This window comes from Heterocephalus glaber, unplaced genomic scaffold, assembly GCF_053883595.1.
Source record: "Heterocephalus glaber isolate CG9 unplaced genomic scaffold, H.glaber_assembly_v1.0 deba00001737, whole genome shotgun sequence".
NCBI lineage: Eukaryota > Metazoa > Chordata > Mammalia > Rodentia > Bathyergidae > Heterocephalus > Heterocephalus glaber.
The window spans coordinates 617047-689135 of NW_028258445.1; the positions used below are offsets into that span (position 1 = coordinate 617047).

The 72089-nt window shown below is 37.9% G+C and overlaps 1 long non-coding RNA gene and 1 pseudogene across 2 annotated transcripts; one reads left to right on the top strand and one right to left on the bottom strand.

Moving 5' to 3' along the window:
* Positions 1 to 29995: 29995 nt before the first annotated feature.
* LOC147821420 (uncharacterized) lies at positions 29996 to 53161 on the top strand. Of its 2 annotated transcripts, XR_015447003.1 has the most exons (4): positions 29996 to 34526; positions 38118 to 38207; positions 40902 to 42317; positions 51878 to 53161. It is a non-coding gene; the product is annotated as an uncharacterized LOC147821420 (long non-coding RNA). The 2 variants fall into 2 exon arrangements; XR_015447002.1 differs by lacking the exon at positions 51878 to 53161 and having other exon boundaries at positions 40902 to 51516.
* LOC101722771 (tumor necrosis factor alpha-induced protein 8 pseudogene) lies at positions 38331 to 39517 on the bottom strand (annotated as a pseudogene).
* Positions 53162 to 72089: the final 18928 nt, after the last annotated feature.

A 72089-nucleotide genomic window follows, 5' to 3' on the forward strand; every position in this document is an offset into this window, starting at 1 on the left:
CAAAATTTATAGTTTTTTCAGTGTCCCGATGGACCACTGCCTCTAGGCTTCAAACACATTTATTTGTTTGATAAGTCTCCTTTGTTTCTCCTTTAATTTATAAATTCAAGGGAACCAACTACAGTTTTACTGGGATAGTCAGAGGCAAAACGCAGTGTCTTATCATAGCCAAAGTCAGTATGGAAGGGCGACATTCTGAAATAAACTCTTGTTTTGTTAATCAAGAGTTCTACAGTTGTGTAGCATTGTGTTTTATTTCCTAAAAATCGCTATAAAATTTAAGGCTTTCCATGATCTTAGAACCCACTACAATGAACACTGACATAATGCTAAAGAATTAGGACTTCCAGTTCATTTTAATATGAATTTTGAAATGGGAACAAGAGCAGGTTACATCGCTCATAAGTAAATTTGTTACAAGGTCAGTCTCCTTCAGATACTAAAAGAATGGACATTCATTTAATAAATTTGTCAATATGCATGTAAAACTAGTTGAGAGTTTAAAAAGGAAACAGTATATTCGTGTTGGATTTTTGTATTAATTTATTTCAAAATACTTCAAAATAATTTCTGTTAGTATTAATGGACACCGAAGGAATACATTATGTAATATTTCTGCTTTTGTAAACATTTGTATGTCTCACAAAATCACTTCATGTCTAGAGCTATAAATCTGTTTCATTTTTACTGCTCTAATGGAGAAAAATTGCTAGGAAACATCTGGTCTCTCTGAAGAAGCACAATTCCATAGAAAATCTCAATTGACTTATTTCATAACTATTTATTTTAAAAAAGGGAACTGCCATAATCACTGGGAAGTTATGCAGCTTTCATTTTCAGCATGTCTTAAAATTCTTTGTTCAATGTTCACTGATAGCCAAATTGAAGTGGAAGTCAGGTTTCCAAATTGTGAAGGGGTAAAGAAGCTTTCTATTCCAAGGTGATTTAAGAGCCAAGATTTTAAGGTTCATAGAAATAGTTGAAGAAAACGTTGGTTATTTGGCATCTGTAGAACGTTCTGGTTTTTTTCTTCCTCAAGTTTGAATTTTATTTTATTTTTTATTAGTGTATGTTTGCAATATATCATAGTTATATTTGTTTGGCGGAACAGGTTCACAGGTAGCGTATCTTGATAATTTGTGACCACCTTCTTGGGTTAAGAATTAGCATTTGAATTCATGTCTTTCTCTGAACTTTGCTGCCCTCTAGTGACATTTTACCCTCTTTAAATCTATTTTATAGTTAATATAATTATTGCTCAAATTAAATATTCATAGGCAGCCAATATTTAAAGATTTCCAATATATATTTAAGCCACTAACTTTGTCTTAAGATTAATACCACTGGTCCCAAAGAATAAACTGGTTGTATTATTGTAACTGATGAAATAGTTGAAGAGAGAAATAACATTCCAAGTTATAAGAATAATATCGGTGGAAGTATGATTTGGCATACTTTTTAAGGGTGGAAAAAAGACAACAATACTTAATGGAGCCATATAAATGTTCACATCATTAAGCCAACTGATGTCATACAGGATACAATTACACTTGGGAAAATAACTAAAATAAATGTAATTATTTTTATACAGTTGCTAAAAAATTCAATATAAATTAATAACCCAAAATTAGGAATGCATCACATCATTTACAGCTGAAAAATTCTCATAAAATATGTGTGTTTGTGTGTATAAAATCGTGTACAATCATGTTGTCATTAAAATAGAAAATATACTGATTATGAATCACATAATGTTTTCAACCATATTATATATACAATGTATCAGTATAAAATGAGGTGCTTAGTATGTAAAAATGTAAAACAGCAAAATACAGAAAGCGGTTTTACCACTGGTGGATGAAAAATGAATTGGTACCTCTGTGTGTTTATTGATTTATTTCTAATATTTGGATGAACAATTTTATGTAAAAATAAATTAAAGGAAGTGGCTGGTGCATGCATGAAGGGCTTTGGTGAAATACTGTCAGGCATTCCTTTCCTTTAGCCTTGCTGGATCTCAGCTGAGGCTTATAGATTTGGAGTGCTTGGCTGAAGAGCCACCTGCCTATTATGAAAAATTCATGGTGTCAGACAAGATTTCAATCATTACTAGTTTTCTAAAGGTGAAAAATAAAAATCTCACCTCTTTTTACATGAATGCTCTGAATGGTGACATCTAGGATGTGATCTCTTCAATGATTTGGTGAAGGGGGAAGGAATATCTTGGATATAACACCTTAGAATTTAAAATGTTTAATTTCAATCTGATCTTCTATCAAAATGTCCCTAACCGTGTAAGTTCAGAGACTGTTCTTGAATTTGAACCACCATGCTCTTCCCATTCTTTCAAAGCCCTGTGTAAGGACAGCTGCAATGGTCTTACTCTTCTGTTTGGTTTTTGAAACTGACACGTTAGCTATTCCAGTTTTGCCCATAGGGTGCATTTCCTAAAGTTTTGCCTCGTTTTTCCATGTGCATCCCTTTGCCCTTTGTTTTGGAGATTTGCTCTCTCAGGCCTTAAGGGTCTCTCTACGTAGTCACCTCTGTAATCATCTGTCCAACTGGAAGGACTTCAACTTTCCTTCTCCAATTCCAATGATCTGCATTCAATTGTTTAGCTGTTCCATTGTCCTACCTGTACTCTCTTAACTCGGGAAGCCTGAGGTTCAAGCCCCAAGGGGGACTTAGCCAGACTCTGTCTCAAAATAAAAAATAAAAGGGTATGGGATGTAGCTCAGTGAGAAGGCCCTGTGTTCGACCTCAAGTAAATGAGAAAAGAAGCAACAACAAAAGAACCAAAACTACAGCGAAATCCCACCAGTGTAAGAGTAAGTTCCTCTCAGACAGGATGGAAGCATGGTGCAGATCACTGAATTCTAAAGACAAAGAAGCTGAAGCTATCCTGAACAAGTGAATCCACTTGACCAAGCTCACACATATGAGTGGTGGATGAGGATTAGGAATCATGTTTTCTGACTGCTAGCCTGTTCCTTATGCCTCCTGTCAAACCAAGCTCTGTCTATCCTGCTATTTACTTCTCTCCTATATGATTGCTTTCAAAATTCCCTTTAGTGATCAATAAAATGACATCATGGAGTAATTTTTAATTTCTCCTTTACTTTAAAATTTGATCATTTTGTTCTTTTCCATATTTTCCTATTTCTGTTTCTAAAATTTTTAATCAAAGCAGTTTATGACTCTGGTTTACAGTCAAGGAATTCTACAAGACTTATAACCAAAAATAATAGACTATTTTTACATTTTTTTTCCATCTTTGAGATCTGTTGCAAAAGAATATATTTGAACTTTTTTCACATATTTTTGCTATACTCCACTTCCAAGTCTCTAAATATCAGACATATACTTTATTTTATGATTTCCATTTTTTACATAATAATCCTTAGCTTTCTTCCTTAGAAGATAAGAATTCATTACTCTAAAATATTAAGCTTCCCTTCTAATCTTTACCCTACCTTCTTAATGTAATTATTTTGGTTTTGGATTACATAAATATTCAACATTTTCACTATTATGTTTATAAAAATGCTATTATCTCTTGAGTCACATTAGTGTGCTATGACTGCATATTTTTTCTCGTGTAACATTTGATTTTCTCAGGAATTAGTAATTGCTTTGTTTTTCTTTACGAAGCCCTTTATATACTTATCATCATTTCACCTGCAAACTCCAGGAGAGAAATTTGATTCCTTCCTTACACATTAAACGTATCAGATGATTTCTCAGCTTTGCTCTATTCTTAGATATTTTCTTCCTGGAATCCTTTTGTGCAACTCTGATGTAGACCTATCACTGTCTAGACTGCGGCACTGTGTCATCCTGGGCTTTCTGTTCACTCTTGCTGTGAGAGAGTCATTCTTTCCTCTTTACACCTAGGAAATGAACCCCACGTTTCCTGCTGCTTGTTTATTCTTTCATTTTAGAGACATCATCTTGCAGTTTCTTGAGACTTGATTATCGAAGATAATTACCTTTCTCTCGTTCTCTGTCTTCATTTTAGCACTTACATATATGAAAAGTGAGAAAGTTTGATTCCATCTTCTCACTTGGTCACTAGCTTTTCTGAGTCCAAGAGTGCTAACTGAAAGACAGTCTTACGGAAGATCGAAAGCATGAGTGCATTTTCTCTCAGCTTCCAATTTTGCTGATGAGAAACCTGCTACCATCCTGAGTGGCACTGTTCCCTGTTTCTCAGTTCTCTGCAGTTTTACAGTGCTGTGCTTTGGTGTGAATCTTTTCAGCCACAATAGAAGACACTAATCAGCCTTTTTATCTTGAAATCCAGACATTTCAGCTCAGAAAGTTCTGTACTTTTAAAAATTTCTTTCACTTATTTCATTTTCTCTTTTGTTTATGTCTAGGACTTTATTTGACTGCTTTTACTTGAGAGATGAACCTTTAAATTTTTATTGTTTATAGGCTATTTTCCATTTTTGCCTTTGGGTTATTCCTTCTGTGTCCAGTCCCGCGGGTAAGTCAACGGAGACCCTAGAGGGGGAGTGAGAATGACAAAGGACAGGGGACATGAGAGATGGAGACAAGACAGGTTTCTGATCAAGTCTCGTTTATTGCAGAAGCTGCTACAGCATATATACCGTAGGGCTAGAGGGAAGGAGCAAGGGGAGGGTACTGGGGCTACTTCCTTGTTGCCGGGTAGACTTGCAGCAGGCCCAGACATGCCCGTAAAAGGCACTCAAGAGTTCTAGCAGGGCGGGGGCAAGGACCCCACACTTCTGGAAGATCTTATCTTTATATTACAACTTTTCCTATTTACCTTTATTGGGTTACTGCATTATCACTTTTTGAGAGCTTTTTATGTGAACATGCTTTTCATTCCAACATGATAGTCTCAATGCTTGAATTTTATTGATCTGTTTTATCTAATTAATTAAGACTTGATTATACAGGTTATAAAATGTGTTTTCTTTTTCCTGCTTTGCTTCTGTTTTTCTACATTGCTTGTTCTCCTTGTTTGGCTCTATATTTCTAATTAATGGGATGGTTTATCTTACCTGTGGCTGTTGGATATTTAAAACTAGATCTCTACACATAGCTTAAGTGACATTGAGTTGGGTTGTGAACTTGATTGTCTTAAAGTCTGTCACGAGACTAGTAAAGCACACTTCTTGGTTTGACTGGGTGAGTCATGGAGCCATAACTGTGAGTACTATCTTTGGTCCCTGGGCCCTTGCTCTGGGATGCTGGTGTCCTGCTCTGGTTCCTGGTTGTCATTATATTAAAAGCTTTGTTCCACCAGGCCCTTCCACTCTGATGTTTCTAGTTTGGAGTCAGCCTCCAATGGACTGAACCCCCTGAAATCATGAGCCAAATAAGCCTTTCCACCTTTGATTGTGTGTTGGATTTTTGGTCCCTTCAACAAAAAAGCTAGCTAATATATATTAGAAGTATTGTACGCAATTTCAGGGCTTGTTGACTAATAAACTTTTATGTAGGGAATTTAGGTAGGAACTCAGTTGATTTATCAGAGATACTCCCCCCCAACCCCCGCCTCTTTCCACCTGAGGGAAGCCTAGCAGCTAATGTCGTGCAAAGTGAGGAGAGCATGATGTGGATCTCACTGTTTGATATGGAGATCTTCATGGGATTTTCCTGATTTCAGTATGGCATTTGGCAACTCTGGGTTCCAAGCATGGAGATAAATCTCATCCTTTCGTTGAGTGGAGACAACATAAGACCTGACCTAGCCTCAGACAGAATTTGAGGTCTAAATGTTGTCTGAATGCTTCTTAGGGAAAGTTTCAGCCAGTCTTTCTGCTAGGTATCCATCCTCTACCCAAGCATCAGAAAACCCTGAGGCATCTCATTTGCAGGTCTTGGATTTCAGAACATGAATTGACAAGTGTGTGGACTCCCCATTCTTGTACTTTGCAGATGCACTGTCTTTCTTTTTTCTCTGGCCTTCATTTTCTGCTATATAGTGTCTTATCTTTTTTAAAAATCTCAATTCTTTTTGTTACTCCTGCTTATAAGTTTTCTTTTGTGTTTTTGTCCATTTAAAAATCTCTTTGTGGAATTTTAAAAACATTTTATCAATGTTGATCATTTTTATAAAATATTGGCTTTCAATGTTATTTTCATACATTTTTATAACATTTTGACCATATCTTCCCCCATTATCCTACCTTACATCTGTCTCCTCCAGCCTAATATTCTAATAATAACAGTCTTATCTTTGTTTAACATTGGTCTTATATTTATGGAGTTTTTCTGGGATTATGAGAAGTAATTTGCCAAAATTAATTCCTCCCTTTTCTCTCTCATTTCCATTGACGTGGACCATTAGTAATTTAATGCCAGGATAATTAAATCAGTTTCTAACTAAGTAGTTTTCTTCCTTCAAGTTCTCTTTCCCCAACTAACCTGTCCTGTTAAAAGCCATCAGGGGAAACAATGCTAAGATACCACCTTCATTCATTTGGTTATTTACCTGCTCAAAAACCTCTAGACATTTTCAGATGTTTAAAAGATATATTTCCAACCTATCCATCACCACCCCGATTTCCAGTCTTATCTTTTAGTCTGCTTCACTGTGAACATCTTTCTCTGGGAACTGCCCTGACTTGTCATGGGAATGTGTATATCTGTCCTCTCATTGCTCTTGATGTTTCCTGTTCATGGACATTTAGCCATTCTTCTCACCTCTTCCAAGAATTCTTTATGAATCCTTCAGTAGAAAAAATATTTGTGCCAGCTTTGTACTCTCCTTCCCTCATTGTAGCGTTTTTCCAAGGTTCTCTGCAGACTCATTCTCCCTGAAGGCCATGATCTCGACCTGTATATCAGTGGAGGTTGCTTTTCAATAAGAACTGAATACCTGAGTGGATGTGTCCTTCCCATTTGCCTGGCTTTGCTCAGGCAGGGGCAAAGGCATTGGGTAGAGGGCTTCAGAAAGCGTGAGAGCTGAGTCTGGGTGGGCAGAGGTTCTCTGGAGTTCAAAACAAGACTCCTGTGTCTGCAAGGGTCCATGGAAGCAAGCCCTCACCTGCAGTCTTCCAGGAAATAGAAGCAAGAAAGGGCTCAGCTGTGTGACAGTGTTCCTAGTGGCTGTGGGGGAAGGAAACTCATTGTCAGTCAAAGACGAAGGATGGGAGCAGAGCAAAGGCAAGGATCAATTAACACAGAGCTCACCAGAGTTGCTTCTTCCAGGATCTTCACATTCCTTCATCTCAGGCAGGATCAGGACCCAAAGTTAAAGAGCCATTGAAGGGCTGAGGGCATAGCCCAGTCACAGAGTGCTTGCGTAGCATGTGTGAGGCCCTGGGTTCCATCTTCAACACTGCAAAAAATAAAATAAAATAAAAAGCTGCTACACTTGCGTGTCTGGTGGTTTAGCATTTGCACGAGGGAGCTGTTATTGTAAGTTGAGGAAATACTTGGAGTTGCGAATGGCAAAATTTCTCTAAACTTGACAGAAAAGTTTTTGACTCCAGGATGTGAATGCTGCTCTCATTTTAGGAAGGGTTCTGTGTCCTCTTAGTGATTATAAAGTCCATGTCTTCTAGCTGTGCATTTACATATTGAATCTATATAGTAAAGTTCTTTCATATATCTGATCACCATTGTCCTACTGCATCTGTACTTACAATAAAATATTTAGATTTTATATTATTCAATCTTATATTGACTGTTATTTAAAACAATTTATAGTGTTTTTATGGATTAAAAACTTCAACCCACCTATAAATTGTTGATGAATGGGAAGCATGATCATTCATCTCTGATACTCTACCACATTTATGAGATTAGAAACACCCAGTTAAATGATGCTTTTAGTTTTAGAATATGTACATTGGCATATCAATGACTCCATATGATTGTGTGACTTAGCTTTGTCCCTTAAGCTCTTACGAATAGTCTCAGTTTTGTCTTTTGTTAAAGCAAGGTAGTTATTCTTACAAGTTAGATGGCTGTGAAGAATAAATAAGGAGCACTATACGAAAATACTTGGTGAGCTGTAAAGCACTTTAACTGCAGAGCTTACGGGGATTAACTGAACTGAACGAATGAACAAATGGCCTTGGGTCGACTCCTGCAAGTTGTTTTTCTCCTGCCCCTGAACAGAGCCCTTCCCGTGCTTATTAATGAGACTGTCAGAGGGGAAATGATTAAAAGCGGGTTGAAAGATGATCATGCCTTCCAGATTTCAAGTAATCTTTGACATTGTGCATAAAACACTCTTTATTTTCAATCTTTTGTATTAAGTATTCAAGTCGTTAGGAAGCACCTGTTAACATCTAAAAAAAGCAACATGAAGGAGGTGATTTACTAATTAGTGAATACCATTTACATATTTTAGAGATCAGTATAACGGCAGAGAGCACAACCGTTTGAGAAAGTCCTGAGAAAGACATGAGTGCAGCACAGAAACTTATGGGGGATAAATAATAAAATGATATTTTGAACACACATATTGCTCTTTCTACTTATTTTCTACAAAATTCAGTTTTAAGGTGTAAGTAGATATTATTCTCTTTTCTCCAGATTTTTACTGAACTGGTTGCTATAGATTTATACAATAAGCAAAGCTCCTTTGATGGTTCCCCTTTCCTATAAATCTTTGAGGAATGTTTGTTGGGAGGGGGTAGCTCTGTGGTCTGGTGCTTACCTAGTACACGTAAGACTCCACATCTGATCTCCAGCACTGTAACAACAATACCATTGCCACCACTGCTGACAAACTGCTTATAGTAGAAATTTTTCTGGTTTTGTTCTGTGATGAGGTATAATAATGATTAAACTATCTCCTAATCAACTAAACCAAAAAACAGATGAGATCAAGATAAACATAAATACATTTCAAAATTTATGCAATTTACTATGTCTGCTACACAATTTATTATTTTTGAGAGATATTTAAAACCTCCACAATTTTAATACTTTTTGAAAGATATAAGCATAGGCAATTAAAAATCATAACTATTCCTGGATTCAGAATTCTTACCTTACCCCGTGTCAGTATGCAGGTAATGGTGGAAGTCCATAAGATAACACAAAGTATTTATATATAATTATTGAAAATATATGAGCCAACTTATTAAGCACCTTTAAATATAACACACTTTTTAAAGAAACGTCTGTTCATGTAACTGTGTGTATGAGTGTGGGAAGAGAATAAGACTAAGGAAATGCATAGATTACTTTTTCAAATATTTTTTGAGGTCATTGAGGTTCCTATTGCAGGGATGGCACCTGCCTCAGTAGCTACACGGGGCCACCCCTCTCTGTGGACACAAGAGCCAAGGAGCCCCAGCAGCTAAGCATTGGAGAACACCTGTTTTTTTCTAAGCTAAACCCTCAGTATTGAGGTTTAATTGCAGTGTTCGAACTCTGGTAAGTGGATTTGAGTTGCAGTTTGGGTGCTTGATCTCTAAAAGTTTCGCCATCGCTGCTCTACTGGGTACCAAATTCATCATTTGATAAAATCTCTCCTCTGGTTGATAAGGGTTACATAATCATGGAAAGAAAGATAACAAGCACGAAAAGCAAGTGTAATACATTAGATGAGATTGAGTGGTGCCAAGAAAAATGGGGTTGGCAAGTAGATTGAACCACAATGAGGACTGCAATTCCATTTCAATTGCATAAGAAAGGCTTCTCTGAAAAGATGGCACAGAACTAAAGCAGAGGAACCAAGAAATGTGAAGACCCCAATGCCAGTCCATGGTTCAGCTTGCTGGAAGGGCAAAGCAGCAGTGCAGCTGGGGCAGAGTTAGGGAGAACGGGAGGAATGGGAATGATCTCAAAGAGCAAAAGGATTAGCAAATCCTGTAAGATCGATCTTCACCTATCACAAAAAACAAGCACATCTTTCCTCACCTCTATCCTCTTTGTCCAATTCAATCTCAACTCATGGCTAAACTATTAATAACAGCATCATCACCTCCCACTTCTATACATTTTTCTTAGTCTATTGAAAAAATTTAATGGATATGGGGCTGTAGAGGTGAAAGGGAAAGAAGAGAGAAAGCAAAGGGGCAAGAGAGACAGAGCTGAGATGTTTACTAAAGAATATAGAGTGAAATGAGGGGCCTCTGGGGTGAGGATGGAGTTTAACCAGACTGCTGTTCTTAATGATTGCCTTGCCCATTTATGAACTGAGCAAATAGCAGGTTATGGTTCCCCACACGTCCTCCTTGCCACGTAACTACACCACTGTGAACATAAGGAGAAGGAAGCAAAGGCAGGACCTTGAAATAGAGGCGACTGCCTTTGGGTTTGCCTTTTATAAGTTGTCTGCCTAACTTACAAAGGTGTTTTCTACTAGATGCTAACAATGACCAGTGAAAACCATCCTCCAAGAATTGAAATAAGGGTTTTCAACCAATAATGACAGGGTAGACTGGAGAGGCAGAGTGGGTAGCTGCACAGAGGTCTTAGTGTGGTCTACGGGGGAGTTCAAGTGAGTCACCTGATCAAGGCTGAGTGCTCGACTTCCCATTGTCCACGGAAGTTGGGCTAAGCTGCTAAGTTGCCCGTCCCAGGTTAAGGCCCCACCCGCAGGATTCTTAAAATCTACACTCATAGATGGAGTCTTTGTTCCTCCTTTTCCCCTCTATGTATCAAATTCATCAGTGCAAACTTTACCACAAAATGAACTAACCCCCCCTTGTCTTTCTCTCCATGCCACTCTGCTTTAAATCACAATGATTTTTCATGCATAGCAGGATGACCGCGTTTAATTAGTCCGTTTTCGGTAACAATTCTGAGATACCTGGGTCGCTGCTCTGTGAAGGGAAGAGCTCTCTGTTGGCATGTAGAGAGAGGAGAATATCACGCGGCTGGTGGCAGAAGGTGCACAGATGCATGCCTGTAACTGTCTGGCTCCTGTCCCTCTGTCACAAAGACGGTCAGTAGAATCTAATTGTGGTGCTGCACACTAAAGCCCTTACTCAATCCTAATTACTTTCCAAAGTTCCCTTTTAAGCATCATAGGTGGATTGTGCTTTTACTACCTTACTTTCTCACAACAGGGACGAAATTCCAGTATGTGTAGCTTTGAGGCACCATGTGCAGTCACATTGTAACACTTGCTGCTCTGTGACATCTCCGCTTGTTGCTGTTCTTTTAGCCCTGCCAGGTAGACCAGAATGTAAGCTATTTTCTATGTTTTGTATCACAGTTTCAATTTCATGGTACAACACATCTTTAGATAAAACACACACACACACACACACACACACACACACACACACACACACAACCTGTGATAGTTTCCTTTTGGTTAGTCTGCTAGTGATGATAAAATGGAAGACTCTTTTTTGAAGACTTAGAGCAATTGGAGCTTCCCACGCTTGTGAAAAGGGGAGTGGACCCCTGTGAAGACTGAGGTTGCATGGAAGTTGTTCACAATCACACTCGCATTTTCTACTGAATATTAGGGGCCAATGAAAGTGATCTGGAGAATGAATAGATCTGAATCTATCTGTTCTAGAAGAATAACATGAGTGGGAGAGAAGTCTGCAGGAAAGCAGCGTTGTAGGGAAGACGTGGTGATCCAGTTACTGAAAGGCCTTTATGGTGCTGTGTGTCTGTTTCAAGTCTCCCCCTCATAATACAAACAATACAACAAAATTTCAAAGAATGACTCTTACCTAATAGACAAGAGGGGATTTTGGTCACCACTAAAACTGACAGACAAGATGGACTTTTAACGATCTATAAAACAATGAGCTAGCTAAGAGTGGTGGTATGTGTTTCTAATCTCAGGTCAGGAAGCTGAGGAAGGAAGACAGCAAGCCCAAGGCCACCCCGGCTACATAGAGAGTTCAAGGCCAGCCTAAACTACATACAGAGGGCTTGTCTCAAAGCCAAACCAAATCAAACCAAAACAAAACAAAACAGTTAACTAATCTAAGCCAAGTTAGCGCCAATACCACCATTTCTGGTAAGTAGGATCTAGATTTCACATGACTGGTTTTTCTGCAGCGTACACAATGGTCCAGGATTCCTATCTACCATGCTTTCTATTCTCTGTCTCCCTTCCTTGGTTCTTGATGCCCATGGAGCCTCCACCCCAACACAGGGCTCCACAAAAGACCCCCGCCTCCTCACTGGCAGACCCTGGTTTAGCTCAGATCTGATTACTGAGTAGGCTTTGCATTTTCTGCTCAGTGCTGGGAGACCCTACCTCGCTCTTGATTGTTTTGCTTCTGTGTTTTCAGCCCTGCAGAGATATCAAATGCCACTCAGCTCCTCCTAAGCCCTCTGCACTAAGAGACTTCTCTGGTTTATGCTCCTGACTGGGCCCCTGACTGCAGCTCACACCTGGAATCCAGGTCTTACTCAGGTGCTATGCATGCTGACTGGGCCATGCTATGCACTGTGCCAGGCCACCCCAGAGGGCTGCTGCTTAGCTTGTGTTTGGCTGCAAGTCACTCACAGTCTTGAAATGAGGAGGATTTACATTTTTCCCCTCAAATAACAAGAAGTCTGGTGACCGATGTTGCTTGAGGCTTTCCACAGGCCAGTGCTAGCAAGCCTGCTGCGCTCTGGACATGGGGGGCAGGAAGACTAAAATGATCTGTGCCTTGCTTGGTTGGAATTATTACTTTGCAGCTTGGAAAATATTCAAAAATACTTAAATATTTAAAAAATATTTAAAGAGAAGTATCCGTGAACTTAGGAGAAGTTTTATTAGGGAAGTTGCTTCCATGTAAATGTAAATATAACTTTAATATAATGCTATAAACTGTCCTCACTTAAAGTTTAGTTAGCCATTTTCGTTTAGCACCTGAATCTTGTTCTTTCAACCCAGTAGAAAATTTACTTTTAAAAATCCTTCCCGGGACTAAGGGAGTAAGAATATAATTACTCTAAAAGAATTTGTCCCAATGACAAACTGACACTGGCTAAGATGGGAAGCTTGTGAGACATCTTCAACAAATTTATGTCTTTTTTGCTTAAGAAAGAGGCAATCCTGACACATACTCAATACTGGTGCCCTCATTCTTCTTTCTGCTAATTTATTTATTGGATTTATGCAGCGCTCTCATGCTCACTAACTCAATTTAATTTCAGGCAGGTTTTTGCCTGTCATATTTCATATTTGCCTATCTGAAGGGTCAGGTCTGGTTTGGTAAGAAGATAATTCCGTTTTCCCCACTCAGACATCTCTAGAGGCTTAGGAGGAGTTCACATACTGCCAAACAATTCTAAACTCATGTCCTAAGACCTTCACAGTTTAATTGATTAATTGATCTAAATAACGATGGTGCAAAGAGGGTTTGAATTATAAACTTGCAGTGTTTAGGACTCTGGTTTGCAGTTTTTTCCTTTTCTTTTCTAGTGAATCTGCTTATACAGCAAAGCTCCTTGCTCCACATACATCTTATCAGAAATCTGCCAGGCAAAGCGCAAGACTTGCTAATTGGTGATTTGCTTCTTCTCTGCAAGTTGAAAAAAATTGGGCTTTGTTTTCTGGAAATGGGAGTGAGGATATTCTGTTTGGTGGGTGCAGCAGATGGACCTCCCTCTGGTACACCCAGACTTCTAGATCTAGCACTGCTCACATAAGCCACAGGAGCAAGGGTGAGAAGCACTGAACGAGCCAAAAAGAAGGCAGAGGCTGGGGTGGCCCTGGGGAGAAAAGCATGTGGGAAACCTGGAAGGGGAAGTGGGTGGCAGAGGCTGGGGATCCTCCCATAATCATCAACAGGTCAGTCCTGGAGGCCAGAGATGGCACTCATGGGACACTGCAGCAGAGCCCAGGGACGATCCTGGTGATCATGTGGATTTCTGGTTTCCAGGAGAGAAGGCTTTTAAAATTTTTTCAAGAAGGTTTATGAAATTGTGGCCATCTTGTTCATGAAGAGATGATGGGGGCATCTCAACAGGTTTGTATCTCTAAGAAGCAAAAATTCAAACCTCACTTTGAACTCTTCATTGAACCCTCAGTTTCTGGGAGCAGGAGCCAGGGCTCTGAATGAGAAATGGACCCTGCTCTGGTGTAAATGTCAAGTCAACTGAGCCTACCCCGGTCTCGAGAGTCACAGAAACAGGGCCGATCTTATAAATTGTAGCACAATTTGCTCTAGCCTGGTCTTCCCTTCTTTTTGCTAGCATGGCTCCCCCAAATGATATGAAGAAGAAAACCTACATCGCTCATAGTACACCAATGACATGTGCAGATGGGAATTGCGTTGCTAACATAGGGATGATGATTTTTCTATGTTACATCATGTTAAACACCAGTTTTAGGGTTCTTTCTCCTAGAGTGGTGAAATGTTTTGGTTAAGAACATTCAAATATAGAAAACAAAAATGAAACCACGGCTGGTGACAGTCTGTTAACCTACTTTTCTCTCTTAGTTTTTCACTTCTTGTTAATAATCACTAGGGCAGGTTAGGGAGAGCTATGTCTGCTCTGAGGGGATTTAAGCAGTAAGATTTGACATTTAATAACAAGGGGAGGGTCATGTCACATATAATACAGTCAAGTTCTCTTTGAGAACAAAAGGGGTAGCATTCCTAAAAATTATATCACAACCAGCCTTAAAGAGGACCTTCCTCTTTGGTCTTCCGGTCTGGAAGAAAATCAGTACACAGATTTGAGTTTCTTTCTTTTCTTTTCTTTTTTTTTTGGTGTCGGGGATCAAACTCGGGTCCTCGCGCTTGCACAGCAGGCAGCGAAACCACTGAGCTAAATCCCCGGCCCCAGATGTGAGTTTCTTATACAGAAGTGACCCGGGTCTTTAAAGTTTTGTCCAAGACATTGCCTCTCGGCCTCCAACCAATCTAATGAGTCGATTTATTATGTCAGTTGAAATTTTGGGGGATGGTATTTGAAATGACTATACGCAATGCCATTTGTAACTAGTTATGAGTTTTAAATATCCACACTCCACAAGTCCTTCTCTCAGGAAATTAAAATTTACTGGCTGTTGAGGAAGGAAGGAAGAAACAAGGAACGAAGGGAGGGTGAGTGGTGAGTACGAAGGAAGAACCAAGATATTAGGGTACTTATACACATTTCAGACATAAAGCATACAAAAGTCTGGCCCAATTCAGAGACGGTTTTCTCAGAGAGAGACAAAAATCAGTGTGGTAACTGGGCAAGAATATCCCTAGCATTTCAGTGAAGCCTAAGATGGTGTCTCGCTTTCCAGATGGTGGAAGCCACCAGATATTCAGTTCTGAAGCACTAGGGGGCAGCGGAGTACTGGGGAGAAAATGAAGACTAACAAAGAACGTTTTCTCCGCACCGCCACCTCCCCCAGCCGCATGCTGTTAAAAAAGAGAGATGGAAGGCAGAGAGAAACAGAATAGAAAGAAGTCCACACTGCATACTGGAGTGCAAAGACGCGTTTTATTTCAGTACTGAAGTGAGGGGATAAAAGGGTTGTTGTAACATACCCTGAAATAATTGCAACCGAAATTCTTGCCTGTTACAGGATGAATTATAGGGATTGAAAAATCTTGCTGAGAATTGTGAGGGTTCCTTCCCTCCTTCTGTACTCCCCCCACCAGAGGCCCGACTCCACAAAATGGATTTTTGAAAGCATAAGGAAATACAGCAGAATGAGAGGCAACCGCAGATTTGCGGCACGTGGTTCCCACCTAAGTTAAAAGTCTAGGTGTGGGACTCAGACAATTGGAGCTTCCAGCCCTTTTTTTATCTTTTCCCATGATGAATAGTTAAAAATATAATTATTTTCCTCTAGATTGAGCACACGGATAGCCACTGGTTTTCTGTGGTTTTACCTGATTTTATTTAAATTCACCACATAAAAGAGATGGAGTTGCAGATCATAATAAAAATGCTTTATTCCTTTTTTTTATTTTCAAGGTAAGCCTCACTTTTTGTGATTTAAGGATATGTTTCAAAATTTCTGTTTCTAAATGTAGTTTTAGAATCAAGGCATGTATTTTTTTAGTACAGCATATGTTTGAGAAAATTATAAGGATGACATTTTGTTAGGATTCACAAAACAATCTCATGGTAAAATTTGTACTGTTAGGGAGAAATGGCAGTTCATATCTTTAATATTTAAACTGTTTATTTTTTGTGCCTTTTATCAAACCATTATTTAAAAATTAAGACACTGCTGGGAGCTATTGAAAGAATAGGCTGAGATTCTTTTTGAGAATGTTTCAAATTTGAGAAAACCGGAAAGAACATTGATTATACATGTTTGTTGCTTTCAGCAATAGCTGTATTCTCCAAAAGAAGTCTGTCAATTGATTTTTTTTCTAAATGGAACCATATTTCTTATTGACTCATATGAAAATTTCAAAGACGTTTTATTTTCGTTATTTGTCAGTGATTTCCAGCATTTAGCTTTGAGGTGTTTCTGCCCAGCAAGTAAACAATCTAAAAACATTCCCATATGCCAAAGTTACTATTTAATAAAAGAACTCTGAAGAAAACTGCTTTCAAAAGTGAGAATCATTTAGCAATGTGGAAAAACATATAATCCAGCCTTTTCTCTTTGTAAAATGCAGGCTTCCATTTTGAGTTTTATGAAAAGAGTTTTATATTGCTTCCTCATACATTTCCCTCAGGATCAACCTGAAGAAATCTTCAGCATTGTTCTATATAAATGGGAGCCGCAGGTAGAGCAGGACACACAACACTCTCATCCTCCTTTTAAAGGATACATAAGAGCTTTCTTCTCCAAGAGTTCCTTTTTAATTTTCTGAACCACTTATAGATCCCTTATAGTTCTTGAAAGAAATGTGTAGAGAAAATGACTTCCTCGGCCATCCATTCCATGATTCTTAGCTGGATTCTGTTGCTTTTCACTAGTTAATAGGAAATGCTATTGAAATCATTTTTCTGGGAAAGCAAATGCTATTTTCACCATTCTGTGTTTTCTGGGACCAAGGCTTTCAGGGCATAACCTTTGAAGTTAGTGCATTTGTTTTAAATTCCTAAAATAGTGATGTATTTCCTGAAAAAAAGAGAGACAGAATTTCAAGGCTGCTGGAAACAATGGAAGTATCTGAGGGCCAGCTATTCCAGATACTTGTCTCCCCAAAGAATTGGAACTTAGGAGCTTGATATAATCTAAGAATTGAAATAGGCAAGGAAATGTAATGCTCATCACATTTATACTTAGATAAAGTTCCTTACATTTAATGCAGCTTGCACAGTGTTCCAATATCAGCCTAATATTTGTTGAAAAATAAGATTATATTTTTATTAATTTAGGATTCTAGCATGTAGCTTATGTGTATTATACTTAGATTAAAAGGCTCAGGTATTGGAAAATGTATTACACTATTAAAACTCAGTCAGTTACAATCTGTAAGTTTTCTTGTTCCCTTTACACAGCTGGCCTCAAAGATGTGGCAATGTGTGTGTGTGTGTGTGTGTGTGTGTGTGTGTCATGTGTGTTTCTAAGTCTGTGTATTGGGAGCCAAGTGCTTCACAAACCTAGATCAGAGAAAGGTAATTAATTATTCATCTATTTATGTGACAGGGCATTAATCAGATGTCACTTTCACTGCTGTTTTTATTTCTATGAGAAAAAGACTGATACATACTATTCAGTGTTGTATTTATATAATTCAAGAATATTAATTTGCTTCTTCATACAGAGAGAATACAACCATTTTAATATATTTATTATATATATGTATGAGTTTAATTTAATTGGGGATGTGCAGTACATACAAGAGAAAGTCAAAGCACTACAAATAAGCATTATATCTGTTGGCCAAGACCCTACTTTAGGTGCTCTATAAATGATGACTTCTTGCTTTTGATTAGCATGCATTCACTGTATGTGTCCACAGGGTTCGGTGTGATACTTTAACACATAAACACATCATGTACTCGTCAAATCCACTGTTCTCTTGTCCTCCTTTCCCTGCCCTTCCCGCCTCACCTCTGTCAATCACTATTCTAATCCCGTCGACCCAGCTCAGCTCCCATGTGTGACAGATAGCTCATGCTCCACGTCTTTCTACGGCTGACTTCTTTCACTCAAAACAGTGCCCTCCAGATCCATCCTTTCAGCTGTAAATAACAACATTTCCCTTTTCTTCATGGCTGAATAGTACTCCACTGTGCATATGTACCACATTTTCTTTATCCATTCTTCTGTTGGTGGGCACCTAGGGTAATTCCTCACCTTACCTCTTGTGAATAGTATTGTATTCAACATATATGCACAAGTACCTGTTGGTATGCTATTTTCATTTCCTTTGTGTATATACCTAGAAGTGGAATAGCTGGATCATATGATAGATCTATTTGGTTTTCTTGAGTAGCCTCTGCACTGTTCTACATTACCATTGTACTAATTTACTATGCATCTCACAATGGATTGATATTTAGAAAATATACTGAACCAAAAACCCAAATAATCTCATTAAGATGAATAAATGGTCTGAATAGAAACCTCTCAAAAGAAGAAATACACATCTTGACTTAACAGCTCTATGAGGTGCTAATGTTACCCTCATTTTACAAATGAGGAAATGAAGGAACAGAGAGATTAGTTAAACCACCTTAGGGTCATAGGAAATAAGGAGAGAAATCATGGTGGCACTATGGCTCCAGAGCGTGAGTACTCAGCCTAGACCTCTCACAGGGTCCCATACTGGAAGGAGAGCAGAGACAGCCCACAAGTTGGCAGAAGCAGTGATGGTCTTCACTTCAAAGGTGGTTAATTCACTCTAGATTTTGTTGAATAATTCATGCTGCCTTCCTTTTATAGCCACCATCCCAGCCCATACTTCAATTAGCATTTTAAACTTGCTCAGTGTTTATGTCTTTTTCATTAAGTCTAATTAAAAAATTCTGAGATTTCTCACATCTGTCCAATTTGAGACTATATTATCTTGCATTTTAATGGGGTAGATTAAGAACAGAATTTTATGATAGTTTATAAAAAGGTGGAAAGCTTTTTAGCTTTTACTGACTAAAATATACTAAAGGAAAAAGTACTATTTCTATCCACCCATTATTCAAAAAGAAAGGTACATGAAGCTAGATCCATTTTGATTATTTAAGTTCCCAACTGTCTTATGATAAGATGATAGTGGACTTTTTCATGGCTTAATCAAATTTTGTGGATCTCAGAGGTCAACATGATGAAATCACTGATTCAAAAAATTTCATCAACAATACAAAGTATTATTTGGTACAGTTATTTGGTATATTTATATCAAACAAAACTGGAATGCAGTTATTATCATACATTGATTTTATAGAAGTCAAATTTATGCAGTAATTGTCAACTTACTTTTGTTTTTTTGTTGAATAATTGGATAAAAATAGGATTTGCATAAGAATTAGAAGGTCAATCAAAAAAGCAGTGGGTAAAATTTCTTCATTTTTTCTTCTTATTTTATGCCATGGATATTGTACTTAGAGTTAAGTGTTTGGAAGACATTTGCTTTTAATAGTTACTTTTGTTTCTCAAAATCAGTGTCCTCTGCTATGAGGAAACCCAGAGACATCTGCATTGCTATCACAGACACTGTCTAGGTTTTTCAACAGTTACTGCCACCAGCTTCCCGTCCTAGACTTCTATTCCTTTTTTAATAATGCTCTTTATTATTATTTTTGATTAACCTGTATTGATTGTATATATTAATTGGGTTCAGTGTGATATTTCAGCCCATGTATACAGAACACAATAATCAAACCAATTTCTCTTTATCTACCATTCCCCACAGCCTCTCTAGCCTTCACTTAGCACTATTCTACATTCAGGTTGGTATTCCTTTTTTTTCACAGCCGGGAGAGAGGGTGCAGTACTTGCCTCTCTCTGTTTGGCTTATTTCACTTAACAATATATTTAACTCCGCCCATTTTGCTGTACGTGACAGGACTTTGGTCTCTATGACTTTAATAATGCTCTGTCATGTGGCATTTTCTTCATCCACACGGTTGATGGGCACTTATCAAGATGATTCTGCATCTTATCAGTGTGTCTTTTGATTGAATTATCTCTTCTGTGATGGGTATATTTTCTGAATTTCATCTTACAGAGATTCAGTCAGGGTGCAAATGATGAGTACAGTGCTGGAAGTTTTAAAGCTTGAGCTAGCATTAAAGCTTTCAGTGGGGCTTAACAGTGGAAGACACAACCCTTGGGGTGATGCAAGGCATAATTTATTCATTTGCTTTAGCCCTGAGAGGTCTTTGGTCTCCTAGGCGTGAGGGAGTCATACTTAGGAAATCTGATTGCTTTCAGAATATTTCAATTATCAGGGTTTACAGCAGGAAGAGGTGGAGGAGATGAACTGAGTCTCTGAGTTTTTGCATTGAGATCCATTGTCTTTCAACTTCTAGTCTCCTGATAGCTTCTACCATGAACAGCTGGAGAATTTAGTCCAATACTTTTTCTCCAACTAGTGACAGGATCATATGGCTTTTTCCTTTCCTCTGTTAAAATGATGACTTATGGGGGTGAATCTTCTGATGCTAAAACAACACTGCCATCCCTGTAATAAAACCACTTTTTACATACTGCCAGATCTGACTTCTAATAGTTTATTTTGTTAAATAAATTTTTATCTATGTTCATACATTTTTCTTCTATTATCTTTATTCAGTTTTAGTATTAGCACAATGTTGATTTCCTAAAGTGAGGGGAGAAGTGTTCCTTCTTTCTTCTGCTTTAAATGTTTGATATAATTTATTAGTTAAAATGTATATGAGCCTGTTTTTGTCATATGGGTAGGTTTTCAAGCTAAAAATATGCTTACTATAATAGGTGCTATTCAAATTTTATATTTCTTCCAGAGTCGGTTTCATAATTTGTCTTCCAAGATACTTCTTAGAAGTTGCCAAATTTATTTCAAAAAGGACTTTTGCAGTATGCTTTCTATATCCTTTTAAATTCTGTAAAATCTGTGGTGATGTCCTCTAAATTTTGATATTGTAAGTAAAACAATGTATAATTGATATTGTGTAATAGGAAGAAAAGGTCTAAAGGAGTAGGGGAAGTGGAAGGGGTAGGGAAAAGGAAAGAAGAGAAAAGAAAAATTATGAGAAAAGGAAAAAAATGGAAACAAAGTCTTTGTAAATAGGGAAGGGTGGAGAGGGTGAAGGGAAGGCAGGGAAAGGGGAAAAAAATAAGAACCAAGAGACATCATGTAAAGGTACAAGATCCCAATGATGAATGTAACTGTATTGTATACCTAAAATGTACCAATAAACTTAATGGAAAAAACCCCTAGAAAAACCCAGAAAGAATGTGTTGCAACCCTTGACTCTTTCTATGGGGAAAACAAAGTTTTCTTTGCTATGTTGTGACTCAGCTAATGGTGCTCACCCTGGAGACTCTAGACATGACTGTATGGAGATTTCCATTGTCACTCAGCCACTCTGAATGAATCTAGGTGGCAGGTGACCCTTGATGCTGACGGCTCCGTGGTGCTCAGTGCTGATTAAAAGATTTGCAGTGACATCTCCTGCAGGACATCTGCCACATCCTGTTCAGCTGACTTTTCCCCATGCTGAGACTTGGTCCTAAATTCAATGGGACCCATTCTGAAGGAATCTGCTGTCTTGGGCTATCATCATGGCACTGGTATTTACCCAGAGCAAAGTTTTCTCAACTTTCATTTTCCCATAACTTTAATATTGAGCAGGATATTTATTTGAGCTTCTAGTATTTCATGCTGGGCACACACAGCCATATTTAATGGCTTATTTGCAGTATTCTATGAATAGTGTGCATGTGTACACACACACACACACTCACTTGGGGTTTCTGTCCTTATGTTGCTTATGTTGAAGGAAGAAGACATAGAAGTTAGCAAATAAATAACTAAGGTAATCATTTGTCTTGAAAAGTGCTGAGAAAAACATATGGGTGTAGTAACAGAGAATGAGTGGAGGGCTGAGGTACATAGTTAATCAGCAAGGTTTCCACAGGGTTTAGTGCACACATTGAACTTCAAAATGAGCCCAATGCATGTATTTCTGTTTTGTCACATTGGGGTGGTGTAATTGCTCTCAAGTCAATTCAAGACTTTTATGAAAGTAGTAAGATGGAAATAATAAGTAGTAGAAATTGCTAGCTAGTAAACTACTGCTATAGATACAAATGAATATGAGGTTTAGGACTATAAAAAGAAACATCATTTGTAAAACTAGTTTCTATAACCTTAATTATATGACCAGCAGGTGTCTAGTATTAAAAGCCTGCAGATTCTATATCTAGAGTGTTTTCTTTAGTACTTCTAGGATTTCACTGCTTTATATGAAAAGGACAGAAGTAAACTATGAAATGTTGCAAGGGGGATTTCATGCATGCTTATTCCAAAATCTGGTAAATATGCCTTGAACAATGCTAAGATTTTAGATAGTGAACATACAATGAATGTGACTTAGGGTGATTAGAAAAAACACGAGATTACTGTTGCTGCAGTGCTATGATTTACCAGCTTTCTTCATGCTCAATTAGAAGTTTCCAGAACACATAAATGATCAGGTGTCCCGCAGAGGCTGGAAAGGAAACTTAAATACAGAATCAAACTCTTACCATGTTGGGCTAAGTCATTAATTTTAACTGCATTGCAATCGAGGATCTGTTATAAAAAGACCAAAGGAGTCCGAGAGAAGCAATAAAGTAGTATGAACTGGTTAGAAAGTAGGATTGCTAAGACACGCTGGGGGCTGACTAGAATGAATGTAGTTTAGGAAGACTCAGCTACCTTTTGGAAAAATATCACAGGGGTAGAAAAAAGGCCAGTGGTTTTAGGAAACCTATTACGTTAGATGAACTTCATTGGATAATAAAATAACTAGTGGACTTACCAACATGCATGCTTGTGTGGCATTGTAAGGAATAGGCAGTCTCTAATGATGGAATTCTAAGACTTATAAATTGTCAAGAAAATATCATTACTTTTAGAGGGCACTGTCTATATTCAAAATACACTGAAAAAATTTCTGATCTACATTATGGAAAGTCTGTCAAATTAGGTGTGGAGAGAAAGCATGCCAACAATCCAGCCCATATTTGATTATATTTTGTCCTTCAGGGTTTTATCTTCTTTGTATCCAGACACTAAAAGGTCTTACTGATATCTGGAAAATAGCTTGTTTATATATCTGATTTAAAAAATTTCATTGTAATATAAGACCTACCTTTAAGAATGATAACAAATAGCTAAACCAAAAAGAAGTGATCTTAAGATGATTTACATACAAATGGATAGAATAATAATTTATAATACTTACTTGCCTGGTAGAAAAAAATAAAGAAAAAGGTAGAAAGAGAAATTATCCACTTGATATCCAATTGAGCACATTTCCTAATGGGTTCATACAACCAGAAAGCAAGGTTGAGCATGGGTAAAATGATAGCATATGTGGACTACATGAGTGTTTCTTTATATTAGTTATTTATTGCTACACATCAAATTACTATTATTGGCTGAGAGCAGCACAGCTTCATCCTTCATGGCTCTGAGGGCGAGGAATCTGGTCCCGAGTTGCTTTGTCCCCTGCTTTAGGGCCTCTCACAAGCAGAATCAAGTGTTGGCCAGTGTGGAATTCTCATCTGAAGCCTCGAGGGGCAGAGATCCATTTTCAAACTTGCTTTCGCGGTTGTTGGTAGGATTCCCATTCCAGGGGGTGGTAAGACCGAGTGCCTGTGCTTTTGAAGGCTGGCAGCTGGAGACCTTGCTCTGGGGGCCTGCGATATGGCACGCTGTCTCATCAAAGCAGAGAGAGAGGAGGGTGTGGGGCGGGTGGGCTGCTAGCAAGACAAACATCTCCATCTTGTTTAACCTGACTGCAGAAATGATATCCTGCCACTGCAGTCACAGGTCCCAGCTGGACAGACTGAAGTGGAGGAGACTGGGCCAGGGCACGGATGCTGGGAGTGAGGGAAGATGTGGGAAGGGACCTTGCGTTCTGTCTGGGGCGTATTCCAGGTTTACTCTCTGCATTTCTCTCTTCCTGGCTTCCTGGTTTGCTCACATGCAGCACCCTCATCATAAACAATACAAAGCAGAACATTACAAAGCGGCTGTGTAATTCCAATAAAGAAATAAAGACACTTTTTGCCTATACTTAAAAATATATACCTTGCTTCTTTCTACAGAGACCATCAGATGGCTGAAAATATGTGCAGTGGGAAAAATCATGCAAAATATAGAACAGACTAGATTGCCAGTAGGACATGGAAGAAATAGAATGTGTTTTATTTAGCACTAAGGTTTCAGATGTGTTATTGCCATCCTGAGATTTTGGCTTTGATTATCCGAGCTTTAAAGCAGTGACAATAAAATGATTGTGTAGATGATTCTCCGTGCCTTTGAATAAAATCCTTAAGGGAAGAAATACCTTTCCCAGTGCATATCCTAAAATACTGCTTTGTTTTTTCGGTTTCTGTTTTTCATGGGACTTCATATGAAAGAGTCAGTGAGCTCATCTGAAGTTCCTCAACAAATGCAGGTATTGGTTCTGAGGGGTACGGCTGGGTACCGATTCCTGATGAAATCCAGAGCCAACATGAACACCTAACTTAAAGGGGGTCATTTGATAGTGACCTAAACAAGGGGGTCCAGTTAAGGAACTTTCTCCTGGCTTCGACTTATCCTTGAAAAAGTGTAGATTCTAAATCTTCTAAAGAGCACCAGTGGATGTTAGTCTTGCTGGCAGCGTTTTGATAACATCTTAGTAGGGGCCATTTAGGTGCTTTCCTGTCTGACCCCGTCCCTGTCTGCAGATGTCCAGGGTGTGCTGAGGGCAAACTCACACATTTTGGGATCGCATGATGGTGGGGGACTTAGTATACATCAACAAGTGGAAACAAAAGCGCTACGCCTTAATTTATTTTTCCTAATAGGAGATGCCTCAAAGATAATTATTTAAATCAGCCTACAACAGTGAGACTTGAGGGATAACAGGGATAGCTGTTATTTTATTACTGTGTATGGAAGAGAATGAGGAACAGAGCCTCGATAGCAAGGCTTATCTATGCCCTGGATCCTTTACTTGGGGATGTTTGACTCAACCAAATACTCCCTAATCCTAATCTATTTGTAGTTCTTGAGGTGACCAAGGGCATAGAAAAGAAAAGCAATAGAGTGGACCTTTGACTTATGAATTCAGTTTGTTTCCAGGGGCTGGTTGTAACTCAAGTTAGTCAATTGAAGGTTCAGGCTCCTCTACACAGCCTTCAACGTCTCTTTCCTGTGTATAGGCAGACCTCAGTGTCCTCAGAGAGACACTGGACCAAGATTTCTCAGTTAACCCCACACAGGAAAGGAAGCTGTAATGCTCCTTCCAGAATTCTTTAAGGGTGAAATATGTAACTGAGACCACCTGGAAGCACAAGCGGTCGGCATTCAGGTCATAACTCAAGAGTTTGTAAGTTAAATCTAAAATTCCTATCATAACCTAAATTGTTTGTATGTCAGGCCTGTGGTAACTCAAGGGTCCACTGTATTTACTTCTTAGGCAATAAAAAGAATGCTCATAACCAAATAGGAGAAGGATTATAGCTGTTAATATTTAAGTTTGTTCCAAAAGTGAAATAAACTTCAACACAGTCATTAAATGTTTTTAACTTGAGATCCTTATTTTTTGGTTAATATTTACCCAAGGTAGAAAGATCAAAATTATGTCATCTTTAGAAAGTTTTGAAGATAGGATGGCATTCTGTGGCCTTTAAAAAAAATCAGTTAAGAGTACAAGAAAATTAGTGACAGTATTTTCAAGGGAACTAAAATGATCATATGAAGCCATTTTATATTGCTGTAGAAGATGGATGGACTGAGGTAGTTTTATTTGTTATTTTTATTTTGGTTAGATAAGTGTTTTAAATGTGTTGTCAGAATCATGGATTTCACCCATGAGAGTTTATTATCTTTTTGTGGAAAGAGCTAAAATTTGATAGAAGCAAGAAACTCTGATGTGTGACTACGTAGAAAAGTATTGCACTCATAAAAACCTAGGAGAAAGAATTTGGCATGCAATCACCATAAAGAAATGATAAACATTTAAGGTAATAGATATGTGTAACCTATTTAAAGCATTACACTATGTGTACATGTATCAAAACATTATTTTACCCCATTAATAGGTAGAATGTTATATTTTTATGTATCATTTAAAAATAAATTTCATTAAAAGTAGTTGAATAAATAGGTTAAGTAATTCTAACAAAGGAAAAAAGAAAAAGAGAACTAATATAATCCCTGGAATTCAGGACTATTCAATAAACAGAATCAAGTTAAGGAACCAAGATACTAGTAATATTCAATATATATTTATTATATATTATATTAAATATCTACCCAGGGTATATACTAGTAGATGTTAAATAGCAGATGAATTATGATAATAGAAGATACGCTTTGAATATGTCATGGGAATTAAATGGAATAAATGAAGACTGTAGATATAGTGTCCAAAGACTTATTAGTTTTCAAAAAATTCCCTAGACACAATGCATATAACTGAGCCACTAAAGTTGCAAGGAAAATTAGAGTTAGAAACTCATAGAATCATTTATTTTGTCTCCTTGCATCATTTTCTGTAGCCTAAAGTTCTGAGATGTTATTGGAATGAGAGTTTTAGTCACATGAATGGCAGTACAATATGATGTTTAAAAATAATCTCTATTATTAGTTTTTTTTTGTAAAGGGAAACACATTATTGCTGTAGAAACATGCATTCTATTTTGTTACAAATTGAGACTGCCCAAACAGGAAAAGAAAAATACTGCTTTAAGGATGAATAAAGGGCTTATCATTTATGGCTTAGTTATATTTTTGCTACATTGATTGGGTTTGGAATAAAGATATATGATTAAAAAACTCTGTTGCGTGGCAGCTTTTATTGACAGAATGTGGATTGATTCCATGCCTGTTGTGCAGTCAAAAAATAAAGGGATCAATGTTTCTTGATTTTGAGAAGCTTTCATATGGCCAGGAACCCAAATACAAACAGAGGAGACTCTACAAACCATGCATAAAGAGATACGTACTCCAGGGGAAATACTTCCAGCTGGCAATGAGGAATTCCACAAGAACTATGTTGATCTTCCAAAAGTAAGGAAGAGCAAAACTTGGAAGCGCATTCAAATTGGGCCTTTTACTACCAAATTATTTAAAAATCCAGTGGTAGCTTACTGTATTCATTTTGTTGACAAAAACACTTTTGCTATCATACTCAATATAATTTTAATATAAATAGTAGTTTAACTTTAATAAGTAACTATCACTTCATCTTACTAGATTTTAAATGTAACCCTTTGAGGTAGACCTTCATTTTTAATCATCAATTTAAAAATGAAATAATTAATGAAAGGTACAGTTGAATAGATTATTTGCAAGTGACTTTTTAGGGGAGAAATTGAATTCTTTTTTTTTTTTTTTTTGCTCTTCCTTGTTTATTTTTCTGCAAGTAAATTCAAGTGCATGTGTTATTTCAATGTGTTTGTCCTGATTAGAAAATAGCTTTTGTTTGGTTGTTTTGTTCCCCAAGGTACAATTTACTTCTCCACCTAGCTTTTGGGTCAGATTGATCCTACTTGACTGAGAAGTGTGGGTGAACACCCTTTCTTGGCTCATTAGCTTCTAGTCAAATGTAGTTTACTTGAGAAGCAAGGAGCCCCCATCTGTCCCCTGTCAGGATAAGAGAGAATAAAAAGTTACAGCTGTTTGCCTAATATTATTCTGGACCCAAACCGGAGAATAAAAATAACTGCTCTCATTTTAAATTGCCTCGGGAAAAGCTCAGAGCATTTTTAACCCTGTATACTCTTTCACACAGTCACTACTGTAGATGACTCAGGTGCCTGAAGAAACACAGTTCCTTAGCTTATATGGCTAATTCTGGAGATGGTATCAAAGTGTGGGACTTCAAGGTTGGCTCCATACACTTAAAGATTCAACATTGGTGACATGAGAAAATACCAAAATAATTTCACATGTAAAACTTGGTTATGTAGTAATTGAGAGGAATAGATATATCAGTCACCTCTTAATGTATTTTGAATCTTGAAGATAAAAAGGGAAATGATACATACTTGAGATCATTGGAGAAAGGATATATGGCAATGGAAAGAAAAGGAGCCAGAAAGAAAGACTAAGGCATATCGGGGCTTATGCTGGAGTATTTGTAATTCTTAAATATTTCAACAGATTAATGAGGTCATGGATAACATGTGTGATTTTAAAGGAAAATAAGTATTTCATCTGAGAAGAATAAAATATCAGCATGTAGGACTCTATGAATCCTATGGCGGCAATTGTTTTATGAGTGCAAGGGGAAGCATAAACTGTATTTCTGTAATTTCAGCTAACATTTCTATGGCATTTTCTCATCTTATGACTTTTTTCTACATATCAATTTATATTTTGCTTTTGAGTAGTTATAACTCTTATGTTTTACTCCTATTTGGAACTCATTCTGTTTTCTAAATACTCTTTTGAATTTCATTCTGGTTGTGAATTGCTAGACAGCCCTTACCTAATCCATGGAATTTCTTATGTATATCAGGCTTTCGCTGGATGTACTTGGAAAGTGGACTTCAATAATTTTGAATTCAAAATGTATATTTTGATGCCTGGCACACACTCACAATGCGAAAGTAGTGAGGAAATGTTCATGTTGACCCTTGTTCTCTTAGCAGGGATGAAAGAATAAGGAAGTCCTTTCTCTATACTCTTCTGCTTCACCTCTACCTCGGGGTCATTAGATATCAATGTTATTGGATGTTGTCTAGGTCATTACTAGATTTAATTAAATGACACTATACATTGAAGCCAAAGCATTAACATAGAGCTAGGGCTGTGCGGTAAGATAGGATGGTCCACATCAAAGAAGGTGTTTTATAGTTGCCCTGAAATCAGGAGTAAAGGCCCAGTACGTGTTAGGAAGAGAAAGAAGCTCGTAACTGACTTTTGAAAATCATTCCAAAGGTGATAGGCTTTGGCTTTTGGTATGTGTAGCTCGATTTCTACGAGCTGCAACAATGGGTCTGCCACTGCCTTGGCAGCTGCGGCTCTCTGACCCTGCACACTGGAGAATGCCCTCCTGGCTCCCTGGCTCACCTAGCTCTCAGGACGGCCTCTGCCCATGGGGAAGAGGCTGGCAGATGGGAGAGTGGAGCATGGTTTGACACCTCGTTAAAAGCTGATAAATCTGAGTGCTGAGTGAAGGCCAAGTTTTCCACAGATGAAAGGTAATTCCATGTTGGCTCCAGTCCGACTTTCCCTCTGGCATAAACTGCCAATTGAGCTGTTTTGGTTAAAAACAGGATGTCAAGCTAATTTTATCTTTTTCTTTCTTTTTTTCCTGTGCCACTTCTTTGTCCAGCTCGGCAATCTGGTGTTCTCGTTTCTGCATGAGACTGCATTTTGCAGTGAGGAAATGATGGTCTTATCGAAAGGAGAGATCATTTACTGGAAAATATGGGAAAATCATTTGACTGTATTATCCTTCAACATCTTCTGCCTCATTAATAGAAAGGGAGCTTGGAGGAGGGCAGGTGGCCTTCAAAAGTAAAGCAGTATTTGCATCCTCCCTTGCTGCCCAGTGAGGACTGGTGATGGAGTTGTAGCCAAAGCGGTCTGAGTGGGAGAGGCCGGGGCAGCGCTGGGAGGTCCCCAGAAGACCTGGTGCATGGATTTTTCCCTTCAGTTTCTCCCTTTTCCATCCTGTGTTTTGGAACGTGAATATGTTGGCTGAGGCAGTGTTTTCCGCTATGATTGTGAGGGCCAGGCCCTGGAAACGACAGAAAAGAAAGGTGCAAGGAGCCTGAGTGTCTGGGGTCTCCTTAGGCCCCTCTCTCAGCTTTGTAAGACAGAAAGGACTCGGCCACCCGCCTTGCTCACCCTGAAATGCCCAAAACCTACAAGAGGAATTGAACTTCTAATTTGGTAAAGCTATGGCATCTGAAACATTCTGTTCTTTACAGTGAAAACAAATCTTAACGCAATTCTAACACAATTTTTAAAAATTTGTCTGTCCCAGTTTATCAGGCATGATGTAATTAAGGATGCTACAAAAATATAAGCTTGTTAAAAATTATAGTTCGAAAATCTTCCCTAAAGATATGGAGCTTTAAGAAGTCTCCTAGAAATACATGTATTTTCAAGGGTGAATTTTTTTCTAATATGATGCAAATCAATTTTTGTATGTAGTACTTTAGCTCAATTATACATTACTAAGAAGCATGCTAATAAAATTGCTAGCAGTAATAATTTAAATAATTCTATTTCCACTAAACATTTTTACTTAAGGTAGGAGTTTTTATTTCTAATTCTAAAATTCTTTGACTTGGATAAGAACATTGACATTAGCTTTGACCAAGTAAAATCTTAAGTGGCTTGCCTGCAGTACACACTGGTAAGTTAGTTTGCTCATTTAGTTATTAGGAACAAGCATCTTTATCAGTGCACAAAGGTTGGTTGCTAGGTAATCACACACCAGCCATCATGTGCTCATCTGAAATGCAGGTCAGTAGTATTGGTGAAACATTGTTTCACTGGGCCATGGCTTAGAAGGACTTCCTAGACATTAAGTTTTCTGCTGTCTCTAAATTACCAGCGCTGTGGTTTGACCATGTTTTCCACAATTTATGTGGAAATGCAATTCCTCTGGGACAGTCCTAGTTGCTGGGACCCTTGGGAGGCTCTTACGTCAAAAGGGCACCACCTTCTGAGTGGACGAATGCTCTATGGTGGGAGTGGGTCAGTTACTGTGAGAGTGACTCTGTCCCACAAGGGAGCTCTCCTGCACGTGTTCTCTTGCCCCCTCTGTCCTGTGTGTACCCTCCTAACCTTCTGATGATGTAACAAGAAAGATGCAGGCTCCCCACATCCTGATGTCTTCAGTCTCTAGAATCAGGAGCCAAGTAGGCATCTATGGTTTATGAATTACCCACTTTTTGCTCTTCTGTTACAGCAGCAGAAAATGGACTCAGAAAACCATGTACCATGATTTATTTTTCTACAGAATGAAAGTGTTTTCCTCCATGCCTTCAGGTGTGCCTACCTAAGTCATCCACAATGATCACCTTCACCTGTTGCTGGTCACCTCTGCGGGATGCCTCTGAGGTGGTCTCCTACTCCACAATTCTGCTTCCCCATAATCTTTAGAATACCCTTTTAAAACATCGATGAAAAGGAATCAATATAGCTTTCACCTTCTTCATAGTATCTTTCACTTAAAAACTGTAGAAACAAGTGAGAATGCTTTCAGCTTTTAATATGCTTTAGCACTGTGATTAAAAAGTATCAGCTAGGAAAGAAAAAGATATAATAAGCAATCAGGCTCAGAATATTACTTTATGGTAGTGTTTCCTTTATTGGATAATTTTACCTAGGATGTATTTATGGATTGCTATTTAATAGTTAATATTTGATAATAAGCTTATTTGACTAATCCTAGTTTTCAAAATGAGGGACCATTGTTACAAGTTGCTAACACTGGTAATTTGCAGTCCTACTTGTCAAGTGGTAAGCAGCAGAGGGTCACATGACGTGGAGATCTGATGACAAAGAGAATTTAGTTGGTACCTCAGGGGAAGTCCTATTTTGGGTCAAAATGTCAAGATGTCATTAATGAGATGCATTATTTAAACTTACACAGGCTTCACTGACCGTATTGCTTTAGGCATGAATTCACTTATTAAAAGATAGCATCGTACAGGAGTTGTGTTACTCTGCTGCAATTCTTGATAACTGTTTAGTCCGCTAAACAAATAAGTCAAAAAAGTTTGTGCTGCATTTCACATGAATTTCAAAGTATATTTGGAGGAGGCAAGTTAAATTGTCAGTTTCTTTATTTCCTTTTTGACAAACTAAATATCACATGGACTCCTAAGTAGGTTTTCACATTTTTTTTCCAATTCTTGTACCCTGAAACTTGTGAGAATCGCCCAATACTGGTATGTGTGGTTTGAGTCTGAAAGACAAACGGAACTAGATTAACATTTTCAGAGTGTCTTATAAGGAAACTTTAAATTTTTTGCAGATTCAAATTAATCACCTCTTATATTAAATTATTTTCATGTGATCTAAATCATACTTTTGATCTTATGCCTCTCATTTAATATGAGACAACTGTACTTGCAAAAGGGAGAAGTAAGGCTTTTCTGAGTCAATTTCCAAAAATAATTTGTTATTTAATAAAACAAGTTGAGACAGCCAAGATGTACTATTTTAAAAGGTCAAAACTGAAATGTTAAAAATATCTAAAAATTTCAGCTGAAACAAAATTATACTATATCAATGTATCCTGTTCTGCTATAACCATTTCTCTGAATCCACAGAAGTTCTTAAGCCCATGCTTAAGAAATCAAGGAAGGCTTGACCACCCTTGACAGTGAGTGCCTAATTTAGCAAATACTATGTCTTTACTATCATAGAATGAGTGGAAGGAACACATGACTTGCAGTGATTTGGTTGTCATTCTTACTTAGCACCCAATAATGTACTTTTCACTAATAAAGAAAATATATGGAATTCTTGGCATCTTCTACTCATTCCTAAAATCACATGCCATTTTATGACTGTATTCTGCATAAAACATTCTGATTACTTTTTAAAATAATTGACAGTTTCCATTTTTTGTTGTCTATCAATTATGACAAATTTTAACTTGAACTCTGACATGTCATTGTGAAAGAGGAAGACTAGATGTGACATTTAACGGGCCAACAGGTGGCCTCAATAGTAAAGAGTAAAAATGTTCTTATAGGTAGATGTTTTCCCTGACTCTTAAGGACTTCAATATTGTAGGAAATGTACTTTGTAATTTAAAACATAGCCTGACAAATATTCACTTAGTCCTCTTATCTTCTTTTCATTCTCTCCAAATGAAAATAAAGAGAAACTAAATGATTGAAATGAAGTGAGATTTTATTTAATGAGCATCTGTTCATCACACAGGCATCCATTTAACAGATATTTATTGAGCTGGGCACTACAAATGTCAGTTTTTACTTAATGTTTTAAAACATAATCTTCAAAATATCTGGTATAGTTTACACTGCAGAACAAGTATATAATAAATGAGAGGACAGAATCAACCTAAGCTCCATGCCTATAACATATGAAGTAAACTATTCAAACAGAAGTCAGTGTGATTAATGACATCCTACTAAATTTCTAGTTGTTTAGATGAAATATGCTTTAATGTCTAAACTTGTATTATTTCTAAAATTTGTGCCTGTTTGTTTCCACATGAACATACATTTTGAATATAGATTTACCTTTGTGGTATTATAGAAGATACTTAAACTTGTTCTGTGATTATCTTATCATTTAGTATGAGAAATAAAAAGGAAAGCAGAAAAAATGGAGATATTTCTCTTTGAAGGTGTTTTTCCTCCTCTTGAAAAGAAAATCTAATCCAGATAATTAGTCCAATCCAGATAATTTTCCTTTTCAATGTGAACATATCAGGAGTTACACAGTAACTTTGCTCTGGTCAACACAATACAATCAAGTTATGGAGCTTGTCCTCCCCAGTGAGAGGAAATGGAGCCAATATAATGAGGTATCTCCTTTCCCACACTCTCTGTGTGCATTTATGTCCCACATAGCCCTCTTCTGCTAGACTCCCAGAATGCTGTAAGCAAAGAAAAATGAACTTCCACCTGAGGAAGCCACTCCACAGATGAGGAAGGGCCAAGGAGAACTGCCTTGGATTGCACGAGAGTTTTGTGGGTACCAAAGGATCTTCATCCTAGGGTCAGATGGGGTGGGCTTGTTGGCATGTCGTACATGTCTGTTAGGGTGGTACCTGGGGACTCAACACTGCCTCTCCCTCACCTCGGAAGAAGACAGATGAGGTTTGGGCAAAAGTATAATTGTTCAAAAGGAGTCTGAACAGTCTAACTCTGTAGCATCTACCTCAAGGGGAAGGATGTGCAAACATCTGAAAGTTTTGTACCCTGCTTGACTCCTGACTTTGCACTGTTATTTTTTCTCTTTGTCCATAGGGCCATGAATGGAGTACTTCATTTTTCAGATCTAAGTGATAAGTAGTGCTCAATTCTATTGAATGAGGCAAATGACTCATGGTAGGTCAGGACTTAGTATTTATATTATTCACTTAAATGTCTTTCTGAGTACATCAAAGTCTGGTTATTTCTACATGACAAGGAAGGGAACATTTCTGTTAACTATCCTACATGTTCTCTGTTATGGTTTAGATCTAAGATGCTCCCCCAAAGTCTCATGCCTTCAGGGGGTCTTGGAAGATGATTTGTATCATGAGGGTGGCATATTCATCAGTAGACTAATTCATTGAGGTGTTCATGGTTGAATGGGCTGTTAGGAGGCAGGGCCTGGTTGGCAGAAATCACCAGAGTGTGACTTGGAAGACTGTGTTCTTACCCTTGGCTCATCTCTTCTCTCTGTTTCTTGGGTGCCTTGGGTTGAGTAACTGTCCTCTGTCATGCTCTCCAACTGTCTTGTGTGTGCCTTAGAATCAATCAACCATGGACTGAAATTCTCTGAAACCACGAGCCAAACAAACATCTCCTCCTTTGAGTTGTATCCAGTATCTTGTTCCAGAAAGGAAAAAGTGACTACCACAGTCTCTCTCATCAGGTAATGTAAATTTGGGAAAATAATAATAATAAAAAAAAGATGAGCATAGATTATTCTATCTCTCCACATTTTTCTTGTTAATGGTGGCAGCCTCACACAGCTCAAATCTTTCCATAGTGGCCATGATTTCCACAGCTCATGATATACCTTTGTAGCAGTGTATACTTAAAAATATTTTTCAGTCCTTAAAAACACCACTAACATCACCTTTCAATAGTCTAATTATTATTATTATTATTATTATTACTGTATGTTATAGAATTCTCTCACTTTCCAAACAAATATTATATAATAAGCTACTCTGACGTCTTAAAATGCACTCTACAATAAGTGCTGAAAAGAGTAAAAGAAAATGTGCTCTCGGTGATTATCCTAGAGATTATTTTTAGGCTTTTGAAGAGTCAAATTGGCTGTCCATACATAGGATTACATTTATTTTACACTTTTCTCATATGAACCTCTATATAAATAACTTTAAAGAAACATTTGTTTTTTTATGGTTGATAGCCAATTATTTAAATTGCCAATTTGAATAATTAGTTTATTCAATATGTTGTGACATCATCTGCATCACAAGGTTCTAAACCCGTGACAATAAAGTTAATTGAAAGTTTGGCAACTATCCAGGTAAATAATCGTGGCTGGCTAGACTAAACAAAAAAAGTACCTGAAATACTATAAAACATGATGGTTTTGTTCATGCTAACACAAGTGTGTTTTTCATATGTAGGAAGAAATATATTTCTAAGTGTAAAATGAACTCAGGAATCAACAGAATCCTTTTGTTAAAGGTCAGATAAATGTTTTAGACTTCATGGACCATACAGTTTTTGTCACAATGAGTCAACTTCGTCCTGTAGTTTAAAAGGAGCCATAGATATTATGCAAAGGAACTGAACCTGCTGTGTTCCAGTATAACATTATATTTGAACGCTAAGATTTTAATTTCATATAATCTTCACATGCCACAAAATATTATTCTGATTTTCCTCACAGCTGTTTAAAAATAGAAAATTATTCAGTTTTGCCTCACAAGCATATAATAGCAGACAGTGGGTAGATTTGGCCCAATGTCATATTTGCTGACTCTAATAGGAGTTTCTCCTTTTCTTCAAATGATGTACTCTCTGGAAATTTGTTATTATTCTAGTTTTAACTTTTTCCAAAGGCCTCGGATTGATTAATATCATACAAGGGGACATATGCACTACGATTGCTTGGCTGTTCTTACACAGCCCCGAACAATGTTTGCTTTCAGTGAATCTAAATAAACTGAATAAAGGGAAGTTTGGAATCTCCTAATCATAGCTAAAACTTACCATCAGTCTCTAAACCATGCATCCTTACAGAATTATTTCGGTTAAGAAATTTCATGATGACTTTTGGTCACTAATTGACAATTTCAACTTTTTTGTTGCGTATTAATTACAGACAATTTTTTTTAACATTTTGTAGATCACATATTACAAAAGCCACATAATGTGATGGTTTCAAAAAGTACTCCACAAGATTTCTCAATATAAAGGGATTAATCCTGTTTTCTACTTCTTCCTCATACATTTCCCTCAGGATCAACCTGAAGAAATCTTCAGCATTGTTCTATATAAATGGGAGCCGCAGGTAGAGCAGGACACACAACACTCTCATCCTCCTTTTAAAGGATACATAAGAGCTTTCTTCTCCAAGAGTTCCTTTCTAATTTTCTGAACCACTTATAGATCCCTTATAGTTCTTGAAAGAAATGTGTAGAGAAAATGACTTCCTCGGCCATCCATTCCATGATTCTTAGCTGGATTCTGTTGCTTTTCACTAGTTAATAGGAAATGCTATTGAAATCATTTTTCTGGGAAAGCAAATGCTATTTTCACCATTCTGTGTTTTCTGGGACCAAGGCTTTCAGGGCATAACCTTTGAAGTTAGTGCATTTGTTTTAAATTCCTAAAATAGTGATGTATTTCCTGAAAAAAAGAGAGACAGAATTTCAAGGCTGCTGGAAACAATGGAAGTATCTGAGGGCCAGCTATTCCAGATACTTGTCTCCCCAAAGAATTGGAACTTAGGAGCTTGATATAATCTAAGAATTGAAATAGGCAAGGAAATGTAATGCTCATCACATTTATACTTAGATAAAGTTCCTTACATTTAATGCAGCTTGCACAGTGTTCCAATATCAGCCTAATATTTGTTGAAAAATAAGATTATATTTTTATTAATTTAGGATTCTAGCATGTAGCTTATGTGTATTAGATTAAAAGGCTCAGGTATTGGAAAATGTATTACACTATTAAAGCTCAGTCAGTTACAATCTGTGTTTTCTTGTTCTCTTTACACAGCTGGCCTCAAAGATGTGGCAATGTGTGTGTGTGTGTGTGTGTGTGTGTGTGTGTGTGATGTGTGTTTCTAAGTCTGTGTATTCGGGGCCAAGTGCTTTACAAACCTAGATCAGAGAAAGGTAATTATTTTCATAGCATTGGAATTAGGTGAGGCCCCAATTCATGGAAAATTTATTGTCAAAGAGAAGTGATGAGTCATACAAATTAGTGAACCAAATATGAAAAGATCAGCATTATGCTAAAATGTACCGAAAAGGAAGTGGATAAGCTCGGATATTGGAAACAACAAAAATTATAATTGAAGTTTCTAAAAATAGTTTTCCACATTTTATAACTGTTTCTAAGAGATGATAATGAAAATTATTTATCAACATATGATTAAAATTAAGGATTAAATAAATCCATTTATTGAACATGAAAATTAACACTTTGGATAAAGTTGGGAAAGTTAAATCACCAATAGAAGTTTCTGTGGGTAGACTATTAGGGTTTACTTTGCTTGCTTGCTTTTCACCCACACTAGTCAGTGTGGCTGGAGAATCTTCCAAACCAGATGAATGTAATTCAGATCAAATCTAATCTTAGAAAGGTGGCAAACCTGGGGCCTCCAATGGTTTCCACAGATTTTTATGTGGTGAAGATAGATTCAGGTCTCTGTTCGTGCAGAGGTTTTACATTGTAAACAGTTTACTACACAATTGGCTTTAGTATTTTAGTATAATTCTAGACATAAAAATCAAGTAATTCTTAACACTAAAGAACTAAAACAGATAAGATACTTACATGAATGGCCAGAAGCAGGAAGAACTATTCTTTTTAATTCAGTGAACTGATTGATCTAGATTATACCATATCATTGAAATGTCTTTGGACACCAAAACACACACACACGAGAGTGAATATTTATAGGAGAAATGAATAAAACCATGCTGATTTAGCTAGATATGCTATGGACTGAATTGTGTTCCCTTCCAGCCCCAAAATTACATGCTGTACCTAAAGACTTCTGAAGTCACCAAGAAATTGCCTTTAGAATACAAAAACTTTCTTTTTTTAAAAAATAAAAACGTGGCATTCTTTATTTATCAAATGTTTTAAAACATTGAAATGCATTCATCTTCATGGTCATGTTTTTTAGAAATATCTTTTCTTCCCTTTTGTCCTTCAATCCCCTTAGCTATTTTGGTGGGTTCATCTCTAAAACAAAGAGTCTTAAATGTTTCTTAATTCTACTTGCTTTTTATTGTGCCTGAATCAGATGAATCTAGATTTGCTTTCTTGTCTCTGACACATGAATGAAGGTTAACCATGGAGATTTCCTCAGCACATTTTCGGGATGATATCAAAGGTAAGCCCTAATGCAAGCATATGCCAGTACAGTTTTGAGAATTTAAGCATCACTGCTGGTACTAAAAAGCAATACTCAGTTTCAGAAGTACATTGTTATACTGGGCACGTTCATAACGTCTAGTATTCATTTCCACAGTTTTGATTTCAGAATACAGTTTTCTGAGGTTCAATGTGATTGCCTCAGACATAATTCTTGAATGTCAATAACACAATCTTTAACAAAGCAAGGGTAAACTTGAATATGGAACTGTTTCTAAAGGAGCAATAATAGCAAGAGAAAGCTCTTGGCTTTAAAAAAAAAAGGTACATATACATTGTAAGGAACAAAACAATCAAAATGCTTTATACATATCAGAAATATCCGAAGTGCCACCAATACAACAATTGCCCTGAACAAAAGTCATAAAGTTTGGAGCCATGTGTAACTCTACATTTGCATTCATATCTTTCCCATGATCCGCTACCCATTAGGAAGCTTTTAACCAGAACTTTTAGCGATATGTTTTTCTTTAAGTAAAATAAGCCTCATAAAAGTACTACCATTAATGTCCGACAGTTGAATTGGGCAACGTCTTCCTGAAATATGTGTGATCCTTAAAAAATTATTTTTTCCTTCATGAATCATCAATGTTCCATCTTGAAATAAATCATGGTCATGGTCTTCATTCACTGGCTCCTATGTTCTCTTCACCCAACATTTTGTTGATACCATCACAAAGTTTTTGTAAGTGAGGTTTAAAATTGCCAAAGGAATTCTACAAAGCAGCCAAAAATTCACAATTTGCGAAATGATCAAAGACATTATCAACCTGCCTATGTGACTTGGCAGTGAGGTGACACTGAATGATGTGGTGGAGCGTTTCTCTGCATTCATTTAACAGCTTGGATGACACACATTCCGGTTGAAGGTATAATCCACCTGATAGAAACTGACCACAGTCATAGCAAGCTGATGAACTTTCTTAAATTTTTCCATCAGTGTGAGCTCCTCCTGATTAAACTGGTTATTCCTATAGAGAATGGCCAGCTTGATGGCAGTTTTGATGAGGTGTTTGATGATCTTCTCTGCCTCCTTCTTGTTCTGGATATATTCCTTGGTCACTCTGAAGAGCTCATCTAGTATCTCACTACTTGTGTCATCTATTAAGGTGGTGGCGATGGATTTCGACGCCATTTTACCCAAGATCTTCTGTGCCTGAATGGCCAGGTTTTTGGAATTAAAGACATCTGTGGCCACTTCCGGGGATTCCTTGGCTCCGGGGTGCATGGCGTGGACCTGTTTGGGCTGGAGAGTCTGCAGGGGCAAAAGCTTTCTATTAATATTGAATATAAATTATTTCAATATTTAGAAAAATTTTATACATTTAGATGAGTTATATGATTTGAGACACTATTCAATTAATACTTCGGACACATTTTTTCTCTAAAGGCTTCCATAATTACAAAGAAATGTTATTTATTTGTGACCCCAAATATAATATTTTTAAGTCTCATACTGTACATCTGTCAATGGATTAAAAAATTAGTGTGATAGGGCTGTAGTAATGTTAAAAACATCAAATTTTAGCAGACTGCTGATCCTTTATTGATTTGTTCAACTGTATATATGTTTTGAAAATATTTATGAAAAAATTGTGTATAGTTTTGTGCAGCAGATTCCATAAAAAGTGTCATGAACACACTTGTTAGAATCATTTAGTATGTACAAAATTCTGAAAGAAACAGAAGACAATATATATAATGATTCAGTTGTGTTTTAATGCTTGTTAGTTGAGTCATGGAAAAATTTTACAAAGCTTTAACATGCTGTTACTCAAGTTCATGATTTTGCTAAACAAAAATAATATTTGACAAATGTTTAAAATCAAAGACAAAATGAGTATGATTTCTTCACTGATATACACTGCATACCGGTAACCTGAGGTTGTAACTCCAAAAGGGGGCACTTACTTGTAACTTTGCTTAATGAATATGACACTCCAGATTAAATAAAAACTTTTCATAATAGAAGTTAATAATAAACATATTATGTATTTTTCTAATATTAATCAATATGGAGAGGGATTTAATTGTGATTCACAGTATTATGTAAGTTTGCAAACCCTATAAGAGACATTGGGAAATGTCTCTTTTTAATATTAATATGTTTAGAGTTGTTTTTCCATGTGTCTAATTCTTTCAATTCTATGTCAGTAATACTGAGCTGACACAGAATTATTTAGTCCATTTAGACAGACTTGGTTTTAACAATGGTGTGTTTTTGCTTCAAATCCATTCTTCTGAAAGAGACAAGCCCATTTTGTCAACGTAGAGGACAATATTGAAGAGAAGTGATTTTTTGTACTCAATTTAATTATTACTGAGATTATCAAAACTGTAAGAAAAATTACTGAAACAATTATGTTACCTGTGCCTTACTTTGGAATGTGTTGGATATCTTAGTCAATTTTTCAACTGTTGAAATTTAGGAAATCTAAACACAAGTCAGTTAGTCACAATTAAAATTTAACACCCAAATTGAGATGTGCCATGAGTATAAAATGTGTATCCCACTTTGCAGACTTAGACAGATTATAAGATGTTAAGTATGTCGCTAATATTTTCCAAACGAAGTGATAATGTTTTAGAAATAATGTGTTAAGTACAATGTACTTTTTAAATTAATTTCTCCTGTTTCTTTTTCCTTTTTCAGTGTGACTACCAGAAAATGTCAAATTCCAGGTGGTTTGCATAGATTTCTGCTGAGCAGAACCTTCCTGGCCCGAACATGGTGTATAAAACCTGTTACAGGAAAGTATGCCTTTTTTTGAGTTCCCGGAGAGAGCATGTTTCTGTATTTGGCTAGGTTGAAAAGGCCCAAGAGTAAGAACTATGCTTTCATTTCTGTATTTTCACTTTCTGGTAAAATATATAGTATCTAATATGTAATCAATAAGTATTTTAAAGGAATAGATAAATTATTGAATGAACGAATATATGTATGAATGAATACTCAAATAAAAACAGGGTTTTGAAGTTTCAGTCTAAACAAAGAAAGAAATCTTTTCTCTGTGCCTCACATTAGGAAGTTTTTTTCTTCCACGTTTCCTTCTTCTATCTAGTGATAGTACGCATGTGAGGCAAGTGTTCCTATGAGGTGACACTGTGTCCCACGGTAGGTGGCTCACGCCATTCCTACCGTGTTCCTCTTAGAGTAGCCGCTATTCATTCCATGGGGAGGCGAGAATTCCCATCCTGGGGCTGTGGGGACGAGTGTGGAAGGACCCCAGCCCTGAACATTTGAAATCGATGGCAACGCTTCAGTCACATACCTCTCAGCCAGGGGAGCCGCTGGCGCTACACAGAGCCACACAGGGATGGGTATCGGAACAGAGTGAGCAGGCCATGCTGTGGAGGTGACCTTCTCCAGCATGCTCCCACAGAAGGGTGTGTCTGCATGGCGTGGATAATTCCACAGCCCGGCACGGAACTGGAGCCCGGCTCTCAGGAGAGAGCAGAAAGCCAACATGTGTCTCTGGTCAGGACAGCAAGGAGGGAGAGAGGGGACTCCAGCGAGTTTCCCTGGATGTCAAGGTAGCGCATACCTTGTGCCTTAATTTAAGACCTAATGCAACAGCTCCTTCCCATCAAAAGCACTCAGCTGTGGATTCAAAAGTCTATGCTTATCCCAGTCATGACTGGCTCTCATGACGTGCATTGATTTGTTTTGGTCCAAGGGACCCAATGAAATCACATATCGAAAATTACCTGGCTTCTAAAGCAAGTGTATGATCATATGTAGGGTTTGGAAAATTATTTTTATTTTTTAAAGGAATGAAAATAGACAAATAAGGAATAAATAGTTCCCTCCTCTATCTTTTCCTTTGATGTTCTTCCCCATGCAAATAGCGTCATTTTCTTTCCCCTTAGACATTAAGCAAAATGCATGAAGTGCGCAATGATATTCTTGTGGATGCATACCATGCTAATAAGACTCATATCTATTGCAAAGCATATTGTGATGTAAAGAATCAATTGGTTAGTTTGTTGTTAGGATTTTAAATGGAGCCACAGACCCGTCTTCTTTCAAGAGACTGAGGGCAGAAGAAGCAGATGATTTGGAAGGGAGGTGAGCATGAGGAGGTGCAGCCTTTGGCTCAGCCCTGGTCAGAGTGGAGCTACCAGTTAGGACAACATGACAGGTGCAAACTACACCGAGGAAAACTTGACATAGATTGAAGGAAATAGGAGAAATGTTAGTTTGACAGGGTCTTTAGCAGTAGCTGTCAAGAATTAGTGGAAAGTCACCAGTTACAGTAGGTGACAAAGAACAGACCTGTCAGGCTGGGGAGGTAGCTTAGGGGAAGAGTGTGTGCTTAACATGTACCAGGCCCCTGGTTCGATCCTTGGCAACACACACACACACACACACACACACACGCGCACACACATGGTGCGTCACTAGCCTGTCACTAAAATGCAAAGGGCATAGCTGATAACTGAAAGGCACGTTGAGTTTTCTGACTGTCATAAGTACAGGGATTCTTCTCTCAGAACCCTGGCTGCTTTCTCATTGGTAAAGGAGCATCACGTCACATGCTGCTTTAGGGCATTTGGATGTGACCTCCCTAGGCACGACTTTTGGAGGGGAGGTTGCAATACAAAACTTGATGTTGTAGTATTCTTTTCAATGAAATTTTACGCAGGATCTATTTTTTTATAATGTATCATGGCTTAGCCCTAAAATGTACCCCAAAATCTCATGTTTTAAGAGATGACAAGGCTTTCAGAAGGTGACTGGGTCCTGGGCGTGTGCTCCTCCTCAGTGATGAATGCACTGTCAAGTTCATCTGTCGCTGGGTGAACTGGGGGAGCCAGAGCTGGTGAGAGGAGGTGGGCTGCTGAGCTGTGCGCTGGAAGGTGTGCTCTTCTCCCCATCTTCTCCTTTCTCTCTGCTTTCTGGCGGCCATGTGTTGAGCAGTGTTTCTCTGCCAGGTCAAGCTCTATGGCTTCTGCCTTGGACCCAGGTGACATAGACTTACCACCCTGAAACCATGAGCCAAGTAAATCCTTCCTTCTTTTTTCCTTTTTGAGTGTCAGATATTCTGTGCCAGAGACAGAAAGCAAACACCTAGGAATGTTAGTCTGCTGAATATTTTTATTTTATTGGCATTTTAACCACAGAGAAAAACAAAGTATTCCTGCTGCACAGAAATTGACCTGAAGACTCTGGGACTGCAGCAGCCCACCCGCTAGACACCCACATATGCGGACCCATGCAAGGCACAGAGCAGTCTACAGGGAAATTGCAAGATGAAGTGGCTTGTGATGGCTGTAAGAAAGTGGAGAGACCCTCGGTACCCTTTCAAATTAGGAGTAAATTGAATATTTTAGGAATAGATGATTTGGGAGAAAAGACATGTTTTGGAAAACTAGAAGGCAGCTGGGAAAGGGCGTTGCTCAGTGGAAGACCATTTTCTTAGCATGTTCAAGGCTTGGGTTTGATTCCCAGCTCCCCCAAATGAAGTCATTTGTAGCCTGACATGGTGGTGCACACCTGTAAGTAATCCCAACAGTCTGGAAGGCTGAGGCAGGAAGGTGGCAAGTTTGAGCTCAGTTTGAGCAACTTAGTGACATTGGAAGACCCTGACTCAAAATTTTAAAAATAATGAAAAGGACTAGGGATGTAGCACAGTAAGGAGGCCATGAGTTGGATCCTCAGCACTGCAATTTGAAAAAAAAATTAAACAAAAAGCACAGCAAAAGAAACAAGTCCTGGAAAGTTAAGGTTTATTTTGAACTATTTAATGAATTTGTAGTATCAGACATCATCACACATTCCATATTTTATTCCCTCCCTTAACCCTCATGAAACCCTGGGTGAGGTAATAGCACTTTCTCTTGTCGTAGCTGGGAAACCTCACCTCCCTCTATGTTGGAGAGCAGAGCTCTCAGGAGTGGTGTTTGTGTGATCAGAGACCACCGTGCTCAGCGGCGGTGGTGGAAGGTTCGCCTCATTTTACAGTCTTCATCTGTAAGCAAAGTTGAAAGTAATCCGTACTTCGAAAAGGACAATGCCGCTTTCTGAGGTTACTTGATTCAAATCGTGAGTCTTGTCGGAGCTAGCTTAAAACATCAAAATGATGTTAGTTTACTACAGCACGCTGAAAATGTATTTGTCTTTTATTTTTAATTTTGAAAGTGTGCGTGCATGTGTGTGTGTGTGTGTTCCTGGGGATTGAACATAGGGCTTTACACTGGGCTACAGCTCAGCCTTCTTTTTCTGTTTTTCAAATTTTGAGACTGGGTCTCACTAACTCAGTAAGTTTCCCAGGCTGGGCTCAAACTTGAGAACCTGCTGCCTCTGCCTACCAGAGTGCTGTGATTACAGGTGTGCACCACCAGGTCTGGCTAAGCTGGGAATTTATTGACTTATTTACTTATATATTTGTGTGATTCTAGAATACTGCATTTTCTAGACTTAAGTGAATACTCATATATTACAGTTTGACTCAAATATTTTTAATATATTTATATTTAATCCTCTTCACTTCATGAAGGAACTAAAGAGATCATAATACATTACTATATGTAATTTTCCTTTTATTTTAAACTCAATACTTAACGGTCTCTAGAAAGGCACTGGACTGGTTCCTTTCAAAAAGGAGGTGTCGTATGAATTTGACCACATAATTCTATTAATTTCAGTTCAAAGGTACAGAAATATTTGGTTCAGGATTTCATGTTGTGCTAAAAATACTCTCTAGAGGCTGTTGAATTGCAGTCTGTGTCATTTATTTAAGGGAAATTAATTAATTAGTTAATTCTACAGCTTAAAATAAGTTAGTATGGAGACAGCTTTGTTAGCCTAGCTAGAAATTCACAGCATCCGGTGAATCCAAGGTAGAGGAGGAATCAGAGCGCAGCAGGGAAGGTGCTGACTCAGCAGCGGGTGTGTGGGATTAGGGCCAAGTTTGTTTCCAGGATGGGACAGAGTAAAGGCCTGAGAGATCATGATAAGGAAACCTTCAAGTTAGGCTTTCTTTTTTCTGAACATATTTAAAAATCTGTGGAAATTCCCTCTAAGCCCCATTGTGTGTTACCAAGAGTAGAAATTAAATAAGCTTGATTTATTATCTAATCTCAGAATACACAGCACCTTCCAGATCACAATGAAAGGACTATTAATCAAGTTCAGAAGAGCAAATCAACTTTTTTGGTAATAGCACTTAGTATGGGATTTTTGTGCTATTAGAAGTATGCAATTGTATGAGTGGCTTTGAGATGCTACAGAAAATACCATTTTTTTCCTGGATCGTTAAATGTGATGGAAAACTTTTAAGATAACTTTGAAAATTCTTTATACTCTCCAAGTGACAATCAACTGATATATCTGAGAATAGCGCAATCAATCAACTTGAGGCTGAAAATACAACTGAAATCAAATTCATCTGTATTCTTTGATATTCCTGGAATTGTTTTAATTTTTATATTTTAATATGGCACAATATAGAGAGCATGGAAGAGAAATAAGACAGTAAAATGTAATTTTCAATGTATACATATCTGTAATTATATGTAACACAAAATACGTCATCTAGAAATTTATTATAGATTTTTTTCTTATTAATTGGAGGCTAAAATAGTTTCCTCAACACTCTCAGAAAACTCCACATGAGGAGAGGGGGCATTTTTAGAGAACTCATTGGCCAATGAATTTGTACCTAAAAAATAAACAAAAACCTGAAAACTAGTTTACTTTATCATCTTTCCCGAATAAATTCCTTCACATCTCGTCTTATCATTTTCTCAGAACCAGAGCATTTTTCCAGTATTATAAATCGAAATTTGGAGATGTCAACCTTAAAGCTCAAAGGAAAGGAATGAAATCTATCAAGGATTAGTTACTTAGTTTGGATTTATTGCCACAAAGTGAATGAATTAACTGACTTTATGAAACGCAGGATAACCCAAAGCATTCCTATGCTGGGTGATACACAACCCTCAAGCCTGTAGCTTTGGGGCTGTGTCACACTCGGACAGATGGTAACTGCCAGAGTTTTCCTCCTCTCTGAAGGCCTCTTCAGAGTGACAATTCATGGTTCTGTTTTCCTGATGGCTGCCTGGACCCGAGTCTCGAAGTTGCTCTTCCGCTGTGTTCTCCCTCGGGCTGCACTCCACACTGCCCCTGCCCTCTTCCTTCTGTTGTTCACTTAGCTCCTTTCTCTTCTTGCATAACCTTCTTTTGAACCCAGTGCTGTGCCCTGCTGTAGTTCTTCATTCGCATGGGACTTTCTCAGCTAGCTCTCTGCAGACCCAGCGCTAAGCTAATTTTACCCCAATCAGAGAAAACCAAATGATCTTGCTGTCTTCGTGTATATGTGACCTACGGCTGGAAAACGATTTTCCCTCTAACAAAAGCCCTTTAGTTGTGCGAGTGTTTATTTTGTTCTCATTTGGCACTAGAGTCTCCAGTTACATTCAGTCAACAGTACATCCAAGCTACAAATCTAAGATGAAACCTCGTTGATGAGAAGGATGAAACTCATTACTTTGGAAATACTGAAAACAAAGTGCAGAAGCCAAGTGGACTAAAACTCAAGCAAAACAAAGAGATGAGAAAGGATGGAGAGGAAATTAAGAACAGGGGCTGTGTACTAGAGTGTGGGGATGGGAATTCTGAAGAAAGAGGGAACTTTTTACCTTGTATGAGGTGATATTTTCTGGAATCCGTATGGATGTATCTGCTATTGGAGAATAAAGCAAAGCAGGGCGTGCCCGGGAAGCCACCATGGCCCCTCCTCACTCCACTGTTTTCCCTGCAGTGTGAGGAGCAAGGATGTTTCCCTGGTGCTGCTTGAGGCGGTAGTCCTGCTGTAGTCCTGGCCTCAGCCCCTTCAGGAAGGCAGTTGTCCAGGAGGCACTGGTGGCTTAGATGTAGAGGGTCCAGGCAGGGAAGGAAGGACAGCAAGTGGGGAAGCTCGACCAGTCCGATGGTGTCCCCAGCCCACCTCTCCCAAGTGCTGGTTCCTTTCTCTAGTGGACTGAACCAGGCCTGCTGGCTATGAGTGCAATTGTACTGCGATAGCCAAGTGTAATTATTTACATATTATCTATGGCTACTTTTAAAATGGCAGGACTGAGTAGTTGCACCTGAGACGATATGTCCCACAGAGACTACCTAGAGAAGAACGTTTTCCCATCCTTACCTTAAAGGAATCAAAATCGTTCTTTACACCATGGTATCGCCAGGTGGTTGATGTCATGAACTCGCCGGACACAGACATTTCTCAGTGGGCTCCCACTCCTCACAATCTAGACACATGAAAAATGAAGGGAAAGAACAAAGGGAAAGAAGAAGGTGATGGAGAAAGGGAAAGAAGGGGGAAGATAGCAGAGAAGAGCATCGAGTAGGCCCTGACAACTCTCGAGTGTCTGAGATGGACTTGTGCTGGCAGGCAATGTGTCTAAGAGCAACCTTGGTGATGCCAGAGAGGGGAAGGAGCAGACTGGAGAGGTGGAAGTGGACAGCAAAGGACAGCCACCATTCCCTTCCTAGCGTACATCATGATGTGCCATTGAGGCAGCACTAGAGTTGCTTAATTTCTCTGATTAGTGATGTAAGATCTTCCTGCTTCATGTGCATTTGCTTAGGGCAATCCTTACGCGTGGCCTACCTGGTTTCTTGTTTCATATGCCAATCTTTCTCCTGTTAAGCCCCCTCCTGTTCAAGCCATCGACTTCTACCTTTAGGCTAATACGTGCATTTGTCCTACAGATTGTTTATCTTTCACATAGAGGATGAAAGGATGAAATGACCAGAGGTCTGACTTTGGGAGAATTTCTTTTCACCGTTGTCTTTCAGGATCACCTTGAATGAGGGAGGCCAAAGTGCAGCCATAATCTTTTTTGGATTCACATACAAAGCCAACCAATTCTTTAAGCATGCTCAGACTTTTATGTCCTCCAGTGTTTGTTTATAAAGCCCCTGCCCCTCCATGGAGCTCTAAGTGTAGAAGTCATTGGTACAGTGAAAGTTGGTAGACAAAAGGTGTTTGGGCTGGCTGTATGTGCAGCCTCATTGTGCCTTCTGGTCTTGTGCCTGATCCTCTGTACACAGTTCCTCTCCGATGAACTGGTGTGGCTGCACCTCACCTTAGGACTCTGTGGATGGGCAGAACTAAGCTCTGAAGGAACAGTTCTAGTGCATGGTCTTTTGATGTCTCATGCTCAGATGTTACATTTCTACCAAGACCTTGAAGCAGGCCAAGAACTGTTGTTCAGAATATTGAATAATTCTCTGCCACAGATGGCCTGGCCTTGCTAGAGAATCCTGGAGGATCTTCACTGTGGTTCTCCTATTGGAATTTCTTGTCCCCTCCATAGGGCAGCTCTTTCCACCACAGTGGAAACATATTTTCTGCCAGGTTCTCTGACCATTCAGCAGAGCAGCTAGCACCATGGACTTGTCTTGCTACATCCTTTTTCTTCTTTTTTCTATTCTGAAGGTAATAGTCTTCTTTACAAATCAGAAAGTGGGCTAGGGCCATATTCATAAACATGAACTAATCTGACAAGGACTATCAGGCCTTGTGCTTTGTTTTTTAAGGTAAAAGTGAGAATTGAGCTCATCTTTGCATTGCTTGCCGTAGATGTCTGGGTACGTGCTAAACCTATGATCCCTAAGCCTTTAGAGATGGGGGAGTTCCTGCATCACCATGTATTTTATTTTCTAGCCTCTGCATCATTGTGTATGCCTTATCCAGGCCTTTTATTGTTTAGCTGCTTAGTATTTACCTGACCTCATTGGCACATTATTGATACAGTGACCAATATAATGTTCTAAAGAATCTACAGATAGTCACATCCTATGTTTCAATATTTTTTCATCCAAATAAGGCCATTTGAAATATTTTTAAAATATGTAATAGATTATAAAAGTGACATCTGTTCTAATGCTTTAAATTGTTTTATAACTTAGCTGAATTTCATTAAAATTAAAAAATTGAGCAGAGTCTGTTGAGTCCACAAGGAACTCTAATGAACTGTACCCTCCTGAGGCCCAGCAAGAGACACTTTCCACAAGCCCCACATTCTGGAGATCACGGTCCACATCTGGCTCTGTAGGGTGAGCAGACTGCATGGGCTGTGGATGTGCCCATGGAGTCACCCTCCCCAGATCTGGGGTGTCCACGGGGTCCCATCATCTTGGGATTCCTTTTCCAAACAGCCACGAGAACATTTTCTTGGATTTTTTGGAAGCTCCTCTGCTGAGTCTGTCTTCCTAGACATTATTCTTCTTGGTCCCTTGAGAAATTAAAGATTAGATATTTTCTACAAAACAGAAAATGAAAACTTAGAGAAGTATTTTATTTGTTCACCAGTGGGAAAGAAAGAAAAGCTGTTTCTAGGAAACTGTACTGGGGGAACCCACCCCAGTCTTCGGGTTTCGGAAGTTTCCCTTCTCCTTGATCAGGAGCAGAAGGGACTCTGGATGCAATGTACTCTTGTTTCTGTTTGCTCCTTGTGTTTAGCCAGAGAACATAAACTCTGCTTCTGCCCCTGTCCTGGTGAAATAGTGATAAGCAAGTATACAGCGGATGTGTTTATTGATAGGGAACATTTACATGCAAATTATATATAACAAGATGATATATAAATTGCTTTTATTCCCATTGCTTGGAGTCTTAAATATTAAGTTTCATAATTATGTAGGAATTTGTGAGCAGAGTTTGTGCTGCTTGGAATCATCACTCTCACAGATGCATGACAAGAGTAGTAACAAACACTTCCGTGTTTATGGCCACATTGCTGATAGAGGGGAGAGGCTTCAGTATTTTTTGCAACATTCTCTAGAAGGTGTAATTATAGCAGACAAAATGCTCTACTTGAAAGAATGTGATGTATTCCTTGTAACTTGGAACAAAACTATGTAATTATTCTACAGTTATTTAAATTCCAGGATTTGTTCCCTTGAAGGCCGAAAGCCCATCTGTGCCTGAGCCTTATTTCCCTGATGTGAAATGCCACAGCACTCAGGACTAGCATCTTGTAAACTGCAGAGCTATATTCAAATTATTCCAGCTTGCACTAGCTGTAAACTAAACCTCCCGCTTAGCATCTTTTGAGTTCTCTGGACCTTATCACTTCCTGACTCTAGCAGGTGCATCCAGCATTTCATTTCTTCTCTTGTGTGAGGCCACCTCGTGTCTAATTAGTCTTCTAACTACCCCTCCCTTCTTGGGATTCACTCCTGTCCTGACCTGAAGACCAAGCGGGGCGAGTTGTAAGCAGAAGATGAAGGACCCCGAAACGTGGTGTGACAGCCATACTTAATTCATTTTCCTCATGTCAGAACCATTTTCAATATTTAGGCCAGAGAAGCAAATCAAATCAAACAACACCAAAAACAAACAAAAGAACTGACCAGCAACCAACCAAACAAACAAAATGTAGTCTCATTGTAAAGCACTTTGGGACAATTGTTTTTTTCATAAAAGAAACCAGGCTCTGCCCTCTTCCAGTCCTTGTTCTGGTGTTGTTTGACCAGTGGGTTAAAGGAAGACCACTAGCAACAGCACAGCTTTGTGGTGGACTAGGCTCCTTAATGAGGAAAGAGAAGGTAGGAGGATCATCAGAATGTTCTGGCTTTAGCTTCCTCTTTTCTCTCAATTCTAAGTGCCAGATAGATGGATAGATAGAATCATGGGAAAATATTTGCTGTTTTCTTAAAATACACCGTGTTTTCCCTATGCTCTCCCAACTGTATGTAAGCTATCTTAAATCCCTCCACTCAGCCTTCCTGCCCCCTTCTTCCTAAGGAGAAATGTGGCCAATTCACATGCACATCAAGATCCTCTATTTATAATGGACTTCAGATCTTTAGTTCAATACTAGCACCAGAATTTCTAATATATTATATTCCATCTGTTCTAAGGATTTGACTTAAATTTGTATTGGGCATTCCCGGTTAGCCCATTTTTGTCATTTTTAGATTTAATTATTTGTGTTCATTGTTGCTGGTGACCCCACCCGCTCTTCTGAAAGAGGCTGCTTTATAACTCCGCAGGGGTAGATGTTAATTTGTGGAAAACCAAGAGCAATGTGAACGATTTCTGTCCATAGAAATGCAAATTGGGTCTGCTAAATGCAATTAGTTATTGCCCTGGGAGTATTGCCCATTTTGAATCCTGCGTAGATGCATTTCTGCATTCCTTTTCCGACTATGAATGGGTGTGACTTGAGTTCTCTTTTTGACCAGTGTGCTATTTCTCTATCTTCTCATTAATAATAATAATAATGATAATAATAATAATAATAATAATAAATTGGACACATGTTGAGTTTAAATTTACAATTCTTTATGTTCCTTCCTTCAAAATTTCAACTTGATTCTCCAGAAACTCACTGAGCCCCTCAGCCAAATAACCCTCCCCATGGGCCCCTGGAAGCCAGTAAGGCCCCAGGCTGTCCCTGAGCTCAGTGCACACAGGCCCAGCGGCAGCTTTGCTCAGGACAGAGACAGCTCGCAGCCGGGCATCAGGGCAGGAGCTGTCCCCAGTCATCATTCCCAGAATCCTCTCTTGGTACCAGCTTTCCTTAGGCAGCCTGTGTTTGTAGAACAGACAATGAATAACCAGCCTCAAAGAGAAAGTTATCTGATTAATATCTTTCTTTTCTTTTTTTCAGATTTGAGGACCGAGCCTGTCTTTCACACTGAGTTACATCCCAGCCCTTTTGTATAAATGTACAGGCTTGGGATGGACTCTCATTAAGTCATGCAATTGCTCAGTCTGGGCTCCAACTTGTAGTTCTCCTGCTTCCATCCCTGCAATCCCCTGGGATCACAGATGTGCACCACCCGCAACGGGCTTTGATGAATCTTTTTCATACCTATGGTCCAATCATTCTTTCTAAAGAATATTGCATTAGTTATGAGATGGGGACCCCATTCATAGAACACAAAACTGAAGGGCATTTTTAGATTTCAGATTTTGAGTCCATGCCACATGTTTCACAGCTGTTGAGTAAGTCTCAAGGTGACTACTTAAGTATGTCTTGTTCTGTCTCAATTTTAACTTTCTTTGATATAGTTTGTTCAGTTGCTTGTATTTTCTACAACTATATTTTCCATGTGTATTTAATAAAATATTTTTATTCCACTGAAATACAAATAATATAAGTCACCTTCATCATTCTGAGGGGACAGTAGTATTAAATGCCATCATACGCTTGTGAAACCATCACCACCATTAATTTCTAGAACTCCTTTCCTGCTGCAAAATGAAAACTCTGTGGCCATTAAGCAATGTCTCCACTTCCCTTCCCCCTGGTGCTTGCCGCTGTACTTCTGTCTCTGTGAATTTGCTAGGATCTCATATTAATAGAAAGTGTAATACTTATCTTTTGGTATCTGGTTTATTTCACTGTGTATGGTGTCCTCTAGTCTCAACCATGTTGTAGCATGTTCCAAACAGATGTTCCTTTATTTTGAAGTCTAAGTAATATTTTGTTATACATTTATGCTACATTTGGCTCATCTTTTCATCCACCGATGGACTCTTTCGGGTGCGTCCACATTTAAGTTGCTGTGAATAATACTTGCGAACACGGGTGTATAAATATCATTTTGGCACTCTTATTTTAATTTTTGGAGAGTACATTTAAAAGTGGAACTTCAGAGTCACATGGTAGTTTTATTTTATTTTCTAAGGAACAGATTTATTGTTTTTCACATCAGCTGTACCATTTTACATTGTCACTAATAATGCACAAGCATTCCAATTCTCTACTTCCTTATAAACATCTTTTTTCTTTTTCTCCTTCCTTCCTTTCTTTCTTTCTTTCTTTCTTTCTTTCTTCTTTCTTTCTTTCTTTCTTTCTTTCTTTCTTTCTTTCTTTCTTTCTTCCTTCCTTCCTTCCTTACTTTCCCTCCCTCCCTCCTTCCTTCCCTTCCTTCCTTCCTTCCTTCCTTCCTCCCTCCCTCCCTCCCTCCCTCCCTTTTTCTCTTGTAGCCACTGTAATGTAGAGGAGGAACTATCTCATTGTAGTTTTGGTTTGCATTTGGCTAAATATTAGTGACATCAAACAACTTATCATGGGCTTACAGGTCCTTACAGGTCGTGTGTATATGGAGAAATGTTTATCTGCCAATATTCTCATTAGGTTTTTGTTTATATTTGTTGAGTTTTAACCATTTTCTATTCATATTGGATAATACTCTCTTATCAGGCATATTATGCAAGTATTCCCCCCCCCCGTTAGTTGTCGTTTTTATTCTGCGGATGGTGTCTTTTGATACACAAAGTCTTAAGGGTTCCTGTAGTGCTATTTGTTTATTTTTTATTTTGTTGCCTGTGTTTTTAATGTCACAGTCCTGAAATCATTGTCAATCTTCTATCTTTAAAAATGGAATTCAAATAATTCCTCAAATTGTCTACTTCCTTGTTGCAAAAATATTTTAAGATATATCCTAATTTATTTCATTTATACTACTGGATTCTTTTGTTCATTGAAATGAAAATTTGGTCCTTTTGTTTGTTTCTTCTTTGTAGGAGTCTTTTTTGTCTATGACTTGTACTCTTAGTGACATTTTGCCCATTCTTTTAAAATATTATATATAGTATATTAACTATTGTTATTCTATAATTATTTTATGAAATTTTTGTTTTGTTTTTTCATAGAAGAAGACTGGTTTTTTATTTTCTTTGTTAATATCTACTTGTATTACATTAAAATGTAAAAAATAGTGTAGCTGTGTAAATTTGATCACTGAAGAAAATTATTCATAAAATTATGTATTTGTAGAAACAACATGTTTTTGGAAACATTTTTTGAAAATATATATTATATAAAATGCATTTCATAAAAGATTTCATATTGACTGGTTTATGTGTTTTTAACGTTTTAACTTAAATTTATTTTTGAAAATTTCTTAGTTATTTAATATTTCTAACAAACCTAACTCAGTATCAATTCTCTCTCATTATTTTGAAGTGAATATTATTGAGCACTATAATTTCAGGGACTGATTTTTTTTTCTTACAGTGTTGGAGATTGAACCTAGGGTCTTTTCATATAGCTCTAGCCCTTGGCTTTTAACTGTTTTTTCTTTTTTTGCCTATGTTTTTGATGCTACACCAGAAATCAGTGCCAAATCTTCTATTTTTTAAATGCTTTGCCAGTAGAAAATCACCTGTGAAATTATATATTTGCAAAAACAATATGCCTTCAGAAGCATTTTAGAAATAGTATGGATCATATAAAATGCTAGGCTCAACCTTGTGGTCCTCCAGCTTTGGCCTCTCCGAGTGCTAGAATTACAGGGGCTAAAGTTAGTCCTTTCAAAGCAATATGCACAGGGTTACATTTTCTACCATGTGTCCCATCTTCTCACCACACTACATTGTACTGCCTTGCCCAGGTTGCAATTCAGTAAAGGCGGATTCCATCAGTGTTATAATGCTTTAGAATGAGAGAGCCTGTCTGTGTGGGTTTGATTCCTGTTTTAGGCCATAGGAATTATGCCCTCTCCTCTATACTAGGGCAAAGTAATGTTTAACTCTTTAAAATGGAAGATATGGACAAGAGTAATTGGAATGTGTCATTGCTGTGAAGATCAAAGATTATGTTGGCAGTTGGCAATAGTTTTGGCTATCATCACCATATTAGCTCACATGGTAGATGCTAATTAAATAAAGGAACAAATGAATACTAGACTGGCATCTAAAATGCTGTGAATGAATATTGGTAGCTGGGTCTTGCCTTGTTTTCCATCCTTGTTAGTATGACTAGGAGGCATATCAACCTAAAATCATTTAAAGTACACAAATCTTACTGTTTGTGTAAACAACTGAACTATAGTAAATAAAACATACTGCTTCTTGTGAGCACTTTAGATTTTCATGTTGATACATTAGTTCAGCTCCACAGTTTTAAAGCTACATTTATGGTTCAAGAATTGATGGTATTGCATTTGAGTGATCTGTTTTATGCTATTATAAATCACCCATATGAGAATGCTGTAGAAATAAGATTTCAGTTGGCTTCTATGCTCCATAGTACTAGTTACATAGGCAACATCCCTTAGTCATATAGATTTGATTTTCATATTAAGATTTAAAGCACTTAGAACATCATGCTCAACTCAAAAATTAATAATGATGCTAAGAATCAGCTAATTTTTTAAAAAAATAAAACTTTAGGAAAGGGGAAGGGTACATTGTCAGAACCTCTGCTGTGGGTCCTGGCCTCCTGTGAACCACTAGAGCACAAAGTGAATTAAAGAATAGACAGGAAATTAGACTTAGAGTGAAGAAGCTGAGTCTTGGAGCATGAACAGTGCTTCTGATGGCAGCAAAGACAAAGGCCCTCAAGCACATCCAGTGTTTATTGAATACAATCATTGGAAGGAATATAGATCTGGGTATGCTTAGAAAACATGTAGCAAAATACTGCTGAACACCTGGCATGATGGCACCAGGCAGGGCTATTGGGGAGTAAGCACTGCCTATCTTGTTTGAACAGAACTTGCTTATCTTGCCCATTGCTGGGACCAGGTGCAATTATCAAGCAACCCATTGGGTCAGTGAGAGGCCATGATTCAGAGGAAAGGATAGTATTGCTCCTTTGCTAATGGGTGTCACCGAGACCTATGTTCTGCTCTGTGAAGTATCAGGGCCCTGCTGAATTATGCGAAGCTGAGGTCAATGTGACCCCAATTAAAATCTTTTCCCCTCTAAGCTCTGCAACAAATAACTTGTACTGTAATAAGAATATCCAGTACTGCTTAAGGTCCTGAACATAAAGGCATTTATTTATTTCTCTTTATTAGTCTTACGTCAGTGTTTCTTGTTAACAGATGCTTCTCTTCAATTTATTGATTTCACTGCTTTCATCTCTTGGATTCAGTTTTTTCATATACTTTATATAATTTGCAGGGAAAAAAGAAAAAGAAAAAGAAGAACACGAGGAAAAGTCACTTATTTATTTGAGGTTTTAGAAAGGGAAATAATACATATCACTTTCACCCACAGGGTGAAATTTCAGCAACTTTTTTGAGAATGATTTTTTTGTTATTCGTTTTTCCTTCGTTAGTCTACATATTTCTTCCTTACTAAATAGCTCCTTCCATTCCATAAAATACATGTCTTCTAAATATGTCCATTCTCCTGTTTATAATAGAATGTTAATATATTGGCAAAATTAAAGTGTATTTGGATTACATACATTCATTTAAAAACCCTAATGCACAAAGAGAATGTGTTTCCTCTTTTTCTTCCCTTAATCTCCCTGTGATCCTTTTGCTCTGAATGCTTTAAATCTGTTACTTAATTCATTTTTCCTTTCTCACAAATGTTATCATAATATTTTGTTTTCAGATGCTCAACTCCTTGTCTTATTGTTGCGTCAATAAATTGATTGTAAAAGTCCAAGAGAAAATACATTGTTTGTACACAAGAAATGAAAAGCAATTTTGATTTTTAACAGTTTTATATCTGTCTTCTTTATTTGCTAGGCTTCCTATCCATCTCTAATTATAGAGGAATTTTTTTATCAACAGAGATATTTTGTTGTTCTACCAAAGGATATGCTTATGTTGTGATTATTGAACGGTTTTCAAACAATGAAATGAAAAATATATGTAATCGAGATTAGAAAGTAGTTGGGATTTACAGCAGGCTACTCTGAGAGCAATGCTGCATTTGAAGAGCTGAGATTTAAGCATCAAGAGTTTTGCCAAGACAGTAATCCTCCAAATTTTTCATGCTTAGTGAAATGTGTGTTGGGGGGGAATAAAAACAACAGGAAAGTTATAAGGAAGCTTTTGATGTCCTTGACATTTGGCCAAATACCAAGAGGATAGAGAACATCAGAACAAATGATCATTTTGTTCTCTGTATTGCCAGCGTGATTGAAGCATTATTGGAAGCCAGAAGTTGTGACTAAAGGGATTGTTTTTCAAAGCGGATTCTTCATTAACAGGACCTATCAGATAGGGCCATACTTTCAAGGATAATTTTCCTTCCTTCTTAAGTTATCTAACATTGGCCTCTTTTTGTTTGATCCTCAGAAAAATATGTCTCCTTAAAACACCACTTTTTATTAAATGCAGTAAAATCAATATGTAGGCAAGGTATCCACTTCATTGTGTCATTTGTTAGGAGACAGAAGGCTTTTCCAAAATTGAAGGTCATTTTAAATATGCATAGATAGCAACCCACATTTTCTCTCCATGCGAGGATGCTTAGCTTTGTAGAATACTGCATGCTATAAACTTAAAAAGGTGTTGAACGTTTAAGGAAGATATTTTATTATCTATTATCTTCAAAATGGAGAAGTTTTGATGGCCTCTGTTTTTCAAATGAAAGAATTAAAGTCCAGGTGGTTCAGGTAAACTGTGAGAGGAGATGGAGCTAGGAGTGCCAGGTTTTCGGAGAGGAACCCACAATTCACTGCCCTCTCCACCCCTGTTATGTGAAGCTCGACGCTTTCCCACCTGCAAGAGTAGTTCATTGAACGAACGACAGATCAACATTCTCTTCCACTCCTGGTGCCAATTGAAAACCTTCTAGCATTGACTCCTTGTCTCTTTCTCAATTTATTTTAAATGCTGGCATTTCGGGTACGAATGAGGTAGGAATCTTTAGTCATAGGAAATTAGACATCGACTCTTCCTCATCTGACCTTGTCTGTCCTGTGCAGTGATACCCTCTATATCTCACCTGATTCTTCTCTCTTTCCATACTTCCAAAGATGTCCATACAAAACCATCATTTCCGCTCTTATTTTGGAAAAGAAATAGCATTACTTTATCTTAAACTGATTCTGCTTTTTAATGCTTTCACGTGGCTTTTAGGGAAAGTAATTAATTGAAGTAATCTAAAGAACAAAACTATAGGGTCAAATAATCACAGACTCTTCTCCTAGTTTGCAAAACACTTGCAAATCCTTGTAACTTGCAGACCCCTTGGGAAAAGGGAATATATGTCAGAAAAGAAAAAATTCCTCTTTCAAGGAATCCAGACTCTGGTGGAATTGTTTCATTTCCCACATGTATCCAATTACAGTCTGAATCACCAGCCAGAAGTTGAAAAGATAATGCTCATGAAGGAGCTCATAGGGGATGTTTTTATCAGCCATGTCCTGACGTACAGCATGGGACATTCAGTGCCTTCATTGGCTGAAATTTAATTCCACAGCTACATCTAATGAAGAGGCTGTGAAACAGAAACTAGATGTATGAACAGAAAAAAGATGAGAATATGGAGAACGTGGAGAACATGGAGTTTGGTGATCACCAACCAGAATCTAACAGACAAAATAAGTGTCACTTACTTTTTGTTTTAAACAGCTAAAAATTAAGGGAAAAAATTCCCTTTTTCAAAATTAAAATATTACAGACGAATGTCAAGGTTTTGTTTAATCATCACCACAGTCTCTTCCTGTCTTCTCCCAGGTATAACTGCAGTAAAAAATTTCAATCTTTGACAAACTCCTTTGTCTTTAATATGAGAGAAACACTCAATCTGGGAAACTAGGTCAAGCTAAGAACTTGCATATATTAACATATTTAATCATAAGAAGATTTTTGGGGAGGTAGTTATGATTGCCATCCCCACTTATAGATGAAGAAACAGAGGCACAGAAAATTTAATACTTTATTTAGGTTCATAGAATTAGTACCTTGTTGATGTGATATTGGCATGTAGGTTATTTCCTCCAGTGTCTATGGCTTTGCAGAGTTTTCCACTGCCTCTGATGAAACTGATACAGGGTGGGCTCCAGTTACAAGGGAGTAGTAAAGATGGGAATTGCCTTCTTACTATCAAGAAGTAGAGAACTGGAAAAATGTAGAATAAATTGCTTTCAGACATGGGCATGCGGTAAGAGGCAGTGCCAGCCTGTCATCCTTGCCAGAAGGTAAATAATGAATAATTGAGTGAAGTCTTAGGACTATGTTAGCGTCATGGTCGGAAGCAGTTTTTGTACTATGAAACAGAGAGAGAAAACCCAAAAAGTTCACTCTTCTCATGAATTTTATGAGACATAGATGAGTGTTCAGGGAGATGGACAGAACTAGAATTTGTGGTGTAGAGTCCCAAGAATACAGTGCTACCAACGGAGAGCTCCAGAAATTCTAGCTAATGCAGTTTTGTAGAGTCTGACTGCATAACAAACTACACAGTTATAAGGCCAAAAAATAACTCCAGATAAAAAAGACTTAACAGGGGCCTCTAAACATGAAATTGCCTAGAATTCACACAAGAACAAGTCAGTTTTGTTTCCACTAGCTGGATTTGAGAGGCATTGTAGGATGGATAAGACTGTTAGTTTAGAACCTGACAGGGCTACAGGAGCCAAAAAGAAAACAGAGATCTGTCCTGTAAAATCTTAATGAAAATTGATTCAGAGAGAAAACAAATGATCTATGAGCCACTTTATTGCTGGCCAGATCAAAGTCTAAGCACTTAATAAAAATGCTAAAATCCATCAGCTAGCACCATAAAATATACAAGATCAAGCAAGCAATTCCCCAATTCCTAGACTTTCAAAAAATGAGGAAAACATGATCCATAATAAGAAGAAAATTCTCAATTTATCATAGAAACAGATACAGGTATGTCAGAGATGATTCAATTAATAAACAAGAATATTGAAAGTGGTGGTATAGATATACTCACGTTCTCAAAAACAGGGAAAAAGTAACAAGAGGAGTAAAAATGGAAGAAATTTTAAGTAAAAAAGCAGTATCTGAAGTTAAAATTCCAGTAGATAAAATTAACAATTAATAGAATACTGAAGGGGAAGATTCTGAAACTTAATTGAAGACATAGCAGTGGGAACCAACAAAAAGAGAGGGGACAGAGTTGTGGGTTTAGGTCCCTAACAGAGCACATATGCTTAGCAAATGTGAGGCCCTGGGTCAATCCCAGCAACCAAAACAAACAAAATACAACAAGAACAAAAGAAAGGAGACAGAGAAAACTAAAGGCTGAAAACCAGAAAGCTTCTGAGAAACATCAAACAATTTACTATTAATGTAATTTGAGTTCCAGAAGGAGAAGGCATAGGAAAAGATATTTGAAAAATATAGTAAGTGACTTTCAGATTGGATGAAAACTATAATGCATTGATTCAAAAAGCTCAATGAATTTCATGCATGATAAATATTAAAAAAGTTACAAGGCACATCAAAGTCAGTTCTCTGAATGCAAATAGTAAATAAAAATCTTAAAAGAAGCCAGAGAAAAAAACGGTATGTTATTATATGAGTAGAGCATATAATACCACATTTTAAATCAGAAAATATGCAAGCCAGAGAGAAAAAGTTATGGCTCATATAAATACTGGCAAAAATTCTGTAAAGTCAGATATTAATGGCAAAAAATATTTTCCAAAATATTAAGTGGAAATAAAGAAATGTTTCAAAGAAATTGTTTAGAGACAAGAGCTAAGCAAATTCATTATTAGGAAATCTTTACTACCAAGAAGCATTAAACCAAAAAAAAAAAAAGAAACATTAAACCAAATTCTTATGTCAAGAGAATTTGATAGAGATAGAAATCTGAACCTACAAAAAAGAAAGATAAGATTCTGAGAATAGTTAGAGATGAACATAAAACACATTTTAAGAAATAATTCTATATATTCCTAAAGACAGATGTCTGTTAAGAACAAAAATAGTAGTCAGGCATTTTGGGGTATTAGGGTATACAAAAGCAAAATTTATAACTATGATACAACAAAATGCAAATTGAACCCACATTGTGACACTATTTCGCACCCACTAGAAAAGCTAAAATTAAAAATACTTTGACATGAGGTCAAAGGCTGCTGGAACTTCTATTAAGTTTCCAAATGTCCTGGCAATGCCTTTCAGATAACCACGAGTTTTGCTAACCTTGATCCAATTTTCCTAGTTTAGGCATTGAGACAAAATAGGACACAGGCTCCTGCACGGCCAGAGAGCATGTGCGGGCCTTTTCTCTGCCGCGTTTTATCTTTTAGGGTTTCCAGGACCTACTATGAGTGGGATCATCCCTGAGGCAGTGACTGCGGAGAAAGGCAAGAGATGCGTGGCAGCCTTGCAGGACTCTCCAGACCTGCATTAGGAGAGGACACAGGAAATGCCTACATTTCTAAATACATGTCTGGTGAAATGAAGTTGACAAACATTTTTTATTTCCTCAAATGACCCATGTTTAGGATTTTGTCTGAATATCAATGAAGCCAATAATAAATATAAAACTATTAAGATCTTATTGCATTTTCCATTATTACAAGAACATTACTATAGTCTAGAAATTATGAATACACAGGCAAGAAAAGGATTAAAAATAATGGTTATTCCAAAAATAATGGTTATTCTCAGTATTTCCTGAGATCAGGAGACAGAGCTTAAAAAGCTCACACAGTCTATGGGGTTGTGTATCTTTCACCTGTGTTCTTTCAGGCTTTATTTACATGTGCTACTCTTAATCCTATGCACAATAACTCTGCTACAAAATGTCATGATAGAGGACAAGGAGAAATTCTACTGTGGGGAAGGCAAATGAGACAAATATGCAGATTAGGTATGTGGCATGCAACAGCAGACACAAAATCCTGGCTTCTAAATCTTAAGTGTACACTTACTAGTTTGTTGATATTTAGTTTAGGTTGACTTCTTCCCTCTTACAGAAGGATGATATATGGCACTGTTGAAGTCTACATTAATAGGAGTTTTATACTTGACAAATCATGTTTGCATGTCTATCTTTGAAAGAGACAATATATACTTCTACGAGAAGGCTCAAGGGTTCTGAATAGAAAATGTTTCTTCCAAACCCAGAAACTGTGCCTTCCTTATCTCTTGCTGAATGGCTTTACTGTTCTTCTAGATATTTATGCCAAAGTTCTGCCAGTCCCTTACCCACCTGTTGAACCCCTCTTGGTAGTATTTTGGCAAGGCCCACATCGAGAATCATATGGGCTAGCATGTAGCAGTAGGTGACACTGCCTGCCCTCGAGGTTCTCCAGCTCTTGAGGACTAATCACTATCTAGTTTCTGTAGTTTATCAATTCACATTGAAAGTAAACACAAGGTGAGCCATTCATGAATGTATTTGGGTCCTGAGTCCAGGGACTAAGACTGAACACTTTGCACTTAGAATTTCAGATCTGCTTGACAGATGGAGCACCTGACAGAAGTTGAATGAAAGGGAAAATGAGAAGGTTTCAGAAATTTACTATGAATGAGTTATGATCTTGGGGATGTGTGTTAGATAGGAGGCAGGACCAGAGTGCTGCAAGAATCACAGTTCCAGATAAGATGTGGCAGGCACTCAGCCCAGTCCTTGTCCATCAGCCTTGTGACTGCTTACAGGAGGAGTGAGGCAGACTGGACAGGAGAATGGCCTGGCAGCAGTGAAGGAAGTGACAGGAAGCTCTGGTTTAGTTGAAATGTACTCATCTTTGAGTCTTGAAAAGCAAAGCAGCCCCTCTGTGAGCAAGAAATGACTAGATTACATTCATTATTCACATTTACCTGTCATATGTGCTCTTATTGAAGGTAGGATTGAGTAGGGTGTCTCAGTTTGGGAATACTACTTCCTGAGAGTCAGCACATGGGTTACAACACAGGAGGATTTGGGATGCTACCATAACTGCTGCACCTGAGTCCTCACTGGTAAGGACTAGGCTATAACACCAGCACTTAAGTATTTCTTGTACTTATTTTTATTTTATGTCTGTTGTCACTCCTGTAGTTTCGACCCTTATCTCAAAACTTTCTTTCAAACAGTCCTAACTGTTATAATCTTTCAATCTCCTCCATTTCAGACCATCTTCCATCTGCTGCCAGAATTGTCATTAAAACTTGAACATCTAATCAGATTACTTTAGTGCTTTAACTTCTTCAACAGCACCCAATACTTAAAAAATAAAATAAAATTTATTTTCAAAAGTCATAAAGGCCCGTGTAGTCATGATTCCTGCTTCTCTCATAACTCAAGTTGAATGTAGATTATGTGCTTGTATAGTACATTCATAGAAATACAAGAACACATACATATAGTCCTTTTCCAAATATTTTCTCAGCACCTATTTTTTATTAAAAGAACTTATATTTCTCTGGTCAGGAGTGGATAAACAACACCATTGACAACAAAAGTTCCAACTCAATAAAATGAATAAAGATAGTGCTATGTCCTGAAGACAATGCAGCAGATGGTGAATAGAGAGATTAATGTACCAAGAGTAAATAAGCCCTACTTCAAGTAGGATGAAAAAGGAAGGCTTTCTAGATATCTGAGCTATGACTCAAAATAATCCATTTATATAATAGCTGGGTAAGAGAAATCTAGAAGTGAGAACTCTTGCAAAGATCACCTAAATTGAAAAAAGGCCAGAGAACACAGGAATGGATGTAAAAAATTGGTTTAAGGCAAAATTGAAAAGTCAGAAGTGCCAGAGAGTTTGTAGCAATACTTATTCTATTAACAACAAGAACAATAACAATGGCAGATGACATACACAATGACAAATACTATTTCAAGGATAAACACATTTAATCCTAGCAATGCCTTTTTGACAAAGGTACTAGTATTAACAGCTATTTTGCAAGTGAAGACAGAGCAGGGAGAAAACAAATGACTAACAGTAAAATTTATAGCCAGTAAGATGTAGAATCTGTTAGTAACACGAGCAGTGGGGCTTGAGAATCTTTGGTTTGCATTATCATTCTAGGTAGGAATTTGGAAGATTGGGTGTTTCAATTTCTTCTACATGCAATGGAATGCTAATAATATTCATAAAAGATAGATAATATTTACTCTTCTAAATTATTCCTCTGGCCTCTATGACTTACATTTCTTTGGGGAAGTGCTTGAAAAAATGTAAGCAGAAAGATCATTTAAATGATAAATGAAATTGTTGAGTCAAAGATGATCATCATTTGGACAAAGTGGTAGCTGGTGAGTGTGAGTGAGTCAAATTTAAATTATATCTTGAAGGTAGAGACAAAAGGTGTCTCTGTCAATCAGAAGTGTAGATTCTGAAATAAGACTTCCAAAGAACACTCTTCATTTTGCCTCGGTGACTATGTAGATCATAATCCCACTAAGTAACACAGAAAGCTTCAGGTGGGAGGGAAATAGGTTGGGAAGATTCCTATATAGGGAATCCCTGCTTGGGAAATGGTAAGTTTAGCATACCCATTTGAAACCCAAGAGGAAAGTTTAAGGCAGAGTTGAAAATAAATGTCTGATGCTCAGGTCAAGGTTGGTGCTAAATAAATTTGGCATAATTAGTATGCAAATAATTTGTGAAGCCAAGGGCTGCATGAATTCATATCCTTGGAAAGAGCAGAGTGGCCATTCTGATTGGTTCGGTGTACCTGCATCTCAGATGTTCTGTATTCTCTCAGGACTCCCATTACAAGCCGTTAGGTAATGGTTTTCTCTGCAGAAGGGAACTAAATTTTCACCTTTTAGCTAAAGCATTTTCTCTTTGCCAAAGCTATGTTTGATTATTTGTGAAGGTTTACGGACTAATTAAAACATTTATTCCATCCATCCATCCATCCATCCATCCATCCATCCACCCATCCATCTGTGCATGATTTAACATACTTACGTTGGTTTGTTACCTATGCTGGAGAGTTTGCTAAGCATTTAAGGATGCAACATAACATATAAATATCACAGCTGTTTTAGTTTTTTTTAATTCTTTTTTTTGTCTATATGCATGCTCTACAGACAGGTTTTTTCAAACTTCAAGTTGTGATATCACGAAAACATTTAATAGATCTTAGTTATCAGGAACACAAATAGAAAAAAATAAAACAAAATATTAGAGTGTAAATAACAAGTATTATGAATAATGAGAGAGGGAGAGAGAGAGAGAGAGAGAGAGAGAGAATCTACTAGGTTGAAATATCCTATGCTTTCTGTTGTGAAGAATGCTCCAAGAATTTGAAAGACATTAAATGAGCCATCACTGCTTTGTTTTTATGTCTCTCTGCCCATTAGCCTGAAGTCTGTGGGAGAAGGCACCTAGTTTTTTCCAGCCCTTTTTAGACCTGAATCCTCAGGACCTATATTTCCCGATGCAGATCAAATAAGCAAGAAATGTTTGGTGAGGAGATGGTGCGAGGTACAGAAGTAAAGAAGTGGGACACCAGAGGGAGGTAAGATGCAATGTCATGAAGTTGCCCTCTGGAGAGTCATGAGCGACTAACCAAGCACAGCCCCACTGTTATGGGACGATGGGTCGGGGTCCCCCAGACATTGGCACCTCACACCATCAACTGTACCTCAGAAAGGAATGCCACCTACGTGCCAAACTAAAGGGAAGTCTTTTTGATGCTCTGTCCTGTACTGGTGATTATGAAAGGTTGACTACTTGCTTTATAATACCAATTCTATACTGTTTTGAAAAAATTTGAAAAATAGGAAATCATTGTTACTTGCTTGGCCTCTGATATATTGATGTGAAATTTATCCTCTGCACCAATGTATGTCTCTGATGACTGTATATAATTTCTACTTCCTTGTTTATAATTCACATTCATAAATGAAATAAGGCTGCCTCTGAATGAGATACTTGATCTCAGAAAATGCAAAGGGGTTAAAACTGTGGTTACTTTATGACAAGGACGTTTCATTGCCAAGAAAAATGGTAAAAGGATTTACTTTGATTTAGTCCTTGTTTTCAGTCTTTCCATTAGGCTCAACTTTTAGGTGATAGGCTATAAATATGCATTTTTTAAATTTCATCTTTTTCTACATAAAATATTTATTTCTTTGTCCTTTGGACTGGCTCACTAGTTGTGGATGTATGTTTTAATTTAAGATACCATGAGCATAATCTCAAGAAAATACTCTCGAAAATATTCTCATAAATATTCCCAGACCACTGTGTTTTTCCTAGTTACTATTTTAAAAATATTTCTAAACATGGTCCACTTATTTTCACAGTATTCTCCAAAAAAGGCTACAGTAGGGCCTGGGATTTAGCTCAGTGGTTTAGCTGCCTGCTGCGCAAGCGCAAGGACCCGAGTTCAATCCCCAGTACCAAAAAAAAAAAAAAAAAAAAGGGGCTACAGTAATAAACAGTTTTGAAAATGTGAGGGCTTTGATAATCTTTCAGGGGATGAAGGAAGGAAAGAGAAGAAAGAACAGAAACTAAAAAAAAAGGAGTTAGGATGGAAGCAACAAAGGAAACACAGCTACTATCTACCTCTTGCTACAAGATTCGCTCCCCGCTTCTCCAAACCAAGGCCAATAATGAGATTTTACTTTGCAACAGAAATAAGAAACACCACAGAAAAGCGCCAGTCTGCATCAACACAGTTCACTCCTAAACAAGCATTCGGATTAAATTTCAGATTGCTCAAATCTTTCCAAATCATTCTGCAATACTGGATTATAAGTGTAGCTGCTGTGGAAGTGCAGCAGTGACACGTGGTGGGTTCTTCCACTGGGGTGTTAGTCACTTTTCTCTCCTTGCTGAGACAAAATACTGGACACCCAGAGTAAAAAGGGAAGGGGTTTACTTAGCTTACAGTTCAGAGAGATTTCAGTCCATAATCAGCTAGCTAAGGCGGGGATGGCAAACAGGCATCGCAGAGGAGAAACAACATGGTGCACAAGGCAGCAAAGGCAACAAGAGAGTTTTACAACATCTTTCCGCTCCTTTTATCTTTTTTTTTTGGTACTGGGGGCGGGGGGAGGGGATTGAACTCAGGACCTTGCGCTTTCCAGGCTGAAGCGGTACCACTGAGCTACATGCCCGGGAAAGCAGCCCCATCTGAGATGATCACTTTTGTCTTTTTCCTTTTCAGTACCGGGGATTGAATTTAGGACCTCACACTTTCCAGGCAGGCGGCAGAACCACTGAGCTATATCCCTGGCCCTCTGTCCCTTTTATTTTATTCAGGCTACTGGGATTAGGGCGGTGCCAAACTAAGCGCTCACATGTAGTGGATTAGTAACCATTGAAAAAGTTCAATTCGTATGTGGCCCATCTATTGTGAGAGTTAAACTAAATTCTGTAAATTAGGTGCAATGTGTTACCAGTTTCTGTTATTCCCATCTCCCAGTATTTCTGCCATCACCACCACCATGACCAGTATTACCTAGTCCTACAACACACACACACACACACACACACACACACACACACACTTATTTATGGTTTTCTAGCTGCATGTCCATCAGCCACCTTATAAATTCTTTTGTATTTGACTATTCTGTGACATAGCATATTAGTAAACAAACCCCCTTTATCTTGAAATTTTTTCTCTTTTCCATTCCAACACTATACATTCCAGTTTTCCTCTTCCTCTCTTATTAGTTCTTTTTTGTTCTTTTTTTGTTTTTGAACTTTTCATTGTTGCAAGGAGGAGGGACACTCATAGTAATTAAAGTGCTGTGATGAGGCATGCTTCATGTATATTTGTCCTGAATTAATTCAAAACATTTACCTTTTGTGGTCATTTTGACTTTGGGGCAGAGCTAGCAGGCACATGGTGTCAGATTTGGTGAATAAGGTGGAGGAAGACATGTTGCACTATTTTTATTGTGCAGAGATTGCCATAAACATTTCGAATGGATTCAGGGCATCCAAGCAGCCACAAGAAGACTCTCATAAGAAAGGACTTCCGGAACTGCTTCAGAAATGTGCAGGAATGAAGAGGTAAGTGTTCAAAGCCAAGAGAATGTTTTCAGGGAGATTAATGGCAATGTGTATTTTACTATATTTTATTTTAATATTTATTGCATCTTTTACCACACCTCTTACATTGATATTTCAATGTTTTATTCTGTATGACATCTCTTCTTTTAGTCTTAAGATATTTGGGCTCTGATTAACTAGAATGTGTCTGGATTTGGGGAACATAAGAGTTTCTTAAATCCTAGTTGAATGTGTAGTTGACAGAGAAGAATCATCTCCCCAAGGTGAATTTTCGGTATTGCTAGGTGCTTGATACAATCCAATTCCGACTGTTCTCTTGGGAATGCTAATGGATTATCATTATTGTTATTATTATGGGCTCATCTGTCTGTTTCACCTTTCTAAGGAGCACTGTAATTTTCTTTGTAGATTTATTTTTTCCCTTTGGACATTCTTTGGTGATAGTGTAATCCAGAAAGCATGGATCCTAAACTAGGCAATGAGACTCTTCCTCCATGGAATATTCATTTTAAACTGAAGAATAAATCAATGGACAAAGGCTGGTCTTCATCACAGTGGAAGTTATATACTAACTAGTTACATGTTTCAGGCATAAAATCGTTCCTGTGATTTTTGTTTTCTAGTCTTGATGTGGGCCTTGTTTTTATGGATTTCCAAAGTGTTAGTGTATCTGACTGGTCTGTGGGTGGCCAACATGCTTCTGGTAGTGTATAAATGGCTCAGAATAGCATCTCTTACCTGCAAAGATCCAGCCTGATTCAGAATATTATTGTAAATACCCTGTAAGGCTATGAATCCTGAGAAACCTGAGACTTTATGGAGTACAAATAGTTCCATGCTGTTAAAAGTTGAAGCAAATATTTATTTGAGGGATGTCAGAGTTCAGCATGTTGAAAGACTGTGCAGAAGAGGCAAAGAAGCACAGGAAGTCCAGAGCACGGTCAAGCTAAATCGAGCAGCAGATAGAGGTGAAGGCGAAGTCCATGGTGGTAGAATTTGGGTCTGGGAAGAGTTCAAGTGAGTCAGGGCCAACAGTAAAGGTCTGCGGGTGAACAGGAATCCGGAAATTTGGATGAGAAATGTTTTATGCCATTCCTCCTAAGGCCTGTGTTCTGAGTGGGGCCAGGTTGGCTTTCCCATCTCAGAATTTGGGCAACAGAATTGGACCTTTCTTTCATCCTTGTTTGTCTACATAGATCTTCCCTCATGCCTTTCACTTGCAGGCTTTTTGCTCTAGGACAAGTTGCATTTATTGCTTTCTTATGATTCCTCCTCTTTCCTCTCTCCTTCTCAACGTTTATATTTACAGTTTTCACTCACATTTGGCTTTAGTTGGTGTTATGACCCATTTTCACAATGCAACCTCATTTACAAACATAATCATCTGCCACATGTATCACTTTATCTCTAGCATAACTTTTTCTCCTAAATTTTTTTTTGCCAGAAAATATTCCTGGGTGGTGCACAACAGTGTGGGTTCAGCTTCAGAACACTTTCAATTAACTTTAGGACTTCCTGTTTAGACTCCTAGCCCATGCCACCCAGAAAGAGAGTTTTATTCATTTGCAAGACTGAGCATTAGTAGACCTTCTCTGTACTGTGAGTGGGATATGCATTAGGGAACGGGCAGTATTGCTCAGTGGTAGAGCACTTGCATAGTATGTGTGAAGCCTTGTGTGCAACCTTCAACACTGGGCAAAGAAAAGGCAAAATTTAGGGTTCTTTTCTTTTGGGAAATTTGAAAAAAAAGTGTTATAAAGAATCCACTTGTCAAAACAGGCTTTTGAAAGACAAGTTTATTCCAGTGAGCAAGCACCAAAATCAGGAGACTTTAACAGCTGGCTGGGAAAAGCTGAGTTTATCACAGTGCTGTGTGGATGGGCTGATATTGGGAGAGGCATAGTAGCAGCTAGTGGGAGACATTTCATCCTGAGAGAATGGGCTAACACCAGGGGAGAGACAGCAACTAACTGAGAGAGGAGTTAGGCTTGTATGGTATGGAAAGGGCTAAAGGAATCTGGGCTGGAATATTTATGACTTGGATGCCCAGGGACGGTCTCTCAGGTGTGTAGACAATCACTGGACTCCTTGGTACCGGGGTGGGGGGTTGCACACTTTGTTTTGAGTCCATTTGCCCAATTTACTGAGAAGCAGCCTGTTTGCTTTGTCCTGTTGGTTTAGGCTAAGCCTGACAAAAAGAAGTGAGTCTTTAGACGTGTTGCTATTATTAAAGTATTTTATAACATCTTGTTTTATATAATATACGACTTAAAATTTCACAAATGTTATCAGATACCCCTTCCCTCGTTCTTAGCAATGAGATTTTTCCCTGTTTCTGCTCACATTCATTGGCAGAAAAAGAAACAGAATACAGAATATTAGTTACAATAAAACATTTTCAGACACTATGAAAAACATGTGACTTAAGTACAAATGTATATTTTTAGAATAAAATCACTTTATGTGAGTATACCAGAAAGTAGCAAAGTTCTGCATTTAATGTAATTCTGTGCATGAATTTTGGGCTGCTATTTTTTTGAAATAAGAAATATAAATGTAAAAACTGATATACGGATCTTTAGAAACCATATTAGCTTCCGCAGCTCTATGTAAAGCTTTCTACAAGAAGCGCAACACCAATTTAGGATGGTACCACACATAGATTTCAGCTATCTGGAGCCTATATAGATTATACCAGAAGCTATCTGCGTTTTTGTCAGCGTTTTTGAGAGGCAGAGATGAATGATCTGTAGGAAGAAAAGCTTGATAGAGATCTTTTCCCTGCTGCATAGAATTGTTCAGAGAAATACTCTCCTTCATTTGCTATTAAGCTTTGTCTGAGTTGAATCCCAAAACATATCGATTTGTTGTCAGTAAGCTGCATATGCTGGATGGATCTGCTTAGAATACTACTGTACTCTGCTCGTTACATTTTGCCTGCTTGGGGTAGATAGATCTGGAGAAGCTCAGATTTACTTCCGTGCCACCCTTGAGAAGTAATTCCTTCATCAGTTTAGAATTTGATTCATAAATAAAGGACAGATGAAACAACATAAATCTGGACTTGCACTGTTTTGTAATGATATACTCTGAAAATTCTTTTCTTTCTTGATTTCCACTACTGATACTTACCAGTTAGGGGGTGTTCATTGGTCTGTCTTAGGAGGTAACAGACTAGTCCTGTTTAATTGATCGGCTGCTAATTTGAATTCCTTTGCTCTGTATTCGATTATGTAAAGAGCCCGGGGTGGAAAGGTACACGGGGCTTCTCAGCAGCACTGTCACACCGTCTGCAGCCCACATATATTTCAAGTTTATCCAATGAATTGTTTACATAAATGAGCTAATGATTGTATCTTTATCCTATCAGGCTGCATTGCATCTGTATGCTTTTAGTGTGTTCTGTTGCCCAAAGGCAAAAGAATCAGTGGGCAAAACAAATGTGTTTTTGAGTTTTGAGTTCAGAAACAAATGCTTAAAGGGAAGCCATGCTCCTGCAAACAGAGCGTGCTGCACTGGAGAGAGGAGGAGTGGGAGAAATTCAGGGGCACCCTAGGTTAGCAGGAGAATCAGTGAGCTCTGTGCCTCTTCCTCGCCAGGGAAGAATTTCCCTGAGATCTGACAGGTGACTGACCACATGTGCAGAAGTGTGTCTATTCAGCCTGAAGACTGCATTTGTGTGAATAGTGAGCATTCTTTGCCTGCAGTTGTATGACCTGCCCTTATGTCACTTATTGTGAGTTTCTCTGGGGATCCGGCATCTTCAGTTAGAACTCGATTTCTAAACTTCTCCTCTGGAAAGCAGCATCTGATTCCTCTTGTTAACAGTGTGAAATTCTTCACATTGCACACTTTTTAGAAGTTCTTTTTTCTCATCTAAATTTCCCTATGACTGATTTTTATAGATGACATGGATTCTGACAGGTTATATGCTCATATAAAGTCCCTAACTATGTGCGCATGTTGGAGAGTCTTGGGCAGCAAAAGAAGCATTTAAAAATGATGGCATCATTAAGCCAGCTCTCTGTGTTACACACCATGGGGCATCTTTTATTCTATTGTTTACTACCCTTATAGATAACAGGCACTGGATTTTTGGTCAAATTGTTGTAAAATTTGAAGATTTTTCTTTACATTTCAAAAGCTTCTTTCAGAATCATTCCTCATGGACACAGGGGTCCCTACTGAGGAACCGTGTGTTGTTCTCGTCACTGGAAATTCA